The sequence below is a fragment of the Chenopodium quinoa genome, unplaced genomic scaffold (genome assembly GCF_001683475.1).
Source record: "Chenopodium quinoa cultivar QQ74 unplaced genomic scaffold, ASM168347v1, whole genome shotgun sequence".
NCBI lineage: Eukaryota > Viridiplantae > Streptophyta > Magnoliopsida > Caryophyllales > Amaranthaceae > Chenopodium > Chenopodium quinoa.
In genome coordinates this window covers 7,681,407-7,753,273 of record NW_018742484.1, presented here as the reverse complement: position 1 = coordinate 7,753,273, position 71,867 = coordinate 7,681,407, and the positions used below count along the sequence as shown (strand labels likewise).

The 71,867-nt window shown below is 33.9% G+C and overlaps 6 protein-coding genes across 6 annotated transcripts; 3 read left to right on the top strand and 3 right to left on the bottom strand.

Annotated features, from left to right (window-relative positions):
• The first annotated feature begins 449 nt into the window (after positions 1-449).
• On the top strand, positions 450-11,412 carry LOC110719676 (long chain acyl-CoA synthetase 4-like). The gene is made up of 19 exons (XM_021898655.1): positions 450-604; positions 3,003-3,066; positions 3,172-3,261; positions 3,597-3,653; positions 3,913-3,961; positions 4,157-4,233; positions 4,472-4,511; positions 4,592-4,686; positions 6,173-6,340; positions 6,443-6,553; positions 6,665-6,752; positions 6,823-6,889; positions 7,100-7,175; positions 7,304-7,421; positions 9,342-9,587; positions 9,684-9,823; positions 10,345-10,527; positions 10,613-10,732; positions 11,004-11,412. Exons 1-19 carry the CDS (start codon positions 450-452, stop codon positions 11,037-11,039), a joined length of 1,980 nt encoding a protein of 659 aa, XP_021754347.1. The 3' UTR covers positions 11,040-11,412.
• A 935-nt stretch (positions 11,413-12,347) lies between these two features.
• On the bottom strand, positions 12,348-15,946 carry LOC110719677. The gene is made up of 6 exons (XM_021898657.1): positions 15,646-15,946; positions 14,967-15,121; positions 14,241-14,458; positions 13,509-14,118; positions 12,911-13,432; positions 12,348-12,821 (listed from the first exon to the last, which is right to left on the bottom strand). The coding sequence occupies exons 1-6, from the start codon at positions 15,864-15,866 to the stop codon at positions 12,715-12,717; spliced, it is 1,833 nt and encodes a 610-aa protein (XP_021754349.1). The 5' UTR covers positions 15,867-15,946; the 3' UTR covers positions 12,348-12,714.
• A 1,727-nt stretch (positions 15,947-17,673) lies between these two features.
• On the top strand, positions 17,674-22,010 carry LOC110719675 (probable protein phosphatase 2C 8). Its single transcript, XM_021898654.1, has 3 exons — positions 17,674-18,112; positions 19,699-20,234; positions 21,424-22,010. The coding sequence occupies exons 1-3, from the start codon at positions 17,827-17,829 to the stop codon at positions 21,748-21,750; spliced, it is 1,149 nt and encodes a 382-aa protein (XP_021754346.1). The 5' UTR covers positions 17,674-17,826; the 3' UTR covers positions 21,751-22,010.
• A 1,685-nt stretch (positions 22,011-23,695) lies between these two features.
• Positions 23,696-30,286, bottom strand: LOC110719674 (endoglucanase 6-like). Its single transcript, XM_021898653.1, has 9 exons — positions 29,714-30,286; positions 29,317-29,529; positions 28,208-28,408; positions 26,365-26,454; positions 25,710-25,874; positions 25,304-25,588; positions 24,837-25,182; positions 24,616-24,747; positions 23,696-24,490 (listed from the first exon to the last, which is right to left on the bottom strand). Exons 1-9 carry the CDS (start codon positions 29,909-29,911, stop codon positions 24,192-24,194), a joined length of 1,929 nt encoding a protein of 642 aa, XP_021754345.1. The 5' UTR covers positions 29,912-30,286; the 3' UTR covers positions 23,696-24,191.
• Positions 30,287-51,853: 21,567 nt separating this feature from the next.
• Positions 51,854-53,555, top strand: LOC110719243. The gene is made up of 2 exons (XM_021898141.1): positions 51,854-52,967; positions 53,255-53,555. Exons 1-2 carry the CDS (start codon positions 51,854-51,856, stop codon positions 53,296-53,298), a joined length of 1,158 nt encoding a protein of 385 aa, XP_021753833.1. The 3' UTR covers positions 53,299-53,555.
• A 9,101-nt stretch (positions 53,556-62,656) lies between these two features.
• Positions 62,657-70,407, bottom strand: LOC110719672. The gene is made up of 4 exons (XM_021898652.1): positions 69,728-70,407; positions 69,214-69,616; positions 65,946-66,073; positions 62,657-63,438 (listed from the first exon to the last, which is right to left on the bottom strand). The coding sequence occupies exons 1-4, from the start codon at positions 69,824-69,826 to the stop codon at positions 62,980-62,982; spliced, it is 1,089 nt and encodes a 362-aa protein (XP_021754344.1). The 5' UTR covers positions 69,827-70,407; the 3' UTR covers positions 62,657-62,979.
• Between the last annotated feature and the right edge of the window lie 1,460 nt (positions 70,408-71,867).

Sequence of the window (71,867 nt, the reverse complement as noted above, 5' to 3'; positions counted from 1 at the left end):
AATACTTCGTACTACGTAATAGAGAAGGGAGAGAGCTTATCAGATTGTTTAATATTAGATCGGATCTAGTACTAACATGAATAATACATGGTCGTTTCCTAAAGTACAATGAGGTTGGTACGAAGATAACTTTGATCATCTAGAATAATAGTATGACTCCACATAAATTATTTAAATATACAAGTATTCTTAATTCATAGTGGGTGATTTTTGACAACCAAATCCATTTTATAGATTGAATAACAAACAGCTACAAATATAAAAATCTTTTGGCAACAAGGTCAATTCCTTCGTTTGACTGTAATCTTCATGAATTTTTATTAAATTATTGTATGTTGCCACCAAAGCCTATACGCCGCATTTCTCAACTTCTTCTATTTTTTTTACTCTTAAAATCTGTTACCTTCTTTTAGAGGAGAGAGAAAACCAGAACTTCGAAGCTCTCAACAATGGCGGAAACTAAGAAATACATCTACGAGATCGAATCCTCGAAGCCTCAACAAGAAGGTAAACCTTCCGTTGGACTTGTTTATCGCAGTATTTTCGCTAAAAATGGATTTCCTCAACCTCCTCCTGGTATTGAGACTTGCTGGGATATCTTTAGGTTACTTTCTCTCTCTTTTTCCTTTGACTTTCTGTAATTTTTTTCAATTTTAATGGAGTTGATCGATTTTGACTTTTTGTATTTGATTGATTTTTGTTTTCGATTGTTAGAGATTTGCGTTATTGTGGTTTTTGTTCATTGAAATTAGCTGAATAGAACGTAATAATATGAAGAGATGTATAATAATGTTTAATTTGTTTAATTTTGGAATGCTAATTCAAGTTGTATTGCTTTAATATTGATTCTTTGTGTAAAATTTGGTACTAATGTTTAATATTAGCTTTGATTATATTAAGAAATTATGCATGTCAGATTTAATTAGATTTTCATCCTATACTAATGCTGCTGTTATGTTCACATAAAACGATTAAAGTTTTCAATTCAATTATTTTCCTAATGCTCTTACTCTCCTTCAACGTTTTTGGTTTGACGGCGATTGTCTCACAAAAAAATCAAAACTATGAAAACTTTTAGAGGCGGAGGGAGTAGTTATGAGTAGTTCATAGGAGCTGGGGTAGTCAGGAATCAGGAGGAATGTGTAGTTAATGTACGGAGTACCTAACAGTAATTGCACGTCTTGCAGCTTTTATGCTGTCTCCTCCTTGTTGTAACTTCCTCAATTCTGTCATAATTGCTACAATTGGGTTTTTATGCAATTCACACACTAGTATGTTACTATTTATTGTGTCTTTTACGTTAGGTTTCGTTAGATTCGTCTCAATGTATATTTTCATAATATCAATATTTTTTATAATTTTCAATTAGAGATGATTGAAGATATTAAAGGTTAACGTATTGCATCTAGATGAGTGAAATTCTGATTGTCTCAATTAATTGAGAATGGAGGAAGAAGTATTAAAGGTAGTCTACTTTAATATTTTGTTAAAAATGGTTTTTTTTTGTTAAAAACACTGTTCTTTTTTTTTATTTTTTTTTTTAAATTTTTAAAATCCAGTTTCAGTAGACAACCTGAGTCCCTGACCTTGTGTCTGAAATGGAAGTATTTGGATTCCTAGAAGCCAAGTCCTCTCAAGCTTAGGTTCTCCATCCATGAGGATGGAATTGAATCAATGTAGGGTATGTTTTCCGGACTCTGGATTAAAACTTAGTACCAAGGTTTAGTCCTTGAGGTTCCATGATTCAGGTTCTAGATACCGGAGTATACGGCCAATATGGTATAGGATTTAGATGCTCAACAATAGATAGAACTCCTGTTATTGCCTTGTTCAACCCCTGGATCCTTTGACTCCATCTGATCCTTGTCATAGACTCTAATCACATACAAAGTACATTAGTATAACCTTTGATTATCTAGTAGAAGACATTAGTTTTGTCTTGAATATCATAGTTGGGATTTGGGACTTCACTACAGTTTTCTTCTATGCCCTTTTCTACTTTTTTGTCTTGACAGATGTTATTTGGCCAAGTGGTTTTCACAAATTTCTGTTTCCAGTAATTACAGAAGTGATACTCAGAGACTTAAATTAGAGTGTAAACAAGCCAATATTTTTGAAATATGGCTTAATTCGACAACTTGCCATATACTTCAGTTGGGAACTTGTAATTGTAACTAATTCTGTGTACAGTGGGTTGCAAAAGAACACCCCTGATCACGCATGGGATGGAGGTACAGGTGCTTGGATTTCTGAATGCAAAATCTCTGAAGCTTCTTGTCAGAGATTTCCCCTTTGAGGGGTGCAATTGAAACAACCTAGGCTATGTTTTCCTAATTTATAGTTGAAACTACCTTCCTGGGTTGAGGTTTGATGTTTTAATACCTGGATATGTGGCATGGACTCGGCCACTCGGGTGCTTTGAGTGACCAACAGTAGTTGGGTTCTTCACCCAATCTAATATATGTCACTTATGTTATTTGGACTCTTCATTACACCATTTACACCTCAAGTACCTGTGTGTCGGACCCTTGACTTTTTGGACAGGGTTAGGTCACTTGGACACTTCATCTGGACCAATTGTGAAAGTTTTTTACTAATTAACCAAATTGGACATTGGGACATGTACCAGGGTCGGACATGGGTACCCGAGTCCGAGAAACATAGATGTCAGATTGTCACAGAGCTCCTGTAGCATACAGCCTCTCATTATCCTGTGGAAGACATTAGTTTTGACTTTCATAGTTGGGACTTGTATACAACTTTCTTATACGTCCATCCCTGCTGCTTTTCTCCTCCTATTGTCAAGTATTGTTTGGCCTTTTACAAGTTTACATTATGAACAGTTTACTGCCTATTTTCTATCTATCATTACTAGGCACATACTTGACTTGATTAGCATACAGACTGAATTAACCGCAAAAGTTTTCGTCAAAATATTTTTTTAGTACGAGTTCAAGCATGTGATCCGGCTCATAAAAGTAATTTATATGCTTCTACTGCAGTATGTCTGTGAAGAAATACCCTAATAATCCAATGCTTGGTCATCGTAAGATTGTGGATGGAAAGGTATGCAATCCCTGCTTTCCTGTTAGTCTATATGATATGAAGAGTAGGATATTTGTATTGCATGATATGAATCCACAAGTTCCACTCTTTGATCTGTCTTTGCAGGCTGGAGATTATGTATGGCTTACTTACAAGGTGGTTTATGACATTGTCATGAAAGTGGGAAATTCAATTCGTCATTGTGGCGTCGGAGAGGTAAGCTGTCCTTGGCACAATTATTTTGGGAGCGTTCATGTGTGGGTCTCATCTCTTTAGTGGCTAGTTGGTGGCTTCAACTAATACTTATGTTTGGGGGGAAAAGAATCACCCTTTCTCCTCTCTCCTAAGGCTTTAGGTTGCCCCTTGCACGGCCAATATCTCTTTCAGTGGCACTTTCATAAATAATGTCACCCCCAAACTTGTTAGTTGACACCATCATTCTGTACATCACAAAGCTACTTGCTCATTGTATTGTGTATTTGTGCTCAATCCCTGCCCATAAAATGGTTCTTCAGCAGTTCTTATAATAGTGTAATATATATTCCTGTCAGGGAAGCCGCTGTGGTATCTATGGAGCAAACTGTGCAGAGTGGATCATGAGCATGCAGGTACGTTTTAATTATTTTTCCATCCCTTTGTTTCTGCTCCTTCAAGATATAGTCTTAAACTTTTTATGCGGTTTGTGGGTCACCCATCTTACTCTTTCTATACGTTTGATGTTTCTCCTGATGAGTTATAAGATCCCATGGGAAATTAGTCCTTTTCTGAACTGTGGTAATACATCATTAAAATCGGAGGTTGGCTGGAACTACAATTTGTATAAATTGCCGATTACTGATTTTTTCTACTATTGATGTAATTTTACAGGCCTGCAATGCCCATGGAATCCGTTGTGTTCCTTTGTATGACACTTTAGGTAATAGTTTTTCCTTGTATGAAGATCTACAACTACGCCATCTATAATTTTGGTTCGTTTAAGGGATATAAAATGTCTGATTACCTGTATCATACAACCATTATCCTTTTAAACTGTTTTATACAATGACATTGCACTTTTAACACATTAAATTTTTTGTCAACTGGGTTTTCATCTCTCCTGAATTTTTTGTAGGGTCGGGTGCTGTGGAATATATCATTTGCCATGCAGAAATTTCAATTGTGTTTGTTGAAGAAAAAAAGATTTCTGAGGTATATGACTGGCCTTGGTTCTTGATGTGATCCATAAAATCTTAACTATCTGGATATGTTTATTTCAAACAGAACGAGTAACTTGTTTATGGCCTCTTGTCAAATGATAGTTTTATAGTTACATACTTTATTGACTTAACAAAGTTCTACTGGGTATCTTCTCCCTAATCAAAGTTTAAGAATTTAGGAGCAATGTTGTGCTTGTATTGACACTACCTGTTTCTGTACTTTGCTTCAGCTGGTTAAAGCTTTGCCGAACACATCTAATTACTTAAAAAGTAAGTTCTCTCTGCCATTTTATTCTATTGAACTTTTACATATTATTGCTATGGAGTTTTTATGAGGAGTATTCTTGCAGCTTTGGTTAGCTTTGGGAAGATCACACCTACACAGAAAGAAGAAGTTGAAAAACTTGGTTTGCAGATGTATAGTTGGGATGAATTTTTGCAATTGGTAAGTGGTATAGTTTGATGCTGTAATAGTGCAGTGTACTTTGACCTTTTGATTTTGAACTTTACTGCTTTCTTTGCATTTATTCAACTTTGTTGCTTTCATTTGCTATTATTGTTGCCTAGCTGACTGATTGATTTTTTGAGAAGCACTTGGGAGTTGGGGCTGTGTCACTGTGTGTCAAAGATATCACAGAGTACCTATCATCTAGTTCTAAGGATGCAAAATGTAAAGGTATTTCTGCAGTAGAATAGTAATAAGTCATTAAGATAATGGTGTCTATTGAGCAATATCAACATTTTGCAAATTTGTGACAGGCTTTCGTGGTTCTTTGATGTGATAAAATGATAAATTGTCTTATATTGTTTTTCTTCATATTTTAACTTTTCTGTTTTGTCGATATTACCCTATATAAGGGTATAGCCATTATTGAAACGTTTACTTGACTATATATCCATTATTGAAACGTATAAATGGTGATAAGAGGGAAAAGATAATTGGAAAATAGTGTTAATTGCTTTGCCATTTTCCCAAATGACTTGAATCTTCCTTTCCCCCTTCCCCTCCAATGTAAAAATACAAATTAGTTATTATATACTACCTCCATTTCTGAAAATTCTTGACACTAACTTTTTTGCACACAAATTAAGGCAATTAGAAAGAGAATGTTGATGTGATTAGTGGATATAAGAAGAAGGTGAAAAGTGTAAAAAGGTGGGTAAGGTTATATAAATGTGGATGAAGTTATTTTATCCACATTTAGAGACTGAGTGGAGAGGTGTAAATTTTGGGGTAAGAAGGGTAATGAAATAATGTAGTAAAAGGGGTTTGCCAAAAATGGAATTAAGTTAAAGTGCTAAATTTTTTTTTTAAACGGACAAAAATGGAAAATGTTAAGAACAAGAGGGATTGGATGCATCTTTGTATCTGTAACATTTTATGTGACATGCATTAGTAACTTCCTAACTGGGACTGTGTGCATCTTTGTATAATTTGCTAACCTGTCTCGCTTTGTTGTGATAATCGCCGTGTGGATGCTTACTAGCTTAGTTGTTTAAAATTTGGGTGGTAGTACCTAACACTTGGGTTCAAACTCTTCTACAACCATTCCCCCTTGTAGCTTTCCATAGACCAAAACTTACGCGGGTATGTGGAATTTCGATTTAACACTAGTCCCTTTGACAAATCAAAACTTTTGTTTCTTGTATTATGCAGGTCTGTGCAAATTATATATCACAATAGCCCCTATGACAAATTAAAATTTTTGGTTTCTTGTATTATGTATCTGTGCAATTTCAATTTAACACAAGTCCCTTTGAGAAATCAATATTTTGGTTTCTTGTATTTCAGAGTATTATTTTTCTTGTGTGTGTGTGAGTGGTTGAATATTTTTTTTAAGAGTCTGAATGAAGTTCTATTGTGCAGTTCTGCTTCATCTAATTCATGACTCGCAAGGGTTTGCCTTTTGATCTTTGCCTGTTTACTATAGGGTGATGATAAAAATTATGAACTGGCAAAGAAGAGCAAGAGTGATATCTGCACAATAATGTATACTAGTGGAACAACTGGTGAACCAAAGGGTGTACTTATATCAAATGAAAGTATTATTACTTTAATTGCTGGTGTCGACTGCCTTTTAGAAAATGTGAATGAACAGGTGATTAAAATAGATTATTGTGGAGTTTTTGTCTTCACTTATCAGCAGAATCTTGAATTTTCCGTCATACTTATTTTGGGCTTTTCTATGTATTTTCTGCAGTTGGGACCAGATGATGTGTATCTGTCATACTTGCCTTTGGCTCATATTTTTGATCGGGTAATTGAGGAAGCCTTCATCTCTCATGGTGCACGAATAGGATTTTGGAGAGGGGTGAGTAACTGCTTGCTGTGATGTTTCTAGAGTAATTATTGAGATATAATGCTTTACTCTGGCACATTAGGAAGATAATTATTAAAACTTATGCTTGGTATTATATATCAGGATGTCAAGTTATTGCTTGAGGATATTGGAGCCTTAAAGCCAACAGTTTTCTGTGCTGTTCCTCGTGTATTAGAGAGAATCTATTCAGGTACATTGGGAGATGGGTTGTAGAATACTAGAACGAATTTACGAAAAGTTATTGACTGCTGCACATGCAGGCTTGCAAGAGAAACTTCGTGCTGGTGGTTTGTTGAAACGTACTCTTTTTGGTTTTGCATACTCACGGTAAACATTACTCTTCAAGTGTAACTAGGAATTCCTGGAATTGCTTTAGTTTTTTTATTCACTAGCCAATGCTGGGATGGTATGATTTCATCTAGTTTTTGTATTATTTCTTCGATTAGCTTCTTGTTAATTCATGCCATCATTGAATTTCTATCCATTTATCAATGACCTTTTTTTTTTTCTTATAAATTACATGTATATAATGTGCAGAAAATTGAATAACATGAAGAAGGGAACCAAGCATTCAGAGGCTTCTCCAATGTTCGATAAACTTGTTTTCAGTAAGGTAGAACTCTTTCTAATCTGTAATTTTATTTTTACAACATTTTCCCCTTTATTTTGAACTATTACTATGTTGGTTAATCATCTAACTCGATTTTTTTTTATTTTTTCATTTTATATGACTAAAATCAGGTTAAGGAAAGCTTGGGGGGAAAAGTGAGACTAATACTATCTGGAGCCGCTCCACTAGCTAGTCACGTGGAAACATTTTTGCGGGTTGTAGCATGCTGTTATGTTTTACAAGGATATGGTATGTTCTATAAACTTATTCATATATGAGAAGGGTGTCAGATAGATTGACTATTTCTGGGCTTCTACGCATCAGATAGTTGATTGGAGATACTGACTCCATTTTACTTGTCCAGTTGTTCACTGGTTTGTTAATTGATGCAAACTTTTCTTATCAGGATGGTTTTTAAATTATTACCTGTTTTGGCAGGTTTATCGTTGATTATAACTCTTGAATCGATTATGCTATATGCATTGTTGCCAATTTTTCTTTGTACTAAAGAAATTTGATTGTTGCGCCATAGATTGACCTTATTTGCATCTGTATTTTTTTGGGGGGGTGGGGGGGTGGGTTGGAGCGAGTGTATTGTCCAGTTAAGCATAGTGAGATCTAAATATGAAGTTGACTCCCTAGCATTGACCAAATGTTCCCCCCCCCCCCCCCCTCCTCCTTAGCTACTATAGGCTATAATGTACTCAGCTTAATTTCACTTATCTTAGGTTGCATAGGCTCAGCTAAGTTTAGTGTTTAAAAGGGCTGCCCAAGTTCGATTTACTAATACAATAAGCTGTAATAAGTCAATAGTAATGATAATCAAGTGAAGAGAACACATATTTAGTTCAGCTCAAAATAATTTAGAAACATTACATATACTCTACTTATTAGTCACAATTATTTTCCACTTATTATCAATTTAAAAGTTTAGGTGGTTTAAGTTGCAATAGTAATAATGATATCATTGTCATTACTCTGTATCCTAATCATAATTTTGACTATAAAGACTACAATAGTGGTAGATTCTCCTTCGGTTTATAGCATAAATAAGTTCGAATTACACCTTTAAAATCAGTAGTTCTTGTGCACACAGAGATTTGCATTTTGAATGTCAAATTGTCATGGATTGATGACACCTATGTTACATGGACTTGGGAACGGGTGTCGGGAATGGACAAATGTCCAAGGGTCCGATCCGGCAAGTTCCAAAATTTTAAGACACGGGGACTCTGTCCGATATTTGGACGCGGGTACGGGGACACGTCAATACGTCACTTAAATTTATATAAATAAATTATATATTACAAAAGCTTTAAATTTTTCATTATGTCTACCCTTATTTTTTTTATTATAATTTTTTCCTCGGTAAATTCTCCTAATAAATGGCAATCTTCTCTCCATCTTCTCTATATTAATGGTGGTTTTCGAACAAGATATATTTTTCTTTCATGTTTCTTTTCTTTTTTCCTCTCCTCTCTTAATGGAAGTGTGCGAGTGCACAGTGAAGGATCGGACACGTGTCCCGTGTCCGTGTCCGTGAAGTGTCGTGTCAACACAGACACTTCGCGATATTAGCCGTGTCCGATTAACATAGGATGACACTCAAATTGCAGTCTCTGCTGCTACTTCTGTTCTATTTGGTTCATTTCTCAACTGTATCTCCTTTTCCTTTAAAAATTCTTTGGCTGAAAGTGAAAACCACTTAACAGTATTCAAAGGCCTAATCATGTTGGATGTATGAAGCTTACCCCTTTTGCATCCTATTAACAGTACTTAATGAAAGGAAATTACTTTATATGGAGCACAAGGGTTGAAAAACTCCCGCATTCCCTCCTGAAATTAATGGTCTCATTGTCCGACTCTTAAGGATTGATCATAATTTCACGTAAAATAGCTGTCTCCTTCCCATTCTTTCTCAAGTCTCCACCATTCCATATCAGCGGGGGTAAGTTAGGAAATCAGTCATAGTCTGTTTCTTCTTTAAACAGCTATATTGGACATTCCAGAGTTGTATACAAGACTAATGTTTCCTCGAGGAGAATATACATGTCAGGGGATTGTTGATACCTAAATACTTTAGTGTTCAAGTGTTCAGTTATATACTGTACTTTCAAAAGACAGTAACTATTTCTTGACTTTTATATTCTTTTCGTAATAATAATGTAGGTTTGACTGAAACTTGTGCGGGAACATTTGTTTCACTGCCAAATGAGCTTCAGATGATTGGGACAGTTGGCCCTCCACTGGCAAATGTGGATGTATGCCTTGAATCTGTCCCTGAGATGGGATATGATGCTCTTGCTAACACACCACGTGGAGAAATATGTATCAGGGGAAAAACTCTCTTCTCAGGCTACCACAAACGAGAAGATCTCACTAAGGAAGTCTTAATCGACGGATGGTTCCACACAGGTTCGTGAAAGTTAGAATGAACTTTCTTGTGGTAGTCAGCTGCTAAACTCTACATCTTTTTTTATAATAACTTGCTTATGAGGTTGCATATATCAGGTGATGTTGGAGAATGGCAACCAGATGGAAGTCTGAAAATCATTGACCGTAAAAAAAACATATTTAAGCTTTCACAAGGGGAGTATGTTGCAGTTGAGAACTTGGAGAACATATATGGCCTTTGCTCTGCTGTTGACTCGGTATTATCCTAAAAATGTTCATTCTGTGCTGAATAGATTTTGAAATTCTCCTGTTTAATCATTTGATCAATCTGGTCAAACCAGGAGTTAGCAAAGGAGATTATCATCCGAAGCTAAAAAAATCCATATATTATGTGATTTGCTAAAGTTTTAGATAACAATAAAAAGTTACCCAAGATTTTTAAAAAATTCTAGCAAAATACGTAAAATGTTACTGTCGTGTGCAAGATACATTGATCCTTGAGAGATTTCTACTACTTTGTTTTTTTTTTTTTTTTTTTTGGTCTCTTTTGTCATATCCAGAAGAAGGCATGACCAAAAATGGGGAAGGAATTCTTTTTTTTTTTTTTTTTTTTTTTTCGAATTTCATGTCCCAATAGTTAGGGAGTACTTAATGTTATTGGCAATTTGGCATTGTCAGCTGACATAGATACCTCATACCTGTTTTTAATATGTTCATATGATGTATACATAAAATTGTTGTTCATCTGCACACACTGATAGTTCCCTCTCAATTTCAGATATGGATCTATGGGAATAGTTTTCAATCATTCCTTGTTGCAGTTGCTAATCCGAACCAGGGTGCACTTACGCGTTGGGCTGAAGCCAATGAGATAAATGGGGATTTCAACGCTCTGTGCGAAAATCCCAAGGCAAAGGAATTCATACTCGAAGAGCTCAAAAGGATTGGAAAAGAGAAGAAGGTAACTTAATCCTCTCCACCCTTTCTAATTGGTAGTAAATATTAAAAATTTTGAGCTCCTCTGACTTTCATTTTGCTGTCAATAGCTAAAAGGCTTTGAGTTTATCAAAGCTGTTCATCTGGATCCAGTGCCCTTCGACCTTGAGCGTGACCTTCTCACCCCAACATTTAAAAAGAAGAGGCCGCAGATGCTCAAATACTATCAAGTGAGTCATTCTTGTGTGCCTCAGAATAGATATTTTTGTTGTGTTAAGAACGAGCTTCTAAATCCTAACTTGGCCTACCTGATTCCCTCCCCCCTATTTGGTTTCTTTCCCCTTAACAAACCATTAATAATATGTAAAATAAGAAGTCTTGAATAACTTACTGCCTGTCTGTAGAAATTAGATGAGTTCCATCATAGACATAAATACTTCGTAGTAAAACAACTATGCAGAGTTTAAAGCTGTATTCTGATCTTAATGCCCTGTGATGCAGAGTATTATCGATGACATGTACAAGACAGCAAGTTAACCAAGTGCTTGAAGACCTGCTCTTATCACTATTTATTTAGCTCACTTTGTGCTTCTTGTTTGTCTCTTGATCCCTTGTACATTTATGCTCACCTACAGTTGATAAAATTACAGGTTACAGTTGCAATAGTGGAAATTGAATTGAATGTTTGGAGTCTATTTTCTGATGTTTTTATATAAGAAAATATGAATAGTAATTTATGTAAACATTATATATGTGAAATTTATATCCTTATTTCAAGGGTCGGATAAACATCTGATCATGTTTGGTACTAATTGTAATGTCTGACCAGCAGACTCACAAAACACTTAGGAAATAATGTATATCCCCCCTTGGATTATCAGGAGTTGATCTGCTGATTTTCTAGATTTTATGGCTGTATGTTTCTAGACCATGAGACTCGCTCACAAATGATGTGTTCAAGGTATCGATGTTCGTGTTTAAGGAACAACCTGACCACATTATCAACACTTACGCACAAGTGAGGATATGTTTGGAGAATAAATATCAAAGTACAAGTTAATGCGAGATTTGCAACATTATTTGGAAAATTTTCATTGGTAAAATCTTACATTATGTCTGAATTAGTGATTATCACAATATGCCATTTGGACAAGTTGGACATAAACGCTGACTCATAGTAACTATAGTTATATCAAATCACCCATTTTCTTAGCATATTCTCCATTGCTCTTGTTGCCGCTTCATACATAAGGATAAAGCTCATAGGCTAAACGCTGAGGTTGGTGGAAGGTGTATTCATGATAGAGAAAATTTGGAAGTTGTATTGTGGTATCAGTGTCGACTGTCGAGTGTTGTTTGTGGTGGTGGCAGGTTGCCGGTTATGAGCTGTTAGTACAAGTGGTGCGTGTGATGGGGATGGGATTGTCAAGAGTTATCATATTTTGTTCCTAACAATACAAGGGAACCATAGATTAAGACTTGGTTAGCCATTAATGTCACAATGTGTAATAGTAAGAAAAAAAAAGGACCATTTGTGATAGTTACTTTTTTTTTTTTTTTTTTTTTAAAGTGTACCCTTGCTAATGCACTAGATGTCTAGATATATCCTTCATTCCTTTGCCACAATGTAATTGAAAAAGTTACTAGGATATATAACTATTGGGAAGTTATTGACAAATTTTTCAAGGGTGTAGAATTTGAGTTCTAGAACAACCTAATTAAAAACTCCTATTTGTAAATTGATTAGCAAATAATCAAATATAACCAGACAAAATGCAAGGTTCCCAATGAACAATTTCCATATTATTATTTTATCTATTCTTAAAAAAGGATTTATTGTCTTCAAAAAAAAAAAAAAAAAAAAAAAAAAAAAAAGGGATTTATTGCATGTTAAAATGACAAAAGGAAAACGGTACATTGGTCAAAATAACCCCCAATACAAAGAATCATGAAGTTACAACATACACATCTGAACAATACAAAATGGTACTTTGGGTTAGATTTTGGCAATTCCTTCCATTTTAGTTACAGTGAACAAGCTTCGACAGATTCTAAAAAATGTGACCATTCCTCATGCAGATCATGCCAGACAGCACTACTGAAGATACATGATAAAAGTTCTTACAATACTTCGTTGATCTTGGGTTATAGATAATACTGGTCAATGTTCACTTCTTGCAGTGGGTTACAGATGAAAACAAAACTGTGAGAGCTAATCCATATTTGGTGCCGCTATATCTATGTTTAAAGGTGGAACAAGTGGTGGTGATAGGTGCTGCATGGTAATCAGCTCCTCTCTACTATACTTAATCCTTTGATCTATATCAAAATATTGATCAGGGGTTAGATAAAGACCATCACAATACAAATGACTAGCTAGATAAAAGCAGTAAGAATACTATACTTACCTAATGCCTCCTTCTTGAACAAGGTGGGAGATACGGATGACTTTCCTTCTCTTTGTTTCAACTTTGAGGCCTTCAAGCTCTTCTGTGACAGAGCTGCATCAGGGCTGGAGCAGTTAAGGTCTTCTGAAGCTAGAGATAGATGATCATGCCTCACTCTGATACCAGGATACTTCTTAGAGAATGATGTCAGAGAATCAATGGTTAAAAGCCAACACCCTCTTAAATCGAGTACTTCGAGTGTTACAGGTGGGTTGAACAACTCAATTGCCCCATTGGTCAGAAGAGTACCCTGAATGCTAAGTCTCGCCAGCTTTTTTACTTGTGAGAGATATTCCAGGCACTTGTCGGTGAGGGCGGTGCTATTAAGTGATAAATGGCTTAGCTCCCCAAAACCTAGTAGTACATGGACAGCTGCATCATTCAACTTGGTCTTTTCCAAATTCAATCTTTCCAAGTGCTTCAGGTCCTGTAATGCAGCTAGCGAGAAGACTTCATCTTCATTGCTACTCGGATGAGTAAAACCTGACAAATAATGCCATTTCAACTTTTGCTCAACACAATTTAATACTTTGTATCAATAATCTGAGTTCCAAATTACCTTTAATATTTGTATTGCTCAAGTCAAGTGTCTTCAGGGAAGGCATTGTACTCATGTATGCTATGGCAAAATCATCAATTAGTGTGTGAGACAATGACAGAGCTTCAAGGTTAGGAACATGTCCTGCCAAAATTTCCAATCCGGCATTGCTGACTTTTGTGTTGTTCAGATTTAAGTGTCTCAAATTCGCACCTATACAAGAAATTGCTTCAACAGCATCATCTTGTACAGTGCAAGAGCTAAGATCCAAATGTTCTAGAGCAACCATGCAACGCAAAAAACCAAAATTACTAAGAGAGGTGTTTGATAGATTCAAGAAAGACAGACAGCTTGCCTCAATAGTTGAAAAGACTATCTCAGCCTCCGGGAATGAGGACCCATGGGCAATCAGCTTTCTCAGGGTTACTCGATCACTTTTATCTTCCAATGCAGAAAGGATGGTGCAATCACTCATGTTCAAGCTTTGAATAGACTGCAGATTTGGAAAATTGGTGATATTGGTCCAAGCTACATTCAAGAAACTCAACTTGGGAAAGTTCTTTAAAGCTGCAGCCCCTTCATCAGATATTTCACTCCCCCAAACATCAAGATACTCAAGGTTCGTCAATTCCTATTATGCAAAGAAAATAGTGCAATGCATCACATGTTACAGCATTTCTACTGTGAAAAAGTAAAGTATTGCAGGATTAAGAGGCCAGAAACATAAGCATCAACAGAGGGATAAAACCCTACCTGGAGGGAACTCAATGCAAAATCAGAAACAGGCAGCCCTCCTAAGTCCAGTGTAGATAGATTCCGAAGTGCAGAGAGAAGCTTTACACCATCAGCAGTTACTCCTGTCTGTGAGAGGTGAAGTTTCTCTAGTTGTGACAAGGATAGAAGATGCTTTATACCAGAATCAGTGACTTTCATACATCTTGAAAGGTCAAGCTGCTTTAAGCTGGTCATCCCTGAAAATGAGAGATGAGCATGAACAGAAGTTCTCGATATACCAGAAGTTCCAAACAGCAAGTTTTACAGAAAATAAAGACTACTATTCCCTTTTTTTTATTTTTTTAAGAATATCTCATTCCTTCTTTGAAAACACAAACCTGTACTGTGCACAAATCTCTGGCAAGGCATACCAATTTTTTTTTTTTTCTTCCGGAAGGGCCAGGTTAACAATAATCACATCATAACAAGCCACTTAGCCTAGCTATCCGATTGAACCAATACTGTAAAGAACTAGACTTTTGTAGTCCATTTGTCCAACATACATGCATAAATACAACAGGTAATCCATAATTACCAGGATATATCCCATCAAAGAGACTCTTTTACGAAAACAGGATGCCACAAGACATCCAAGAACTTCGAGAACATCAAGGCTAAGGATTTCATGTTCTAATTCAATACTGAAATCATAGTCACACAACTGAACCAGGAAAGAAAACAAAAGTCTCGGAAGAAAATGTACACCTGCAAGAGGCCAAAGCGCAGGGTTATTAATCCTGTAGCAGTCTGCCACATTGAGGGAACGCAAATAAGAAAATGCTCCCAAGTATGCCATCCACTCCGCATCTACTGAGTTCTCCCCGCTTAAATCAACCTCCTCTACGCTAAATTTGAACACTCTACACAAAAATCCACATACAAAGAACAAAATCAAACACTGACCAAATCACAAATGTGAGAGAATAAAAGATAATATCCTATCTTAATTCATCCTATATCACTATTGCGCTAAATTTCAGAGTACATTATAGCTCTGAACACCTAGGCTATTTTATGCTCATTTGGAGTACGAGCTAGGTACACTCGGGTGTATAATTGAAATCGCTAATACACTCTCAATTGAACATCCTCAAAATAATTTAATTTAAAACCAAAGATCCATATACTCTTTCACTATTCAACTAATTAGATTCCTAACCCTCAAACAATGTAATCAGGCAACAAAAACAGAAAATTAAGTTTCAAATTATATAATCATAATCAATTCGTCAATTGAAACAACAGATAAACATAATTCAAACTTGATCAAACAAAATCGAATATCATCAACTTAATCAGTAAATTCTGACTATGAATTGAAGATATAATAATCATCAGATAATACAATAAAATACAATTCAAAAAGAAAGAAAGAGAAACAAACTCGAGCAAGGAAGGAAAGAGAAGACGGCGATGCAAAAGGCGGTGGAGAAGAGCGGAAGCGAGCGGCGAAGGGAGGCGTTCCAGAGATCGGCGCTGCATCCGCCATTTATCGACGGCGTATCTGCTATCAGTCGCAGCATCAATGCACATCCTCGCAAGTCTACTGTCAATATTCGCCATTTTTGTCACTCTTTCTCTCTCCTCAAGCTTACTTCCTTTCATGGCTGTCTTTTGTTGACCACTTTTGTTTTCTACTTCCGTTTGTTAGCTGAGGAGAAAATAACAAGTATTATGCACTTTGGCTTGTCTTCTAATTTCTAAAAAGGTCAATAATTATGGACCCGTTCGGAAACTTGACTCGAAAATGTTGTGTTTTTATCCTACTTTGATTAAATCGGAAAATAACGTGTCAAGTTTAATATAGGTATTGTTGTCCTGATTGATTCATTAAAATATAAGTTAAGATCATAAACAAACATTGTTTAACAACCTAAGATGGCATGACTCAACTAATGTGTTTAGTATGTCTACTTTTAGCTCAACTTTTACTGCTTTAAAAGCAAATTAAAGGTTTAAGGTTTGACTCATCAGATTTTAGATATGTTTAATACAAAGTAATAGTTTATACTTATGTATCAACTAAGTACAATATACTAAATTTGAAAAACCACTTAAAATACAACCTTAGTCCTAAATCGTGCATGATTCTTTCAAAAAAAATTTGCTTAATTATGCAACTAATGCCCTTTGATGAAAATTTTTATTCATTAAAAGTTGAATGCTTGTTGATATTGTATCAACTAATTTTGCTAGACATAATATACTATGTATGTGCAAACACTAATGTAATGCAATCAAGCAATAAGCTAGTCACATAAGCTAATGCTTCCTCTGTTATTGAATAATTGATATAATAGTTTTTTTTTTTTTTTTTTTGCTATTATATTAATTTAATAAAATAAATATGAAAGATGATAAATACAGAATAATAAAAAAGTACGATCAAAATAAAGATCATAAAAGGAGGGATAAATGAAAAAATAGCAAAAAAAAATATCAACCTTTTTTGATATTTATATGATTACATCAAAATCAAAAAATTCATTAATACTTCGTAGTAGATATTCATTGTTGAAATTTAAGCATTGTCCGATATAACAATGAACTAAAGTTGCGATCTTTATAAATTGAGGAAACATATGGATAGACTAGTTAAAGTGAGATTATTAAAAATAAAAATGTGTCAAAGTATAATTGAATTTGAAGCTGCCAAAAAATGAACTTCTCAAAAAATGGCAGCTACCAAAAATTCTCAGGTCCAAGTAACCGCGGCATCCTTAAACGACACGTTGTCCAAATATTACTTGTTACCTTTGATGATGAATCATCCACCGATTAAACTTCTTTATCCACCTTACATCTGTACCCTTTACTTTCAATCTCAGCCGTCCACCTACACCCCCAACTCTTTCAAACTCCCCTGAATTCGGTCATCAGAGTTTGCGATGATATACCACATTCACATTTCTCACTAGCATGTACTGCATACATACTACGTACACACTTTCTAAGCTCAAATTAAATTACCGGTCACCGTTTAACTACTATGAACGGTCACACATTATGACTTATCGTACACTGGCCCTCAATCGTAATCACTATTTTGTATGTTAGATGTATATATCATGTAACAAGAAGATGCTTTTGTACAATATCAATACTGAATAAAGTTGATAATATGTGTATACATTGTTTTGTGGATCATCATTACTCTGTACATAATACGTGTTATGTAAGGTGACAATAGTTTTAAAGTCCTAGACGGTCAAATTAAACTTTGTATGAGAAGATATTATACGTGTCAGTTTAATAAGATTTGTAGTAGAACAGTAGACGGGCTAGTAAACCGAACTACCTAATTGATGAATCCAATACAATGTTTACAAGGATAGACCCTTTACTATGAATCATGCATATGTGTCCATCTTCTATAATATACAATCCTTTCTTTTTACATACACTTAATGAATCACCTCTTTGCCTAGTTATATTGCCTATATATACATTTACATAGAAAGTTGTAGAAACAATAAAACATCTTCCAAACAACCGATGAATCCACTTTTCTTCTATACCACTCTTCTTTCTCTTCTTCATCCTGCTTTTACTAGTGAAGAATTAAATGTATCACCCTACTAAATCCATCAAGTTAAGGGCAGCTAATAAACTTATGATAGGTGTAATACATAACCGCCGCCGCCAACCGAAGAGGACTCTTCGGGGATTGAGGAAAGTTAACCCTAATAAAAACAACAAAACCACCGTGCCGTTTTCGAGTTTGGTCGACGGTAAAGCGGCGAGTTTTAGCAACTCGGCCGCTTCGAGCAGTCCGCAACTAGACAACTACGAGGTGTCCTCATCGTCTTCGTCGTCGTCACCATCGTCTACAACAACGACGTCCCCTCAAGGTAATGAGTTGTATTGTTTTCGGAAACTTGATTACGTAGTGGTTTACTCCGTAAGAAGTATTATTATTTCTCTCTTCAATATTTAATAATTCTTCTTCTTTTTTTTGAGAAAATAATAAATTATTATTTCGCTATCTCTTTTCTATTAGTTTATAATTCCCTATAAATTCTACTTATAAAATAGTTTAGTTTATTTAACTCACCTTTCTAAAAAATTATGTCGCAGTCAAGTTTAAAAAACAGAAGAATTACGATCTTAAAAAGGTTTAGTACCTATTTTTAAAATTTGAAGCATATATCGTGTGTATTTAGATCTGTACGTAAATAGGTCAAGGTTGGAGTAACAATTGTAGATGAAAATAAAAACCCTTTTGCATATTATATATGTTCACGCATGTATGTCTACGTCATACACTTATACATAATAGTGAATTAATAGGACCATGTATATATTCACGACGTATTTATCAACAATTTGTAAATGTTAGTAGTAATAGGTTGGTGATGATATTTTGTCTATTCAATATTCTGATATACTTCTTAAGAGATAGAATACGTTGTATGCGCTTGTGCTAGTCCAATATACTCTTACAGTCTTACCTAGATCAAAGTTGATAATGATAACGAAATAATGAAATACATATGAAGAAAAACGTGTGTTTGTGGCATAAGATTCTAATTTTCCAAAACAAGTTTTGATACTTTGTACATTTAAATCATTTAATTTATTTTTATTTTTTTACAAATTTATACTTCGTATTTATAGATAAGTATATTCCAAATTATGTTATTATTGGCTTACAACATTCCACATTTACACTTCAATTCTATTACTACGTACCATATACTTCGACATTTCGTATCTATCATACCATACAACAAATTAAAGCTAAGAATCTAACATCTCACTAGAATGAATCCCTTCAAGAATGAAATTAAAACATATAGAAGTTAAGTAATTGAATCTGCTTTCAACCTCTCTTATTAGCTTCTATTCTCTGCTTAAATGCTTAATGGTGATTCTGATGAAGGCCTATTCAATATTTCTTATACGTATCATGGAGTATATTTTATTGTAGTGAGTGCATGTTAATTTTAATAATTGTAGTTTTTTTTTTTAATGGATATAATAGTACACGTTTGTTCTTATTTTGTTGGGTTACAAGCAAAGGGCCAAGACACGAGGACAATATGTTAATATAATATAGCTAGACAAAATTTTAAAACTCGCAAAAAATTCAACAAATTAAAACTAATTGACATTCCGTGTATATGTTCTCCTTTACCTATATATATAGCCGGATTCAGATGTAATCCAATTGCACCCTACGCGACAAGAAATAGTTGGAAATTCGGAATGTTGTAAGCAAATAATAATATAATTGAAGTTTGCACCATAATTAAAAAAAAAAAAAATTCCACTTGATTGATCATTCAATTCACATACTCCTCATCAGGCCGAGGGATAAGGGCGAGTTCCCTTGTACCAAAAGTCTTTGACCTGTACTACTAATACAAGTGGTAGTATAATAATTAACCAACCAATAGCAGAATACTAATACTATAGTATATATATTTATATGCAGATGATCATCATAACAGTGTTAGTGAAGGGGAGCCAACATTGGGTATGGTTAGAACTGAGGAGCAAACCATAAATGAACCGACAAACACCACCATCTCTCACGGCGTAATCTCCGTGATCGGACGCCGAAGATCCATGGAGGATGCTGTGACTATTGCCCCTGCCCTAGTCCAAGTCACTAAATTCCATCCCAGCATGAGAAACAGCTTGTCCGATGAGTTGATGAGTTATGATTTCTTCGCCGTGTATGATGGACACGGGAGCCACAGGGTAGCACAAAGGTGTAAGGAGAGGCTCCACCACGTCGTGGCTGAGCAACTCCTTAACGCGGGCCGAGTGGATCACTGGGAGAGTGTGATGACCACCAGCTTTTCTAAGATGGAAGGTGAGGTAGCAGCGGAGGCCGAGGAGGCGGTAGAGTCTACCGCATTGGTGGTTATGGTAGGCAAGGAGGAGATTGTGGTGGCTAATTGTGGTTATTCTAGAGCTGTGTTGTTCTGTGACGGCGCCGCATTGCCCTTATCACGTGATCGTAAGGTTAGATCTCGTTTCACTTTCTAATAAACAACCATAAGCTAAGGTTTCTGCTTATCCAACTTTTGCTATTTTAATCATCTTTGATGCCCCTTGTACATATGATTCAACTTATCTAGTCATGATTTTTAATTTGTTACCAATTTTATACTTCATACATCGTATAATGATTCAACTTATCTAGTCATTATTTTTAATTTCTTACAAATACAAAATTTATACTCCATACATTGCATAATGATATACTTGTATCATATAAGTATGATAAGTTTCAGACTTCAAAATCACCACATCATAATGATCTTATCTATTTATCTCAAAATCCACGTCTAAATGATTGTTCATCACCAATTCATTTATTTGTGGCTAGGATCATTGCGTTGTGGACTCGTGGTGGTCTAATATCACCTAATTTATAATTCCTCTTCTTTTTTTTTAAATTGAGCGTTCAACTGGTTTTTAAAGGGGATTAGGTTAAATGGCTAACATGTTAGGTACTGCGGAATAAAAGATAAAAGTTTTTTTTTTTTTTTTTCTCTCTCTCTCTCTCTATTCGGCTTCACCTCATTTTATACCGAGTAATTCGTATGTTTTTGGAGCAACGTGTAAGGTATTAGAGGTTTCCTTCACAGAAAAGGATATGCTCTTGACTCTTGACCCTTGAGGGTTCTGCCGTTCTATTGCCTCTATAGTTGGGAGCTAGCCACTCTTACAATTTTACCTTGCCTTTAATGTAGATTCTCTGCTTATGTTGTACGGAGTACATCATTTATAGATAAATGTGCAAGGATCATAACCATAATGGTATGTAACCTCTAGCTAAGAAATTAGAGACCAAGTTCATTATTACATTGAGAAATTATGAGTAAATTTGCGGGTAATAAAAAAACTACTCCGTAGAATACTTTAATGTGTATGGTCCTAATTAAAAGACTACAATGACTAGCAAAATAAATTGTGCCAGAAAGAAACGATTGTCATTTTTACAAAAATAATGTCCTAGCAAAAATTTGGCCTTAGATCAAATTCCTAAATTTAAGACTATTAAGAGTGCCTTTTTATTAGTAGTTCTGTGTGTGAACCTCCAAGATTTCAGTATATGGTCATTGAAAAAGCTTATTCTCCAATATTTGATCACGATAATGATTTGAACCATATGAATCTAATAATTTCTTCCTCCTTGTGAATGCGGCCTGATGGACGAGATGGAGTCAATGTGATGTCCGTTCCTGAGGTGACAGTCCACAAGCGCAGCGCATCAGAATTCTTCATGGTGATTGCTAGTGACGGTTTATGGGACGTGGTTTCCAACGAAACAGCCTGCGACTTAGTGAGGAAGTGCTGTTCGGGTGAAGTAGTTAGTAGAAGAATGGTGGAAGGCTCAATAGGCAACTGTGCAGCTGCTTCTGCTGGAATGCTCGTGGAGTTAGCTCTTGCTCGCGGCAGCCAAGATAATATTAGTGTCATAGTGGTTGAATTCAGCAAGGCTCAAGGCAATGCCGGAAGCTCAGCTACCTGATTGATAGTCTGAAACTTAGTTGTATGGCTAATTATTTTAACCCTTCCCTGAATTACATTATGCACTATACTCTTACAATGTGTAAGTGTGCAATAGTAATGTTCTTCCTTGACTTACTAAGAGCAAGAAACGTTTTGTTGGGAGTGTTAAAATCATTTCCCGTCTTTAGCATACGTGTATCATATTAGACTTTCAGTACTCTCCTTGTTATATTGTGTTTTTTTATCTATCGATTACTCTGCAGTACGATAGTTTTAGCATGTAGAAGAGAAGTTGGATGTTTTTCTTAAGACATGAATCAGTAACTGGTTTATAATTTCTGAGAGTTGTACACTGAGATTTTTAACCAATTGTATGTGATTTTTGTCTTAACATAATTATCAATTAACAGTTTTTGGCTTTTATCGGCCAGGCTCATTGATCAATAGCTTCATTTTTTTTGCCTTAGTAATATCTTGCATCTCCATATACCTTTGTTCTTTCACGGTGTATTGGATTCCTTGCAGTATATTATTATGTTCGGATTGGTTATCTAATGCAAGAGAGAAGACAACGAGGTACTTTTACGTTTGTACAATTGTACTCTTTCTGATAACCTTACTGGCTGAACCGTACCACTTCAACTGCAGCCTGTGGCAGCACAGTATCGAAGAACGTTTCCCTATTTCTAGACCCAATAAGTCATACAACTATATGCTACTATATATATACTATTTTAGGATGTTTGAAAGAATAGAGAAGCCTTCCAATTGATGTTGTTTATACTCCTTTCGAATTTTAATAACCTTACTGAAAACTGCAGCTTGTGACATAACCGGATAGCCCTGTATAACTGTATTTAGTTTCAATCGTTCGAAGATTGAAAAACATTCCTTTTCTGCGGAACCAATAGTCACATATACAATATACTCCTACTTCTTAAGAATGTTCGAAAATATTATTAAAAAGCCCAACTTTTATTAAGTTAAGGGTATTTGTGAATAAAATAGGGCGATTTAACTACGGATTGCTGGAAGAAAAAAAAAAAAAAAAAAAAGGTAGTTAATTGGTTTTTATACTTGCAAATAATTAGGAATTTCTAAAAGGCATCAAATGTTTTTGTTCATGATTCCTAATGCCTTATCTGATCAGAATAAGCTTAAATTGTTCTTCCCCTTCAAGCAGGAGGCCTTGCCCAGTGATGCATTTTTGCATTTAAGGAGCCTTGGATATTCTCATACAGGACTAGTATACAGAACAGGCCCTTAGTTATTCACCTTGATCATATTAATCGTGCCAAATCAAAGATTTAGATAAATTAAACAAAGGCATTGCCCAAATCATGGCGTTGTAGCTAGTGCAGCTAGCAACTCCACAACAAATAAAAGTCCAACACCTAAACCTTTAGACCCGATTGCGTATTATAACGCGAACCACTTGGCTCAACTAAGGAAAAGCTATAATTGCAAACATCTACAAGCATTTTGACCAACCCCAATACATGTACCGCGCTGACAGTAACGCCGGTAATGCTCCAAGCCTATCACAGTGTGATCCCAACCACTTGGCTCAACAATAGAACAGACGAACTGCAAAATGCTAACACCAAACAGCTACAACATTTCGATCTGGCCCAAACATGCATCGCAATGACAGTAGTGCCCCAAGCCTTAGGGCATATTCCAACCTCAACCCGTCAACTGACTAACTGAGCCAATAACAATGGCATACACAAATCCAACATCCCAGCTCAGTGTGTAAACTTGAGAGAGAAAAGTAGGATAAAATGTCAACTTTGAGCAATTACATTAGAATTTGCGGTCTAAAATAACAATCTTACTGCATTAGATAAAGTATGACATAGATTGTCATTTCTTTGATTAATGATACCAACAAGTAGATGAGCATAAGAAGGGGTGAAATAAAATTCTTAAAAGAATTAGAGCCAGAAAACAATAATACACCATTACACAAATGCTGAAATCTATACTCATTCAAACCAGAAAAGAAAATAAAATGTTGTAGAGTTTACAACGTCAAACACAAAACATGACGAAAAAGTCACACCTTAGAAGCACTCTCTATAGAACTACATGAAAGGAACTAAAAAAAGACTCCCAACAAGTTTCTCACTCTTCTCTCTTTTACACATCTTACTCTTGCAAATTCTATATATATAAGCAGCGAAGGCGAGGAGAAAGAGGATGAGCACTCATATTTAATTCGTCTCTTCACACCTTTCGTCCTCCAACCTTACACTCTTATTTACCCTAAAGCTTTCTTCTCCTACAGCCCTATTATCATCCAGTGATATATGTAGAACTATTAACTCAAAAAGAAAAAGAAAAAGGATAATAACTTGACTGGATTCTAGTATACGCTGCACAATTGTTACATCAACCCCAAGTTCATGAAAAATAAACTTGTGTTCCTGTTCTTGCTGAACTTACAGCCGTTTTTCCTTAGGAAAGGTTGTAACTTGAGACTGAAACACTAGCAGGAGTTGAAGCGTGGATGTAAACAAACTCAAGGCTCTTTCCAGCTGATAAGGCGCTCATCCATGCTGGGAAGCTGTAAGTATTTCCATACTTTGAAAGACCCCAAACAGGACCATAAAGCTTGTTAATAGACAGCTTCATGTCCTTGATTGTTTTGTTAGACTTGTTAGTCACTGTTGTGGAGTATCTGTAGTATGTTCTTCCTTGGTGAACCCAGGAAGTTGTGACCTTCTGGTTGATGGAAAGGTGAGCAGATGATGAAGCTGCAAAGGAAAAAAAAAAAAACAATTCGTTAAAGGTGAAATAAGCCCTTTACTTTGCTGCAGCCACACCCAAGATCAAGTTTAATTTGTTTCTTAATAGTCATTTAAGGAAAGTAAATCAGTACCTGGAGCATGAACTGGTTTCACTTGTCGTGCTGGAGTAGGATAGAACTTTCGCACAGGAGTAGGCTTTGCCTTAGGTGCAGGAGTTGGTTTGGCCTTTGGTGCCGGTGTTGGCTTAACATTTGGTATTTGAACTGCAAATTGTCGAAGTCATTGTTAAATACTCACATTCGATCCACTTAATATATTTCTGAGAGTTCTAGATTGTGGCCATTGAATTTACCTGGAAGTAGCTGGTTGTAACCACTGTGACCAGTCAGACGAGCCAGAACACCAATAAGAGGAGCATTGTTATAGGTAGCTGGCTCAGTTTGCTCGTAATTGTCTCTTTCATCAGCAAAGTTATCATAGGCATCAGGCCCACCAACGGTAGCACCAGTAAGAACATTGGGATCACTTGATTTCATGCCATACCAAGTTGCATAACCTCCCCTGCAAGTGACAAATGTGGGGTTCTTCTTGTAGGAAACAATGGATGAAGCTCGGTGATGAACATGTTGTGGGTAGTTGCTTCCATATCCCACCATGTAACTTGTTGCTCTTGGGTTGTCTCCAAGGATGTAATCAATCTGGAGTTTAAGAAATTAGCAAAAGCAGTCTGAATCAATGGTGATTTCTCAAAATAAGGACAAACTCATCAAGGCCTAAGCATAATAAGAAGCACCGTAGTCAAGAAGCACATAATCATACCTGAGACTTGGCAAATGAGAAGAGCTCAGTTGGGGCAACTCGACCAGCAGAACACTGCATGCTTGAGTGAGCAGAGGTAAGGTAGTCTGAGTAAACGGTGAGAAGGAAGGATGCACCGGTGACAAACTGCAAGTTGTTCCACCTCTGACGGAAGATTAGTCCACCGGGTGTTTTCTGAACATTTTTGCTTCCCCTCCCAAGGCATGCACACAAAAAGTATTCTGCCTTCTGCTGGTATCTCTCGAATACTGATCTGTAGGGTCCTGCCTTGCCTTGCATCAAGAACTGTAATACAGAATTTGCCATATCATCAATTAGAAATGTAAATTATTAAAAACAGAATTACAACAGTCAATTCTATCTATGAAGCCCATCAATATATTTCAGTCAGATGGAAGGTATTTACCTTGGAAACGAGGACTTGAACACCGGCATACTTGACATCCCACCCGAATTCAGTCATTGCCCAGCCAGTTCCACCCAAAGCTTCAGCATTTTTGGCAAGGTAGCCCAAGTAGTATTGGTCATTGGTTGCCTTGTACATCCATGCAGCAGCCCATAGTAGCTCATCCTACACAAATTATAAACACCATCATCATTAATTTGAAAAAAAAAAAACTTTAACTTGTAATTTAAAGTTTATAACACATACAGAATACTCCAAGAACTCCGTATCAATTTTAATTTGTTACTTACAAAGTTCGGAGTACTACTTCAACCAAGTTACAAAGTCATATCCAAAAGCAAACGAATGTCAAAGATGTCAAAAATTGTCCTATAATATGTTGTGAAACCAATTCTGATTCTAAGTCATACAAAGTGATTGTTGGGCCAAGGAAGTCTGATAAAGAGTAAGGCTAAATGGCATTTGTCCTCAACGGGAATACAAGTTCATATCCTTAATCGGTATAATAGCTAACAAATCGTTAGCCATTAATGCGATTTTGAGAAGTTGGTTAAGCATCATTATTTAATGTTGATGGTAATGTGCATTAAATAATTCTACTTATGACTGTACTAATTACCGAATTTAATTTAAGTAGGAGAGTGAAAATCCATACCGCATAACCACTGACTGAACGATAGTACTTCTGAGCCACAGTAATACTGCTGTCATATTTGCCCCTGTACTTGTCAGCAAACTCAAACAACTGCACAACAAAATTCATTCATAATCAAACAAAAGGTAAACAGTGGCATGCCATGTAATTATGAAAATAAGTGAAGGGTAATTGTGGGAAAATATGTTTGTCTCAAATTTGTTAGGATATTACGCTACCGACAGTTGATGTCACGTGACCCCGTTTGAAGATTTTGCACTTTTACCGGATCTTAGAACATACGGCTGTGATTTAATTTGGGCCTTTTTGGGCCATCGTAGAATCTACGGTACAGATCCTGATCTGGTCCCAAACCCAACCTCTAAATCTGTACGACAGTGATTAAATTAGTTTTGCATTGAATGCTCCCATATACCCGCCGAAATTTATTTACCCGTATTCTAGCAATACTTTATATAATCTTTTTTCAATTTTAAAAAATTTGATTGGTATTATTTGTCTGATTTATATGTCCCCCTACTACCACGAGAATACATTGTATTACTAATTCAAATTACATTAAGATTCTTTTTGTTTGGCTGAATTGAACTAAATCAAAAATAGAATAATGAACTGAATTGAGTTGAGTTGAGCTAAACTGAATTGAAAATAAGCTTGAAAGAACAGTGTGATAATTATATCCATCCCGAACTCTGGTAACACGCTTGGAGGGTGACAATATTATCATCCGTAATTTTGACACTTTGTAAGTTAACTTAAAGTTCCCAAGGGGCAATTACTTAAAGTTCCCAAGGGGCAATTAGTACGGAGTAGTAGTAAGATTAGTCAAAGTCCAAATGTAAAATGACACCTTGGAATTAGAAATGCGTGCTTAGAACTCTAATATCGATGTATTCAACATAAAACTTTCATTAACATTTTCATAAAAATCATGCGTGGTAAAATGAATTATTTATGACTATGAAATGTAAATTTGCCTTTTATTTTATTTTATTTTATTTTTAATTATTTAATTTCTGTTTCTAGGTTGACCACTTTAAAAAAGCAATAGGGCAAGCGGTTAGGAAATAAATGTAGGGTAATGTTTAAGGGTTATGCTTAATACATTATTATATTTCTTAAAATAAAAATAATTTGTAAATATATGATAAATTTACGCGTAAATTAATGTAATAAATACTTGATTTTATCAAATATTACTATTTTTGGCTTCTTATTCATAGCTTTTAGGACTATTTATTATTTTCCATAAATGCATAGTATAGGGTTGTTTTTGCTGAAGTAGCCCACACTAAGCAACACAGCACCCTACGCAATGCCTCACATAGAAAGAGAAAAAGTGTTCTGCCACAGTAACCGTCTCATAACTTCCGCTTTGGCCATCAATTTTCATATCATAACCATTTAATGAAGGTGAAACACACACACACTCGTACACAGTCACACACCACTTTCACTTATTTATGTCGCCCACTGGCCTTTTATCTTATCATCCATCACCTATTAAACCCGAAATCGCATTCATATTATCTGATCACTTAACTATGTTAATTTAATTATTTATTCGTTTAAGGTATAAGGTTCTTTTTAAGTGATGTTTAATAAGAATTGGCTAACCATAATTAGACCGTTTTAATGAGATTTGTGTTGTCACATTCACGCTATTAATGCAAGCATAATTTGGTAGGTTAGTGGCCTAGTACCGGACATATTGAACATACTCCTTATTATTTACCAACTTTGTTAACCAAGCTCTTGTTTATACTTTACCAACTGAGCTAGATGACATACATTAATCAGCTCGTGTTATGTATAGATTTTTTATTATAAAAAAAAGGTATACCTGACGAGCATGAGTAAGAAGTTCTCTGGCGTAAGCAGGGTTAGAGCGGTGAAAGACGATGGAGGCAGCAGCCATGGCGGCGGCTGTTTCACCAGCAAGATCCGAACCGGGTCGGCTTGGGTCAATCTTGTAGGCGGATCGGTCAGTGGTCATATCTTCTGGCCTTTGCCAACAGTAATGGTCAGTGTTACCATCTCCAACCTATATTTGGTCAAATATTAATTTACATAAATTTTTGTTAACATTCCACTTAAAATTTAAGTATATAACCATTTCCAATGCATTCCAACTCAAATCAAACTTTGTTTTTACTTTCAAATTTTAGCTAACTTATTAATTAGAATACCTAATTTCAGTTAAGAAAACAGAAACAATAATAAACTAACAAAGAGAATACTTGTAATACACAAACTCCTCTGGATTTTGGTAGCTCGAAAAATCAACAATGATAATATTTAAATTACAATTTTTGAGTAATTAATGATTAATGATATGTACTCTTATTATAATGGGGTTAAATTGTACTCCATATCTAAAGAAAAGTATTTAAGCACAACAAATAGAATACTTTGTTGAGCATTTTGTTTGGTTCCTCTCAATTGAAGTAAAAACAGAGCACTCTGTTTCACATGAGAATGATTATATTTTAGAGTACAATTTGCACAAACATTACCAAACAAGAAAAAGTTTTGTTCAATAAACTTGTACTACTATCCCTATTTTCATAGAAAATCAATTTGCCTTGTATACAACACGTCAACCAAAAATCACACACTTTCTCCATTTTGGCAACACTTTTGACTTTTACCCTAATCAAATACACTACTTAAATTTCAATGATTTATAATCATGAAAAAAAACAGTCACATGAATCTTATTAGGTTTATCTTATGTTTATTCTCATAACAAGTACAAATTCATAATTCGTGTATTAATAAGCGTGAAAGTCAAAACGTTTAATCCGTTATTAGCCAGATTTATTTGTTTAAAACAATCTTTTGTAACAACAACCACATTAACAATAATTTAATGTTATTATTATTATTATTATTATTAATAATAATAATAACAAATTAATAGTAGGTAAAATACAAAAATGAAGAAATTACCTCTCCATAAAGAACATTGGGCTCAGGGTGGGCCTTAATAAAATAATCAGTACCCCACTTAATAGCTTCAAGAGCATGGCCAAGTTCACCATTAGAAGCCATTTGTCCTCCATACTCAATGACACTCCATGACATCATTGTTACTGTAAACGCCATTGGTAGTCCAAACTTCACATTGTCACCTGCATCATAGTATCCTCCCACCAGATCCACCTATACATCACCATTTCATCTTTAGCACACAATTCATTCTACAATATTCTGATTAACTACCCATTCACCTAATTACCACCTAGTCGACATTACGTTACTAGTTCAAATTACATTATTATCACGTGTTGCAAGTTGTAATGTTACTGGTTCAAATTACATTATCGACGTGACTATTGAGACTTACCCCGCTGGTCTTGCCGTCATTTAAACCAGAATGAGATCTCCAAGTGACCCTTTGATTATGGGGAAGTACCCCAGATCTTTGGGCTTCATAAAACAGAATGCCCTTACTTAAGGCATCACCATAGTTATGAGCAGCAAACACCATTGGAACACACAATAGTACCAAAACAAACAAACTACCCATTTTCATTTTCTTCATTGATTAATCCAATACTATACCACTTCTTCAAATTCTGGCAAAAATTCCCAGAAATTTTTTCACCAAAAAAAACAAAAAGTGTAAGATTGCTGCTATACTTGTGAAATTAACACAATGTTGGTGTGATTTATCACTAAAAATTGATAAACCCACCAAGAAAATGAGGAGAGATAGTTGAAAAAGGAGTAAATTTAGAGAGGGAAAGAAGTGAAGAGAGAGAAAGAGAAGAAGAGGAGTGAGGGAAGCTAGGAGGAGGTGAAGGGGGTCTATATAAGAAAAGAGGGCTAAGGAAGGTGCCAATTGTGCAGAAAAACAGGCAAAGATTATTTAATGTCAATTCAATTTTTTTAAAAATTTTTTCATGAAATTAGTATTTTCTTTTTTTATTTAAATTTATATTTTTGGAAATGAAAAATAAAAAAATGAAAAGAGAAAACGGTTGAGAAAAGGGGCAGAGTCGTGTGGGAATGGTTCCCTCGTCTTTACTGGGAAGGGTCGGTGTGGACTTAACGGAAGAAGGAAAGGGGGTAAATTTTATTTATTTTTTTACTGTGGTTAATAGTTGGACAGTTTATTTAGGTTTTACAAGTATGATATGGACAAAAAAAGATCCAAATGAGTCATAAATTTATGTTTGTTTTACTCATTTGAGTTGAATTGGAGCATTTAATTTTACCTCTGTTGGTGGAGAATTTATTACTTTTGTCAATGGAGATGTGGGATGGGAACTCATGTTGTTTGGACTTTGAGGGATTGTTTCATATTACGATTGAGGCTGGTCAAAACAGCTCAAAAATAGTCTTAATTGCTTTTATTTTGAAGTATTGGAAGAATAACTCTATGTCCCTATTGAACTGATATATCTCACATGTCTATCTAGTTCATCTTTACAATTCAGACACATTGGAAGAGGAAATGACATTTATAGTTTGTAATTCTTAAAATGTTACTCCCTTCTTTTTTTTAATAAGTGCTTTACTTTCCTTTTTCTTGAAATTACATGTTAGATGTTGACTTGTATTTAATAATTGATTTAATTGCTTGAATTCACTTTTACCTCATTATACAAATCCCACAAATATATAAATACTATAATAGCATAAGCATTTGAAATACAATTGACAATATTTACTTGTCGTGATCATGGTTTTAATTGGGTTACTATAACCAACACCGTAAATACAATCATGACCTTATTTTATTTATAATTACGATTGTACCCAAACTAGCTATTGATTTTAATTTTGACATTTAAAGAAGGTGCTCTGTCAATTTAGGTATTCAAGTCGGGTTCGGGTTGGGTCAAATTAGGTCTTGTGTCAAATCAAATCCAGGTTATGTCGTGTCAATTTAGCCTCCAGATCGGGTTTAGGTTCGGGTCGGGTTGGGTCGATTTCGGTTTAGGTTATTTCGAGTCGTTCATCCTTTTGAGTATAGGTTGGGTTCGAGATTTGAGTCAAATTCACGCCAAGTTCAATTTTAGATTCGGGTAGTGCCGAGTCGGGTTTGGGCGCGTTAATAGCTGGTAAATTCGAGTTCGGGTTAAGGTTAGGTCAAATAATTATCAAGTCGGATAATCTTAAAGTTGGATCACTCTTGGGTTCGGCTCAAGTTCAAGTTGAATCAATATTAATGTGGTCAAGTTGAACCTATATAATTACGCCTTCCATAATTATTTGATCAAGCATTATGAAAATTTTATTAAACCTATATACGAGTAATAGAGAACAAAAGGTATACAATCTGAATAAATTGTACCAATAACCTATAAACAAGTAATAGAGAACAAAAGGTATACAATCTGAATAAATTGTACCAATAACCTATATACGAGTAATAGAGAACAAAAGGTATACAATCTGAATAAACTGTACCAATATGTTGTTAAGCCAACATATTAGTATATGATTTGTACAATTCTATGGTTTTATCATTGTAAACAAATTAAACTCAAGATTTATTTAGGCTAAACTTATTTCGAGTTATTGGGTAAAAGCACGTCTAGTTGATATGTAGTTTAAATTTCATGTTAGTTTTAGGTCTGGTTAATGGCAAGTTAGGTTAACAATGATGAGTCAAATAAAGTCTGATTACGGGTAACCATGACTCGGGTCAATAATAGGTTGTGTCGATTATAATCGTTTTCAGGTTCTAATTGGGTTGGGTACTAGTTCGGGTTCGGATTAAATTGGTTGGTAATTATTATTAGGCCGGGTGCAGGTTGAGGTAAGTCATAAAGTATTGGATCAAATTGGTTGTCGGTTAACACCAGGTCGGGTTTCATATCCCTAATTTCACCCCATTGTTTGGGTGTAGAGCAGGTTCATATCATTGTCGGTTCAGGTCGAGTTCTCGAGTCGGGTCAGTTTTTAACAGCTACAAATTAATAACAATACTAGTAAACCCTTTATATTACACAAATTATAATACTCCGCCTTTTATCTCATAAATTTATTTTCGGTTGTTCGTTCATAGTACATACGTACCTACCCATATATACTAAGACAAAAATAATATAATGTAAATAAAAACTGAATCGTGTTGTGATTACATATTTACTTATGTACATAAAACTCTAATGAGAATGTTAACCCCATGCCACAAACTCAAAAGGGGAGTACATCGTGTGATAGATATGCAGTAAATTAATAATACGGAGTAATTGGTAGTGAAATAGAAGTTTAAAAGCAAGTACTGAGTAGTGAAAATAAAAAGTGAGTAGAACTTTACTTCTAGTTGGAGTATACAGATGACAGACAAAGGGAGAACAAGTACCCTCGTGTAATATACTCTGTAAGACCATAACACAGAAACAAGAACGCCTGATTGAGGTGAGAACATACACTGATGACACCTGATCTAGCCGTAGCGAGCAAATATCAACAAAAAAATGGCCTGAAAATCGGATTCGAAAACCCGACAGTCCGACAAACAATACTTCAACAAAATCATATAAATTTCCATTATTAGTCCTTAATTATACGTACCACCGACAGTGTCCATGATTTCCCTTTTTTGTTTTTTACTCTATTTTTCATGCTAATCAAATAAATTATTTACTCTCAAATATAATTTTTTTTTTAATTAATCATGGTATTTTGGTAAATAAGTTTGAAAATGATGAGGAATTATGAATGAAAATAAATATAAAAATTAAAAATTAAAAATTAAAAAAAAAAAAAAAAAAAAAAAGGCAAAAGTGTATGTAGACTTGTAGAGTCGTAGAGAGGAGAGAAGGTAGACGTGGTCAAAAAGGACAGAGAGCCTCAATGTCAGAAGGCCGCTTTATTCCTAACCGCAATCAACGGCTTTCCTCCTTAAACCTCTTTTTTACTTGATTTTTTTTTTTTTTTTTTTTTTTTAACCTTTTCTAGCCAAAAGGTTTCCATTAGCTGATTAAAGAAAGGGAAAAAGGTTGAGAACCAAATGATAGTGATCTAAAGTTTGAACTTCAGTCTTGGTGGGAGATTTTCACTTTGATTTGGCGGTAAATTGGTAATCCATAATCGTATCTCATATAACTACTAAGAAGTGCCGTGAATGTGATCATAGTTACCTTAACTACTTATCTGGCTCTATTAAAACTTAATTTTTATTGTAAATTGGATTTTAGTAGCCAACATTATCAACTAGGGTATAATAAAAAGTTAGAATGTGTTCAATTATATAAATTATCAAATTATTTTAATTAAATTGAAAATTGGGTAACTATATTCACCCTTCTTATTTTTTCCTTTTTAAAATAAGTGAAAATAAGGTGAATAAAATTGAGCCTTATTATAATTTTTTTTCCTCGAAATATATCAACTTATTTTTCTTCAAAATAAGTGAAATAAGGTGAACAAATTATGACCTAAATGTTTTTTCTTTTATTTTGATTGTGCACGTTTGCTAATAAGATAAACGGAGGTAAAGCAATGAAGTTCATAATTTGTTAGAGCTTATTATTCCTAAAGATGAAACTGAAGTTTAACACTGTGGAATTCATGATCAATTATACTATAAAACAAACTCAAAGACCAATATCCATATCTAAACAGAAAAACTAGGATAAACTTAAAATGATGGCGAGATACATACAATTTGTCATATAATATGGATCCAACATTACATTATTTGCAAGCATTCCAACCCTCTCAAACACCAACATGGTGATAAGTGATCACACACATTAGAAGTCCATTCCAAATTACACCTCCTACAAAATTTGCCCACTCTAGATGTATAATATAATCCAAAATCAATTTCATTCAATTTACAATTATTCATTTGCAAAATGGGTTCATCAATATAATACTAGTCCACCCCACGCTCCCATCACCAATTTATTTGAACTAAAAAAACAAAAAATAGGAAAGACATTAGGAAACCGGACGTCAAACAAAGTCAAAAGAAGCAAAACTCCGCATTGACCGGCAATCGCCAGTTATGTTACGTCCACGCCACCGCATTTTCACTTACGCCGTCACCACTTGTTCAGGTCATCCCTTTTTTTTTTTCAAATTACACGACTTCATTTACGAGTACTCATTATTAAGCTCAAAATTTGATTGCCTAATATTTGCTGGCAAATTTTTAATTTATTTTTGTAAGATTTCTGACAATATCAGAGCCAGCTTATGTAAAATTAACTAGGCTATTTCCATGATGCTGCTTTCTTAATAATTTCTCTTTTTTACATCTTATAATCCGGACATTAATTCGAAACCTGAATTTACAGATATTTATTTTATTATTTATAACTAATAGAAAGTTCGAGGAAATTATTTAATTTGAGAAAAATTAATTATATGATTCCTGACTGCGCGCTTCCAAGTTCTAACATATTTGATTGTTCGTGTCTTTGGTTCTGGCAAATCGTAATTACATAAATTTTAGAGTGTACATTAATTTTCACAGCTCATAATTTTAATTTTAAATGTAATTACTCAACCCTAGATCTGATTTGAGTTAATGTACGTTTTGACAGTTCAAAATTCAAATCAGTGATCTGGTTTTTGTATTCAAAAATTAGGGAGGAGTATAAGGTTGTAGGAAGCCAATATTATTTGATTACAAGTACATATTATGATCTATCTATTGCTATACTTGTTACTCGTACTTCGCTAGGTATTGCTCTCGTGAAATAAATATTTTATACTCCGTATTTAATTTTTAAATATTGTGAAATGGGAATGCACAATCAAAATAAATTGGTAATTGTTACTCTGTTTTAAGAGAATGACTTCTCTAATTTGGCAACTCATGTGTAAATAACAAGAACTTTCAACGCTACTCTCTTCGTATGTTATTATTTGTTCCACTTTTTCTTTTACGGCTATAATTTATTACTTGCCCAATTTCATTTTTTGCAACTTTTAAAAATACTTTATTGTACTACGGAGTATTTTCCTCTCCACTAGTGATCCCCTCATATCATATTTTAATATTTTTCATAATACCTCTCCTCCCTAGTTATACTTGGTCTTGTTTAGTTTAGCTTATTTTTACTTATTTCAGAATAAATAAGTTCAGACCAGATCAGATCAGAAAAAAAAGTTCAGATCAGAATAAAAAAGTTCAGATCAGAATAAAAAAATTCAGATCAGATCGTCGTTTTATGTGTAATTTTTTATCGTTAAATATCTTTAATTTCGTAATTAAAAAAATTATAAATAAGGTGAACATATTAATAAAATAAACATTATTACGAATCTAACAAGACCCTACTTGATATATTTTTTTCCTTACAAATTATCGTACACTTAAGGTCAAAGTTTGGTCAAATAAGATAATAAGATCAGATCAAATCAGACCAGATCAGATAAGATTAGATCATATCACTACTAGAAATAGGTCGTTTTCCGACGGAATCGTTCCGACGGACCTAAATTCCGTCAGAAAATTTGTACTTTCCGACAAAATTAGGATCTGTCAGAAAATTCCGTCGGAAAAGGTACGTTACGACGAAAATCCGTCGGAATACTTGCGACTGAAATTAATTCCCTCGGAACAATAGGCTTCCGACGGAATATTTCGTCGGAAAGTTAAGTTATCGACGGAATATTCCCTCGGAAATCCCAATTATTCCGACGGATTATTATTCCGTTGGAAACTTATTTAAAAAAAAAACCTCTTTAAATATTGAAACCCTAATGCAACTCCCACCCCCCTTGTAAAATTCCGCCTCTTCTCCTTCTCTTTCCTGCATCTTCCCCTTCTCCTTCTCTTTCCCTTTTTCTTATCTCCTTCTCCTTCTCTTTCTTGCATCTTCCCCTTTTTATTTCTCTCTCCTTATCACCTTCTTTCCTTCTCTTTCCCTTCTCCTTCGACGTTAAGAACAGCGACATCAACAGCGGCGCAACAACACGGTTACCACCACCACTGCGCAACCTACACAACCACCTACGATATCGTTTTGATTATTTTAAAGGTTTTTTAAGCCAAATTCGACCATTAAAAGCCTAGGTCTAAACTTTTCATGGCCGAATTTGGCCTTGTTAAACCGTTTTCGTGGTGAAATGCGTAGCCCATTTCAATTTAAGGTCTATTTTAGGTTTTAATTTTTCGTTTTTTTCTGAGTTTTTTTTTTTTTTTATTAAAATTTTTGGGTTTTTGGGTTAGGAGATTCGGTGGTGGTGGTGGTGGGAGTGGCTGATGTGTGTGCGTGTGGGTGGGTGGTGATGGGATTGTGATGGTTGTGGGCTTAGGTGGGTTTTTGGCGACTGGAGACGTTGGTGGGGGGTTTTCGGCGACAGTGGAGTTATTTGCGGGGGTTTTCGGCGCTGTGAGGGTGGTGGTTTGGGGTTTCCGGCGACGGTGAGTGTATTTTATGAGGTATTCGTTGTTGTTGGGGATGAGGGTAGGGGCTCTGGTTGTGTTGGTGGTTGTTTAGGGTGGTGGGCTCTGTTTAGGGTGGGGGCTCTGTTTTTTTTTTTAATTTTTTTTATTAACTTTTCCGACGAAATTTTCCGTCGGAAGTAAGTAGATTCTGACGGAATTTTCCGTCGGAAGGTAACTCATACCGACGGAAATGTTCCGTCGTAAACCTTGCGGCAGACTTCCCAATTATGTCAAACCTGACTCCGACAAAACTAAATCCGTCCAAAATTCCGTCGGAAATGTCCATTCCGACGGATTATCCCGAAATTCCTACAAAAGGTAATGCGACGGTGCCTTCCGACGGAATTCCGTCAAGGGCATTTTCGACGGATTTTTTCCGTTGTTGATTGGTTGTTTTCTAGTAGTGTATCAGACTAGATCAAATAAGTTTAGATAAGCAAAAGAAGGTGAACTAAACAGACCTTATTTTTTTTTAATTTTTACTATTCAATTACCCACTTCCATCATATTTTATTATCTTATAATATTCCTCCTAAACCCCGCTCATGGAGAAATGAAACAAGTAATAAAATACGAAGGGAGTACTCTAATATGAAGTATGGCCCTGTTCTTTTGAGCTGCTCTGGTCTGCTCTATTCTGCTGAGTATTAATGATCTGCTGACACATGCTCTGCTGAAATCTGCTTTGCTCAAAAGCTCAAAAGAACAGGGCTTATGTCATATACCATGGGCCAAAATTGATGCTGAAAGTGTTAAGTTAAGTTTGAAAAAATTAAGTTAAAAAATTATTCTTAAATTACAGTAAATTACTCAAAATTAAGTAGAAATTTTGTTCAGCATACCTATTTTTATTGAAATTAACTAGGGCTTGTTTTGCTCATCTTATTTTCACTTACTAGTATTTTAAGTTCATGTAAGTTTAGTTTAGTTCAGATAAGTTCAATTCAAGAATAATAATTTTTAATGAGGGTTATTACCTAAGTTCAAATTAAATTACAACTAAAATAAGTTTAATAAGGTTTAATAAGTTCTAATAGATAAGATACGTTCAAATAATTGAAAAGCATTTGAATATAACACATTCTTAGTCTATTCTTAAATGAATATAGTTAAATTTAACTCACTCAACTAGATTTTGTTAACAAATTCTTGCCATGTATTCATTTTAACTTAACTTATTGTTAAAGTTAAGGTGAAAAGAGTGTTACATTTAACTACTTGGGTATTTTGTAAAAGAGAAAATACAAGTTTTTCATTTTAATAAACAAGTTTATTTTTAATAAATTAACAATTTATTATTAAATATAGGCCCACAGTTGTTGACATAATTACGAAAATGTCATACTGACTACATATTTTGTTGATTTATTTACATTTCACCACTTGATAAACGAATTTTGTTTATATAAACCGGGATCCCCTCAAAATTACATCAATTATACTCCCTCCGTCTCTATTTATTTGCCCCATAGGCAAAATGTGCTTTTATTAAGGATTGAACCAAAAGATTGCAAGTGGATGAGGGTGTATATGTCATTTTCACTTTTACGAGTGTATGCAAGTGAGTTTAGTGTTTATGTCAAAAAAAAAAAGAAAAAGAAAAAAAAAAGTGAGTTTAGTGGTGGGAACAATTACTATATTATGAAAAAGGGCAATTTTTAAGGGATATCTAAAATATGGGGTAAATAAATAGGGACAGAGGAAGTATCATCCACATACTTGTAATTTTGTTGACATTGTACATTGTGAAAGCAAGGACAACCAGAAAACAAGGAATGACAAAAAAAAAATAATTACAAAACAAGTTGAATTGCCTAGAATGTTTCAAGTTGTCGATCTGCCATCCTGCCCCCACTCACAACTCCAACACTTGATAATTTACTTTCTTTTGGACTTCTTGGCAGTTATAATTACAATACTGTGTTAAGATCTCATCATATTATTGGGAGAAATAATAAAACGTAAAGTTGAAAATAAATTATTTCCCTAAAAAAAAAAAAAAGCTGAGTGGATAATTAGCTGATTAAAATCTTCTACCACGTACTACTTTATGTACCTTAGAGAAACATTCTCTCTTTTTTTCTTTCTTTATGTCAAAGGTGTGTCTCTGTGTCTACATTGTGGATTTCTGCCTTGTGGACTTTTGTGGATTTTATTTGGATGCTTTTTACCATTCACACTACTCATCTAGCTAGGGAGATCTTTATAAAATGCACAAGGGTTTGATGCTCATTATTATTTATTTATATTCATTAAGCATAATAACCTACTCAATAATGATACATTCATATGATTTTCCCGTACTTTCTTAATAGTCATATTGATAATGAAATTAAGGTTATAATTGGCAAAGCATCATAGATAATTCTACCAAACAACTCAATCAATCAATTATTTTATCAATTTCAACTTAATAAAATTTGATTTTACTTTACTTTTTTCATGTATAAGCGAATATACATCATAATGTGGGTAGACTAGAGTCTACCTTGAGAACATTACATAATTATTTTGGCTTTGATCCTTGTTATGGTGATTGTATTTTCATTTTTTCCTTTCATTTGAGCATTGTAATTTCTATACACTGCAGATAATTATGGATAAGCCTCCAAGGTATGGTATGTAACAAAGTTGTATTTTGATTCTCATTTTACTTATGAAATCATTAAACATTAACATCCATATTTATTTCTTTGCTCTTTTGAATTGATCACAGTTATGAATTTGTTTCTCCGTATAATTTTACTTTGTTCAATTGTTCAGTTCCAAAGGAATAAACTGAGCATTTTTTTTGTTGTATATACTTATTTTTCCCCCTTCTTATAACTAGATTATAAATGCTCTTTTAGTGATATAATTATGTCAGTATTATTCAAAAATCCTGGCCTGAATACGCTTATGTAGTCAAATATAGTCTAAATTTGTATGCACTTGTATGTTATTAAATTCATTTTAAATAAAACTATAAACTATGACTCTTAATTACCATAAGTCTTTACCCTTAAAACAAGGAGTAATACAAGGTCAAAGCCAAGAGTGAAAGGTTAAGCTTAATAATAGTTCAACTTAGGGTTTTCAAAAAAAATAAAATAATAGTTCAACTTAATTAACTTTTAATTATTAGTTCAAATTAGTGGGGCATTATCAGCAAGTCAAGGATTGTTGTTCCATTATTAGTATACAAGCACCAATATCAAGCTTCCACGAGCAAACTGATGGACAATTATTATCTTTAATTATTGTAATTTTCTACGCAATTGTCCTTCTCCTGAAATAATTACTTTTTGGAGTGTATTTATAGTTTGATTTTATGCTTGGTAGATTAATTTATTTACTTCTTTTTTGTAAAGTTTGATTATTATATGATTAATTTTATCATGGAGTAGTTTTTTATGTGCAACGAAAATAATAGTTGTACGTGCGTGGCAGCATCGGTTTTGAAGTAACGTTGAACCATCATTTTATTAAAACCATCACTTCTCATGTTTCCACGTTATGGTTGAATTCACGTACAATTTTTTTGGAGTTAGAACACGTAGGTCAATTCGATCTTTTCTTCTCATGTGGATGATCAATTGATCATTTTTATTTAACGAGATTAATCATTAGCCCACGAGCCAAAATTATTAAGGAGACCAAGGGATCATTAACTTGAATTGAAGTTTATTAAACAACAAAATGTTTTCATAGTATACTTTAATTTGTGTACGATTTTTTTTTTTGAAGAGATTTGTATACGATATTCTTGTTCTTATAGTAAAATCATAAGATTATAATACAGTTTTTTACCGGAGACTTTTAAGGCACAAGACTAGCTACGGGATGAACAATCGAGATGCGTTTTATCACCTAAGCTTATCACATATATTGTGTATCCGAACTTAGTATTAAATTAATTAGGGTAGTTTAAATTAGCTCTTATCTTAAAGTTGGGTGCGGGCCAAGCTGGCACGCGGGCCGCCCGGCCCGACACGGCACGACCCGGGGTGGTGGTCCGGCACGACACGGTGGCCCGCCGACGTGCCGTGGGCCGTGCCACGGACAAGGGCTGAACTTTTCGGCACGGCACGGCACGAGCCCGCCCCTTGGCCCGCCGTGCCAGCCCGCTGGCACGCTAATTATATATATTTATAATATATAAATATAAATATATAAATTATATATTAATATATTTATATATATTTAATAAATATAATATAAGTTATAATTATAATTTTATAAATTATATACATTATAATATAAGTTATAATTTTATAACTTATTAACCATTAACAAAAATAAATAAAATAAAAAAAAATATTGGAAATTGCCAAGCCCGCCAAGCCCACATGTAGGCTAGCACGAAGGCCGACACGACACGAGGGTCGTGCCAGGCCGTGGGCTGGCCTGTGAAATTGGCCGGCACGGCACGTCACGACAATCTGGGCACGCCGGCACGACCGGCACGGCACGCCGATGACCGTGGCCCACCAAGCACGGCCCGCGGCGGCCCTGCACGGCACGATGTCCAGGTTTATCTTATCTAAACTTATCCATGTTTATTTTGTTGAAATAATTGGAAATAGGGTAAATGAAACATGCTCTAACTCAGATTAATTTTTACGAGGTCTTTATTAGCCTCTTCAAGCTTGATTGAGATGCATTTGCTAGATAGTATCTCTTGTTAGTCTTGTTAATGGAGTATTCAGTATATACTCATATATATTAAGTTGGGTACAATCCGTCTCACTTAAACTAAACAGCTAAAAAAATTACCGTTGTATCTCTTATATATACCTTAGGTAAATTTACATACTCCGTAATAGATTGGTGAAACAGTCGTCTCACTTAGATTAAACAGCTAAATAATTTACCTCTTGTAGGCTAAATATTTTACCTCTTGTAGGGTAAAATGATTTAATTTATAAAATTATATACATATCTTAGCATTTTATGTATTAGGTAATGTAAATTCTTTTTTTTTGGATGGGATAGGTAATGTAATTTCGTATGTAATTAAACATTATCATCTTAAGTTTGAACAAATATAACACAAAATTGAAAAAAAATGACTGAATACAATGTTTTGAGGATAAAATTAAGCTGCCAATTTTTTATACTTTGGATAGGAAAAGTGTGGACTAAAAGCATGTGCAGCATGACAAATACAAAGATAAATACCACATGAATAACTACCGTTTAATTAACTCCAAATTTACACTGGACCGACATACTTCACTTAAATAACTTATCTCTTTAGCCTAAATTAAATATTATTGTAATAACAAAAAATCAATAAAACAATGCTTAAGAATCTATGATAATACTAAATTTAAAAACAAAGTCTTAAATTTTTTTTTAAGTGCCTCTACTTTGTCCAAGTGTGCCTACAAAATGAAGTGGAAAAGCAAAATGACAAAAGTATAGTTAAGTTAGGCCGTATTTAGCATTCCAATACGCCTATATAATTGACGCTTAATTTCTGGGGTGTGCCGTAATTTAGCTACTTGTCACACTTATATAATTTTCATGTTATATTGTTCAGAGGTTAACGTATAATAAATAGTAAAGACAACCGTTTCAAATTACAGGATTCAGGTGCTCGATCACGTACGCACTGTAGTTTCGATCAGGTGGCGAATATATAAATGTAATCCCGTGTTTATCCAAATACTGAACGTTATTCAAGTAATTCAACAACCATTTTTAGACGTGCAGAAGAGGCGTAAAGAATGAATGATGTAAATGAGATTTGATTTTGAGTTAGGACCACTTAATAGTTCAACGGACTAATATAATTGACATTCAACGCAACAATGAAGTTAACATACTATCCTTGTTATATACTTAGTCTATAAAGGCATTGTTCTTTAAAATTTATGAAAGGTCTTGTATTAGATCACTAGATAGTAAGATGGTCAATTAATAAGATATTAGTTACAAATGTATTTACTAGTAAGAAAAGTATCTTAGAATTTACCCTTTTAATCACCAACTTTTATACTGCGTAATATAAGAGGAAATAAGTGTTTGATACAACATTTTTGACACCCTAGTTGGTTACATATTCACTATCAAGTGTATCAGTGTATGTATGTATGTATATAGGAAGTACTAAATTAAAGACATCGTCTCATATAAAATCGTGCCTGAGTGTAGGCGTTTGTGAATTTATGTAGTTGTGCACATGTATGTAGTTATGTATGGAGTACTACAGATGTGCAAACATAGTACCATGCAATTGTTATTTGTTACTCTTTTACCATGTAAAAAAAATTGATGAGCAACAAACTTCGCAAAAAAGATTTGATTAAGTTAGAATCAAGATTTGTCAACTTCACATATTTATTACTATCAATTCCATTTAATAAAAGTACTTTTTTCAAAGACACCGTTTCACATAAAACCTAGCCAAGGGTAGACTTTCACGAATACTATACATACAAGTATGTGTGAAAATAACTCGCAACTGTTCTTTCTTTATTACTGTCTAAAAGTGTACCAAAATTTGATGAGCAACAAGTCCGTAAGAAAGATTTGATTAAGATTAAAATCAAGATTTGTCGACTTCACAAAAGAAGTACTACTTGAGGTGATAGAGTGATTTAAAGAGCTAAAATAAGTAAGGGTCTATTTTAAAAGTACAAAAGTGAGTAGGATAAGAAGCTACTTTAGTATAATCGTAAACTTTAAGTCTTAAAATGTACAACTAAGATTGGGCAATGGTGGTTGCAAACATTTACCAACACAAATTTTGATTTGGTTTTATCATCTTGGACCACCTCTTCTTTAAGATGCTGTCCCGAGGCCGTAACTTTGATGTTCCCCTACTTAGTACGTACTACGATTATTATTGACATTTCAAAAGTTTGGAGACTAGAAAGTACATTCGAGAGTGCGAATTGATGATTGAAAATATGCTACGTAAGTAACATTTTTTGTATTGTTTCCGATAAAATTCACTTGGTTGCGAATTAGTTTGCAATAGAGGATAATTTCACTACAGACAAATGTAACATGGTTACTTTTTACTATCGATTATTCATCTTTTATTTTTTCGACGTAGGACAATTAGTGTGAGTCATACCTTACATTTTAATAAGTATTTTTTTTTTTTTAACAGTCTAGAAAGGTCACAACATTCCCATTGGTATCTCGACTAGACTTTTAACTTGTGATTATTTATCTTCATTTTGGGGTAGTCAATTTCTTTTTGGCTTCGTGTTACAAATAGATCTTTGATGCATTTTTCAAATAAATTGGTCCTCCGATCCCTTTTTGGATTGATGATAACATGACCAAAATTCATTAGAATAAGAGTTTGTTCGCATAAACTTAGCATGCTTGTAATAGGTGGTGTTTTACACTAGACTCGTTTAATGACAATCATCCTTCATTTTCATCTTTTATACGGCTTAAATAGTCTCAAATCACATATATGCTATTTTTTAATATAATTTATTAAAGTATGTCGGAGAATATACTTTGTACGTACTTAATAACAAATTTACTAAGACACCGTAACCTTGCACATGCTATCTATTCTCTCGTAGTCTATATCTCTTCCAACCAAAAAGTTAGCTTCATCTATATTCACACAAAATTACTAAAAGTCTCAATCCTCCATTAAACAAACATGAAAATTCCAAAAGTTGACCATTATGCATTACAATTCCCTATCTCAATTCCTTACCCCCTTGAAACAAACACCCCATAAATTACAAAGAAGCACAAGGACAATCTCATCCCAAGCGCAGGTGTACGTATGCATATGTGGTGTTGCGTTACCTCTGATTCTTGGGATATCAGATCATGGTATCAAATCCTTACAGGTAAAATATATATTGTTGGGGAGGATTTTAGCCAGCAATGCGATATGTATTGATAGAATGTAATGCAACGGAGATTATGTACGTGACGCACTCATTCAGAGTTTTTCTCGTAAAGAGATTCACTTAATATGTTTTTTTTCCTTTCCTTACTAAAATATGCAACAAATTAAGTTTTTACAAAAATATACGAAGTACATTGCAAATTTGCAATTACAACACTACCTTAGTTTTATCTTCACACTTATCTCGTGAATTACAAACATAAGGCAACAGATCAAGTTCATTAAAAATTATGCTATAATTACACTTTAATTTCCTTTATCTTTATACCTGTCAATCAATTAATGCATAATATTGATTAGTACGTGAAAAGTTTATATATAAACGTTCATCTCTTTTAATAGGTAACGTTAGTTGGTACTATAAGTTTCAGCTCATGTGGAGTATAAACGAAAAGGAGCACCCATGGCATGCCACCATCACCATTGAATAATCATTGATGAAAAAGCTGACGAAGTCTCCAACAAAATAGGCCACACAACAAATGAAATCCGTGAGTTACAACATCCAAACAACCCTTACCTATGTGCACACTTTTGATTGGTTCCCTTGCAATTGAGTACTGTAGTAAATTATAAAATATAAAGTAGAATATATGACAGAAATAATAAATGGTCATCTACTTGTATTACTACTATCAAGATGGTCGTAGCAACTAACAAGCATGTCATTGAGGCATGCCATATTGTCATGATGTGTGGTACTAATTATATACTTCATTTACCACTTTCTTTTCTACAAGATATCCCTTATATTATTTGCTATGATACCAAAACTACTAAAGTGTAACCGCATGCACTATATGTCTATCTGCAATGTCAAAAATTCTACGGCTTTATGTCTTCAGTTTTATCGCATTTTTTTTTCCCATCGTTTACTCCTTTAATTTTTTGGGTTATTCACCCCCATGAATAAACTAGGTTTTTTTTAACATAATAAAGTTTTTATTTATATGTATTAGAAAATTCTAGAATCATTACATTTAATCACTTATCCTAAATTAAAAATCTTAACTATAAAGCAATTATTATGCAAAACATCAATCATAATAAAATGAAGGTTGGTTGTTAGGAACTATATATGGTCCATGTCCATGGAATTAATTTTTGAAATTTCCAAAATTCAATCAAGCTAAGTTAATAAGCTATGCAATTTTGATAACTTATATACTCAATGATATATACCCTAGTTTCTTTTTGCCTCATACATAATAATTAAACTACATCGCCAAACGAAAAGCTCTAACATATAAAAACTTAAAGAATTCATGGATGTATATACTAAAGTTTCATAGATATTGGATTTTAAAAGCAAAAGATGCATTAGATTTACATAGATGTAAATTTATTTTAAAGAAAAACTTTATATATTATAGATGGCAAAAATCATAGATATAAAGCAATAAATGCATTATTTTTGCTATTTGAGGGTTGAAATAAATTACCCAATGATTAGATGGAATCGACCAACAAGCGAACAATAATATTAAGCTATACAGAGAATATCGAAAAACTTGTAGATTATTTTTTTCAAATAAATATATATCCATGAAAATACTTAAAATATAGTTTATGCATGTCTTTCACACTGGCACATGTCATACACACATTGATAATTTGATAAAAAAAAATCGCCAGTATTTGATGCTCATAGATGCTCTCCAGGCCTCTAAATCGACGCTTTGCTAGCTATGTGCACGTGAGAATCACATCATTCAATTAATGAATTGAAACACACTTGACCCCATAAAGAAGATATTCGGTGATATTTTTGATGACCCTATCAAAAAAAAATGGAGTGTATTATCTTAATTATGGAAGGCCCTCATGTATAAAATCATCCCTAAGTTACTTCAATACTTTTCATATGGTGAAAAATTGCATTATTAGTTACGAATAGGATTAAAACGACTTTGAAGTGACCACAAGTAGTAATGTGACAAGAAAAGTTTTAAAATAAAAAATATGTAGTCTTTCATATCTAAGTTATCTAATAATATCCATCACAAATTCACATTTATTTTACATTTTTACTTACATTCTAAATTTAGATTTTCAGACAATTATAAGAGAATAAAACATGACATAGTCACATTATCTTCATATATGTTGTAAAATATGCCCTAAATTTAAAGGGAGAATTGAATCAATTTAATTTCCTCCATAATATATTTTTTTTAATTTTTTTTTTTGAAAGCAATTCAACTCTATTTAACTTCATCAATCATTTATCTGTGAGTTTCACTTGGTTTTCAACCAATCAAATATCTCCTTTTTGTGATCGAGTAGTTTCTTCTATTTAACCTCTTTGGCAAAAGTCAAGGGTCTAGGTTACATATATATTCACTACCGTTATCAACTCGAAGTGGAAGTTCACCCATGAGCCAATCACGGAAATATAACGCAACTTTTGACCAAACCTTTTCAAATATTATCAGACTTTATAATAATATAACAAAAACCATCATGTTACGCCTAAATTTCAGTATAGTGCACTGTATTCTACTTCCAACTAGTGTTTTCTTGTCTGATTCTTTTGTTTGTCGTAATTTGATGATTGTCAATCTTATATTAGTGGGTGTGTCCCTTTATTTCGTTAAATCACTGTTGCATGCACATTTAATTAATTAAATTTCATGCACAAACGTTACCCGCATAATTATTTGAATTATGCATTGACGTACACAAGCACTCACAAATCATAATAATTAGAGCCTTAGAGGTCACTCTCTTAATAATTATTGTAATTGATAAAAAGGTACTACTACGTATATACAATTTTTTCTCTTTTGAACGCAAACTGTCCCAATAAACACAAATAAAGGCACATATGTACAAAGATAATTTATGTAGAGAAAGATTTCGATATCTTAACTACCCCCAAACAAAAATTATAATTTGAAATACTAATTAAATTACGCCTTTTCTACTTAAACAAAATTCGATCATGCATAAACATCATCATTATAAGGTTTTTTAGGGGTAAAGAATTAAAGTTTATTAACTAAAGTTCACAATTTTTTTAGAATACAATGTCTATGTAAGTTTGCTGATAAATTATTAACATTTTTAGGGTAGTATAAGTTGGACTTTAGGACTTGTATATAACGAGTATATTGTATCAAACAAAGTTTTTTAAATTATTCAAATCACAGGAAATCACTTTTGTATAAAATTACGAATTAATACCAATTTTATGTGATATGCAACTTGTGATCAGTCATTTGCAAGCAAAAAAAATGTGTAGAATGATCTTATTGCAAAGTTCCTATAAAAAAAATGATTGTTTTAAATATGAAAGGAAAAACTTTAGCGAACCATTTTTTATAAAAAAAATCACCACTTGGGAATAGCTGTTGTAATTAGGTATATGCTCGAAACTTTTTCAAAGAATTTCTTGTAAATTTTGAAATTAAACATGAAAGTGAAGTCATTTTCTAACTGACACCACAAAATTCTTCCAGTGGTAACGCCACTGATTCATTATAAGAATCCTAAAGCAGTCATTATCACAAACATACTAGAATTATTTTATTGAATTGAGGAGTTAAAAATAAAAATGTTTATAACAACTAATTGATTCACTCAACTAGTGATACAACGTCCCAAAGAACAAAAAGATACAATGGCATTTATGAGAATGTTGTTTGGGGTGCAGAGACTAGTTGGTCAAAAAAATAACTTCTTGTATTGTTAATATATGATTAGTGACTAATATTTTAGGGTTACCTTTTTATACATAATGTCATAAAGACTTGACAATTTTATTTATTTATTTATTTATTTATTGACACGAAGACTTGACAATTATTGATAAAGACCATTATAATGCAATATCGAATAGATGTTAATTACAGTCCTAGAAACTTGATCGAGAAGGTACAACTCACACTTTCAATCGACCTAATGAAACCTCGTTCTGCTAGGAGATTTAATTATAACATTGTCCAGTACTTTATCACAAATTGAAGTGCGAAATAATTTGGAAAACATTAAATAAGATTTTTCACCCGATAACTTTTTGTTCAACAACAAAAGTCAGGCTAGATTTGACAAAAAGACGAATTCCACTCAGCGAAAATATATATATATATATATATATATATATATATATATATATATATATAGGAGTTGGATCATGTGAAAACCAACCTTAAGTTAAAAACTGAAAACACAAAATCTTGACCGTAGATTCAAACTCATCTTATCCTACGGTAGGGGTTTTTTCCAGCCTTTTGGTTTCTCTCTCCTGCATTTTCATGCATAACATTCTCTCTCCTCTCTTTTCTCTTTCCTGATTTCTACATTCTTCCTCAAACTTCATACTACTTCTCCAAAGCATAGTTGTGATTGATTCGATTCTTCATCAAATTGATTCCTATTATTGTCTACGATCTATCAAGTAAGGAAATCATTTATAATTTTGCTTTATTTTAGCTTTTAATCAATGTTTTTTGAGTTTTTTTTTTTTTTGAGTTTTTCGTTTCTTATTTGTGTAATTTTTGAGTTTTTCGTTTCTGTTTTTTGTTATTTTCTGATTTTTAATTGTTTTTTGAGTTATTATTTTGCGTTTTTCATAATTTCTTCATATCGTTGTTTTTTGAGTAATTTCTTGAGTTTTTCGTTTCCGATTTGTGCAATTTTTTTGAGTACTTTGCTTCTGTTTTTTATTAATTTTGTAATTTTTGGCAAATTTTGTAAGTTTCGTAGGAGTAATTTAACTTTATTTGAGGTAGTTCATTCTTAATCGAGTTTCATATAAGTTTAATTATGTTATAATTCAGCTTAATTTCTTCGTTTGGCATTCTGAGCACATCAATTTCGTCATCAAATTTTTCTACGTTAATCGATCATTTCATTGTATATTGATCAATTTCTCTATTTTCAATTTGTGTTTGATTTTTCGGCTTAATTTTTTGAATTTGATTTCGATTTTTTCGGTTTTATTTTTTCTCAATTGTGTTCGATTTTTTCATTTTAAGTTTATCAGTTTGTGCTCGATTATTTTGGCTTAGTTTATCACTTTGTGTTCGATTTTCAATTTCATCATCAAATTTTCTGAACTTTGTGTTTTATTTGATTATTTTGATGATATTTTTCTAATGTTGCTGCATTTTATTGATGTATTTAGTCTGATTGTCAGAAATGTGATTTCCTTGCTTTTGTGTTGCCGTAGAAATTGTTTATATATACAACCTATAATTGGACAGTAAGCTGCTCGTTTGTGAATGGACTGTAAGCTGCTCGTTTGTGTATAGGTGTGTGATTGGGTGAAAGTTCTGCTTGTGATTGTGAGCGTGTTGATTTCACTCCTGTGTGCTGTGATGTGTAGATATGTGATTTTGCCTATTAATGGGTTGTTATATGTTGTGTATAAGAAAGAATGTGATTAAATAAGTTCTGCTTGTGATTGTGATTGTGAACGATATTTTGTTTAATTCTGCAGTAGATTTGTACATTTTCATTTAAGATTTTATTCGAACAGTAGTGCAGATCATCCATGACAGTCTAGACATTTGAGTTATTGTTATTATTCCACTCAAAGAGTAAGAGAGTTGAATGTTAATACCAAGTGGTCAATTGTATTGTTATCCTACTATAGACTTTCTTTTGAAGTAATGGTACCAGAATCTAAGTGCACTCTGATACGGAGCTAGATATGTATTGTTTTGTGAATCATAGCCTCATAGGCTTATATCTGTTAAATGGTAGAAGTGTGTCCTTAGAAATTTATTTCTAAAATTCGAGTATGCTAGTTTGCGTTATTGCGAGCTCTATCATGCCTAATCTTACCTTGTCAGCTGGAGTTAGTATAGTAACCTTCTTCAGCCTTTGTGAAGATTTATCTCTGATTGTATGATTTTTGGTGCCTGCCTGTTCAATATCTACATTTAGTTGGGATTCCTCATATACAGGTGGCTTGCTCGTATCATGATATCCTGGTATGCTTTTATTTGCCTCTGCTTCTGTTCTTGAAACGTTGATCTTGTCAAGCTTGTTTTGCTTCAGTCTGTATGATGTTGGTCTGTGATGTTGGTATGCTTTTATTGGCTGTTTTGGCATGTTGAAAGCCTATTAGCTCAATTGGTCGAGCACCGTGTAATCACGGGATGTAGGTTCGAATCCTACATAGACTTTTTTAATACTTATTTTTATATTTATCGACCTCTAGGTAAATGGTGTCAAATTGATATAATTACCCGAAGTTAATATATAGTTACCTTATTTTCGATATAATGACCTTAGAATTATGGAAATGTTGTAAATTTTGTTTCAGTCACCTTATTTTTATAATATATAGTGACCTTTATTTTTGTATATAGTGACCTTTATGTAAATGGTGTCAAAAACTCAGACGATATAGTTACTTTATTTTTGTATATAGTGACCTTAATGTAAATGTTGTAAAAATTGTTATAGTTACCCTATTTTTGTATATAGTGACCTCTATGTAAATATGGTCAAAATTGAAATAGTTACCCTATTTTTGTATATAGTGACCTTAATGTAAATATTGTAAAAATTGAAATAGCTACCCTATTTTTGTATATAGTTACGTTATTTTTATATATAGTGACTCTATGTAAATATCGTCAATTTAGATAAAGTTACTTTATTTTAGCATGTAGTGACCTTTAAAACGTTGCGTTTGTCAAAAAAAAAAAAAAAAAAAAAACCTTTAAAACGGTTGAATTGATTATATGTAAGGTTGGAATGATCTTAGGGCTTTAGAACCGTCTGATCTTTTGTGCTAGTAATGAATGGCTAAGATTGCTTGTTTTTAGTTTTCACCATAAGCTCTGTTTTTAGCGGAACCTCCCCGTATATATATATATATATATATATATATATATATATATATATATATATATAATTTTATATGATTCAATTTTGATCATATTTGATTGAATCACTGTCAGGATATAATTATGCTATGAGATATATTTTGTGAATATATTTGTATATATCTTGTTAGGAGTTTTTGGCATGTTAGGTTAATGTTGTAAGCCTATATATACGTGTTTAATAGTAAAGGCTCATTAAGCGGTTTTCTCCTAATTGTTTTATTGAAGTTTAACATGGTATCAAGAGCCCTCTAAATTAGAGATTTTTTTTACGTTCTTTTCCCAGTTTTTTTTATTTTTCCCAAACACAAACCCTAGCTTTGTTCTTCTTTTCCAGATTGTTTGCGTGTGTTTCTGGTTTGTGCTTCCGCTTTGTGTGTTCTTTGTTGTTCTTCTTGAGTTGTGATGACTGGTGGTGATGATGTTCTGTCTCCTAAGGGCCCTCGCTACGAACTGTTTTCAGCCTACTATCTCCATCCGAGTGAAGGTACAGGGGCCGTGATAAGCCCTATTATGTTGAAAGGAGACAACTATGAGGAGTGGTCTCGTTCTCTACGCAATAACCTCCGTGCGAAGAACAAACTTGGTTTTATTGATGGTACTATTAAGGTGTCGGATGCTAAGTCTCCTGATTTTGATCAATGGGGCATTGTTAATTCAATGCTTGTTGCTTGGATTGTTAATACATTGGATGTTTCTGTGCGATCCACTGTTCGATTTCCAGACCATGTCAAGTCTTTGTGGGATGATCTACGTGATAGATATTCCCTTGGCAATGGCCCTCGTATTCTAGAGTTAAAGGCTCAAATTGTAGATTGCAAGCAACATGGTAGGCCGGTTGCGGTGTATTTTGGTGAGTTACGTAAATTACAAGATGAGTTGGCTAGTTATGTCAAAATTCCCAAGTGTACGTGTACAGCTGCTCCTGAATATGCTAAAATTGTTGAGAGTGAATTACTCCATCAATTTTGTATTGGTTTAGACCCAAAGAAATTTGGCAGTGTGGTGTCTACTCTCCTCATGATGGACCCTATTATTTCTCTCAATGTGGCGTATGCAAAGGTTGTGTCGGATGAACGCAAGCAAACTGTCTCGGATGCTCACGATAATCGTCCAGATGGTGCTGTTGGGTTTGCTGCGTCTGGTACGGCTCAGGGTCGGACTACTTGGTCGAGTAGTGGTGAATCTCGTGTATGTGATCATTGTGGCAAAAAGGGTCATGTGAAGGAGAAGTGTTTTGATCTACATGGCTGGCCCGAATCTTTTAATTCTAGTGGGCGTGGTGGTCAGCGTGGTGGTCGTGGGTCAAGTAGAGGTGGCCGTGGTGGTCGTGCGCAAGGTTCTAGTGGTCGTGGGTTTGCTGGCAGTGTGAGCAGTAGCTCAAAGCAATATAATGGTGATGATATTAATGATGTTGACCGTACAAGTGCTCCAACTTTGAGTAATGAACAGTGGGTTCAATTTATGAGTGCTATTAAGGGTGTAAAAACCCCTCCTTCAACTGACAATAATTCTCATGGTATGTATAATTCGGATGAGTGGATAATTGATACTGGAGCATCAAATCACATGTCGGGTGACTTAAAATTGTTTTATAATTTACGTGATATTTTATCTCCCGTTGGTTTTCCTAATGGGAAAAGTACTACGGCCACTAAAGAAGGGAAAATAAAATTGAGTGATGGTTTAATATTAGACAATGTTTTATTTATTCCCGAATTAAATTGTAATTTATTGTCAGTGTCTCAATTATTAGAAAAGCAAAACTATATTGTTCTTTTTACTAACAAGCTATGTACTATTCAGGACCGCACTTTGGAGAACCTGATTGGAGCGGGGGTGCAGTATAATGGGGTCTATCTCTTCCGGCCGGTCCGTGCTCGTAGTTTTCAAGTCAATTCTGTGGTGGTTCCAGATGCAAGTATGTTATGGCATAGGCGTTTAGGTCATCCTTCTATGAAAGTAGTTTCTTCTTTACTTGGAGTAGCTAGTAGTAGTATGAATAAAAAGTGTGGTGTGTTTGATCGTCATATTTGTTTTATGGGTAAACAACCCCGAAACTCTTTTCCTTTGAGTATGAATAAAGCATCTGGTTTGTTTGATTTGATACATTGTGATATTTGAGGTCCGAATAGAGTATCGTCTAGTTGTAATGCTAGATATTTTCTTACTATTGTGGATGATTATTCTCGTGCAACATGGGTATATTTGATGATTGGAAAACATGAAGTGGGAACTTTGGTTCGTAATTTTTATTCTTTGATTAAAACTCAATTTAATAAAATGATTAAAATTTTGAGAAGTGATAATGGGCAAGAGTTCTTGAGTTTAAGGTCCTTTTTCGATAAAAAAGGAATATTGCATCAAACATCGTGTGTTGATACTGCACAACAAAATGGTCGTGTTGAGAGAAAACATAAGCACATCTTAAATGTTGCACGGGCTTTACGTTTTCAAGCTAAATTACCTAAGTATTTTTGGGGGGAATGTGTTTTAGCTGCGGTTCATCTTATCAATTTGACTCCGACTCCCATCTTACAAGGAAAATCCCCTCATGAATGTTTATTTGGTAAACCTCCTTCTTATGATGAAGTGCGTGTTTTTGGTTGTTTGAGTTATGTTGTGAATAATTCGCGTGCTAAGGACAAATTTGACTCAAAGTCTCGACGGTGTATTTTTGTTGGTTATCCATATGGAAAAAAAGGATGGAGGTTTTATGATTTAGAGACTAATGAGTTTTTAATAAGCCGAGATGTGCACTTTTCCTTTTATTGATATATTTGATGAGTCGGAGAAAGTGGAATGGGAAAATTATTTTAATCAAGTTAGATTGTGGGATGATGAAGACTTTGATAATGATTTGCATGTGCCTACACCTGTTCGTGAGACTGTTAGTGCTTCTGATGTGGCCTCTTTGCAAGATATGCATGCTACTGTGGAGGTTAATAATATGCATGGTAATAGTGATTCTTTGCATGGTGATGTTAACAATATGCATGTGCTTGATAATGATTCAATTGGAAATGGTGTTGCTACTGCCTCTCTTGAGTTGAGGGGGAGAACGAGTGCTCACAATGACGTGGCAGGGGTTAATACTCCTAACAATGTTGAGGTTTTGGGTCGTGGTCATCGTACAAAGATTCCATCCTCGAAGCTCCGTGGTTATGTGACTAATACGGTTGTTCGACAGGCAATAGACCCCACTCCATCAACAACTACTGCTCCCGTCTCAATCAAGTTCTTCAGGTAAACAATTTGATATAGCTTGTTATGTTGATTATAACAATTTTTCTGTGAGACACAAGTGTTTTCTGACATCAGTTTCAAAGGGTAGAGAACCTTCCTCGTTTAGTGAAGCTGTGAAACATGTAGGGTGGCGTAAGGCGATGAAAGAAGAAATTGATGCTCTTGAACGAAATGGCACGTGGACATTGGAGGACTTACCTTCAGGTAAGAAGGCTATTGGTAGTGGTTGGGTGTATAAAATTAAATATACATCTACAGGTGAAGTAGAGCGACTTAAAGGTCGTCTTGTTGTGTATGGAAATCGACAGGTTGCAGGTGTTGATTATCACGAGACTTTTGCCCCTGTGGCAAAAATGGGGACTGTTAGACTCTTTCTTTCTGTTGCTGCTTCTTTAAATTGGGAGTTGCATCAAATGGATGTTCATAATGCTTTTCTTCATGGTGATTTGGAGGAGGAGGTGTATATGCAGTTACCTCCAGGTTATAACTGTCCTACTCCAGGGAAGGTTTGTAGGTTGCGTAAGTCTCTATATGGTCTGAAACAAGCTCCTCGACAGTGGTTTTCTAAATTGTCTAATGCCTTGAATTCGTATGGTTTCAAGCAATCGTATGCAGATTATTCATTATTCAGTTATATTCAGGGATCAGTCTCTCTGCATGTACTTGTCTATGTTGATGATCTTATTATTGCGGGTTCCTCTCATGATGCAATTATTCGTTTTAAATCGTATTTGAGTACATGCTTTCATATGAAAGATCTTGGTGTGTTGAAGTATTTTTTGGGCATTGAAGTTGCTCGTGGCCCGGAAGGTATATTTTTATCTCATCGTAAATACGCTTTAGATGTATTATCTGAGGAAGGTATGTTAGGTTATAAGCTTATTGATACACCTATGGAGAACCATCGTTTGACATATGCCGAAGGGGAGCCATTCTCTCAACCTGATCAGTATCGTCGCTTAGTTGGGCGACTTGTTTATTTATTTGTAACTCGTCCAGAGTTGAGTTACTCTGTTCATACTCTTGCACAGTTTTTGAGTAACCCGCAGGTGCAACATTGGGATGCAGCAATCAGGGTACTTCGCTATATCAAAGGTAGTCCTAGTCAGGGTATATTGTTACGTCCTATGAAGGACATGTGTTTGACGGCTTTCTGTGACAGTGATTGGGCAGCGTGTCCTTTGACTCGTCGTTCTTTGTCTGGTTATATGGTTTTTCTTGGTCGTTCCCCTGTCTCGTGGAAGGCTAAGAAACAACCGACAGTATCTCGTTCTTCTGCTGAAGCTGAGTATCGTGCTATGGCAGTTACAACTTGTGAATTAAAGTGGTTGTAATCTTTGTTGTCCTCTCTTGGTATTTTGCATCCTAAGCCTATGAAGTTGTATTGTGACAGTCAATCTGCTCTCCATATTGCTAAAAATCCTGTTTTTCATGATCGTACTAAGCATATAGAGGCAGATTGTCACTTTGTTCGTGATGAGTTGGTGAATGGTAATCTAGCTACTGCGTATGTTCCTACCGGTCATCAGTTAGCAGATATTTTGACGAAGGCACTTGGGAAACGACAGTTTGGTTTTCTTCTTAACAAGTTGGGCATTCGTGATTTACATGCTCTGACTTGAGGGGGAGTGTTAGGATATAATTATGCTATGAGATATATTTTGTGAATATATTTGTATATATCTTGTTAGGAGTTTTTGGCATGTTAGGTTAATGTTGTAAGCCTATATATATGTGTTTAATAGTAAAGGCTCATTAAGCGGTTTTCTCCTAATTGTTTTATTGAAGTTTAACAATCACGACCACCTTTAATTTAAATAAAAATGATAGTGAAGAAAACACCAATTTTTTTTTTATTTTTTTATTTTTTTAATTTTTTTTTTTAAGCTAATGTTTTGCATGAAGACTACTAACCAGGAGAGCGGAGTACATATATGTCATACGTACGTATTTGGTATAAGTTGTGAATCCTCCTTCGGTCAATAGCCCCTAAGCTAGTTCCCTACTACGGTTGAAAGCCTAGGCTGGTGTTTGATTCAATCAATTACTATAGATTGCTAAAAACTAAAATTACTCCAATATCATGAAAGTAATTGGTTGCCAAATAAAGTAAATTAAACCTAACGAGCTCAAATAAAATACAATGGCAAAGTTTGTTACGAAGAATGCAACATGGAGTACGTAAATGGGGATAAGAGCAGTATCACTTGAAGAAAGATCGACTGACATATGAGAATCATCAAGACTTGTTCAATCCTCATTTAGCCCCACAATTTTTGGGCACCACTACTACAACCCATGCTTCTCACTACTCTTTTTGTACTTATTTATAAACATTTAAAAGTATTTGCAAAGTATTTCTCAGTTTAAATAATTCTATAAATAAATATTTGTAGTAAGCTAAGGTTGGTTTAGTGGTAAGAATTGCACCTTCCAACCTTAAAGTTGGGGATTCAATTTCCAATAGAGACACTTTAAGTAGGGATCTCTTACCCTTCCCCCCTCACTCCAAAAGTCCATAGTTTCCGACTCGCAAATAATTAGACCAAAAAACTGTATAGGTGGAGTTACGGTCAGGGTGGTTCTTTTTACATTAAAAAAAAAATCATTTGAATATTTGTTGATATACATTTTCTATCTAAGCCTAAATCAAACGTTTATAACACGGATTGATGCAACATTTTAATTCATATACCTTATAATAGGCTCGAAAGTATTTCTATTATGGAGGAGTTATAATTAAAACTCAAATATAATTTTTTCCCCCCTTAGATAATCAATAAAAAGGGGAAAAAAAAGAAAAAAAGAGAGAGATTAAAATAAAGGCCGACACACAAATCTTAAAGAAACGTCTGTATAAACTGTAATGGATTTCTGGGCCCGAAATTAGTTTGTTTTTAGTCCAGTTTTATTTTGTTAGATTTTGCGTGACATAAAAAAAAAATTAAAATAAAATAGATTATGCAACGGCACTTTTTGGATTATCGGGCAGGGGCATGTTACCAAGATAACCGAATCCTACTTGTGAGTCTTGTGACAATTCATGCTCCTTGTTTAACCACTGTTTTCAAGTTTCTTTGTCTCCCTATTAGGAAATAACGGAGTAAAATATTTACTGTATACGGTCTATATATATGCTTATGTTAAAATAAAAAAATTATTGCATCTACATTCACAAGTATTTATAATGCATAGTATTACGTATATTTAGGTTAACTAGTAATACTGGTGCTTCTAAACGTACCATAATGTTCACAATCCTAAGCATACTTATATACTTTCCTATTACCTTTCATAATCTGTTGACTACCTCTTTTGTAAATGTATGCTCGTCTATATGCTTGTACAAGAGCATACAGATATTCCATTAATCCATTTGTCAAGCTTAGCTAATTGCATATGTTTGTTTAGTTATTGTAAGAGTAATCCATCATTCACACACTGACCGAGATATGCTGGGATCTTGTTATATCAATTCATCTTAATAATTTTCGAAATAATATATGAAGTAAGTCTGTTAATTTACGATTGTTATGTATACTCTGAATGTTTGGTTAAGTATTTATATTTTTAATTAAATTGAGAGGTTGTTTGATTGGACCTTTTAGAAGGGGTAAGAATGAAGTTACAATCCATTTCCATCAATTTTATTATTTGGTTAGAGTTTTAGCTATGAAGCCTCATATCAAGAAGGGTATGATAATTCTACCCATGGTCATCCCCCCTACAAACTTCTATATCTACCTTACATTCTAAGATTCACAATACATGTCATTGGCAAACAGTAAAAACTATTATGGCAAATGAACGAAACAACTTTAAATCAGTATGAGATTTTATTCTATTCCATTCTAGATTTTCAATTAACGAACTAATTCAAATGGTTTCTAAAATATCAAATTTATGAAAATTAGAAGAATAAAACACAATATAAATAATGATCTTCCAATGTGCTATATCATCAAACTATTGTACTCCCTCCGTCCCATAATACTTGACACAATTACCATTTTCGTCCGTCCCAAAATACTTGACACGTTACTAAATATGGGATGGGACCACTGATAAAAATATATTTTGCTATAATCTCTTTGGGACCACAAACACCAAAACCCAATTAAATCCTACATTTTCTCCCTCATCACTACCTCCACCTCCCACACTTTTTGTTTTCTTACAATATAAAAATACAAAAAAGAATCTTTTATATAGTAAACAAATATTTTAAATGGACCCATTTGTAATTTTCTTAAATTACATGTCCACCTCAACATTCTAACTATTAATGGGACAGAGGGAGTAATACTCGTATTGTTTAACACTAGTTGTCATGTAATCGTATTTTATGGTAAAATACGGCCTGATAAACCGGCGAATAAATGGAGGTGCCACGTTACCATAAAAGTGGGCCCCTATTCCCACGTGTTTCCTACTAACACAAAATTGTAAAGCGACACCGTTGCACGTGCTTCAATCACACAAAGTGCCACGTTCACTACATCACGTGCTAATAATTAAGCTCTAACCGCAGCGTTTTGGCAATACTATTTAAGAGTATTTCAGTGTAATTAATAAGGCTCAAAATATCCTGTTTTTACTATTTTAGGAAGTTTTACAATCTACATAATTACATAACTTTTGGCCTGTTAATGAAACTTAACTTTTAATGATTTTCTTGCTTATATAAAGGAGACAAAGAGGAGAGGATGAAAGTTTAGCACAGTAGTTAATTATTTGGTAAAATGCAACGTGCAAGTATTGTGTTTCCAAAAGTAATAATTAAGCTAGTTTAAAGGTCGTGTGTGAGATTTATTCCATTGGGTAAACTAGTACGAAGTATGGATTAATTGTTTAATCACGAGCTTTACATTTAACTTCCAAGTTTCATCGTGTTATATTACTAATTTAATCTAAATTAGCATATAATCATCTATAAAATAATTTCTTTTTAAGAATATAGATTTAAAGCCAAACTTGCGTGTCACATCAGACTTTAAAATTTACATATATATAGACTTTCTTTTGATGAAGTTCCATAAACAAGCATAATTGCGCAATTAAGGGCAGATAAAAGTTTTGCTTGCAATTCATGACAATTGACAAATGAAACTAGGTATATCAAGCTTAACGTTAACTACAGATTTCAAATTTTTTTACTCTTGTGTTATTTTAATCAGCTTGAAGTATGTTCTTTTACCCGTTGTAAAAATAATAAAATAAATAAAAAATGATACCGCTTTAAATATATACTCCATACTTGAAAGTTGAAAAAATAGGATTTATGCTGTATACGTATATTTTACATATAGTGGGTTTGATCCCACAACCACAACCATGATTTTTCCACTAGACTATACTTGCTTGGTTATTTCTTACATTACATGGTAACATGGATTAGCTAATAGCTACACATACTTGCAAAACATAAATTATGTTTTATACATCTTGTCTAAATTAATTAATCAATCAATTAAATTTAAGTGGTATTTCATGAACATTTTTTTTTGGAATTTATTTTATTACTCTGTATAAGTTATGAACCCTTGTATAAACTTATTTTTCTTGAATTAAATGGCTACTCCGTATAAAGATAATCAAATGAGGTGTGTAGTTTTTATTAGCACGTACATGGATACATATCCAACTTAACGTTTTCAATGATATAGTGAATATTGATTGATAAGTTTACATTATCAATATATATAGTTGCGTGCTAAATTCATATACTAAAAGCTTAAGATAGAATAAACTGGTAGTACATACGAGTAATAACAATGGAGATGAGAGTCGAAGTGAAGGCATGGGTCAAGGGTGTCTAGGTGAAAAAGACTGGCAATTCAAGTACCAGAATATAATCGTTGTCACAAACATTAAACATGTGTGATTGATTGATTGAATGCATTTCAAGCAGTTGATTGATTGATCGACAACTCCAGTTCATTACTTGGATGTCTTCATGATATATAGAGTTGAATTCAATCATACTCATAGTGTTACTTTAATTATTAACTTCCATCATATAATCACCTAAAATATACTCCTTATGAAGTTGACTTGATTGTTTCACTTCTATTAGTGTAATTTTGAATGTAAATTTTAAAAAAAGCTGATATTGTGAAATTGGGCACATTAAAACGATAAACAAGATTACAAAGTAATCTTTTTTTATGTACTATATTTAAGAAGAGAATATTAGATTTCATTATCATTGAAATTTATATTAAATATTTTTTATAGACAAAGGAAGTATCAGATAACACTTATATAAGCATTTTTTATTTATTTTCTTCGTAAGGCGACTTTCTAAATTCATTAAAAAAAATTCTTACATAATACTTAGTTCATGAAAAGACTTTATCATGAGTAGGAAATAATTTTTATTATGCTTTTCTTAGCGTTAATTTTTATAATGTATTTTATGGTAACAAATCTTCTATGTAGTATTTCGTATGTAGTATCATGTATGTGCACTATAAAAACGCGTCTATTTTATTTACAACTTATATAAATCAAACACAAAATAAATTAAAAATAGCTAAGGGGTTGACAGTTGTAAATAAATGTCAAACCGAATAAGATCATAAATACGAAAGAGAGAAGAAGATCGGTCAAGGGCTCCAACAGTTTAAATGAGAGCATAATATTTGTGTCATTGTGAAACATTTCATTAATTGTGCATGTAGCATGTGTTCGTGCATATATCCTGTGCAATTCGTGTAACTTGACCATGTGAAATCATGATATACGTCGTATGAAGACACAACCAAAATACAATAAAGTATATCTCTTTATAATTTTATAGAGATGCCACATTTTTTTCTTATGTAATATAATAAAATAAAAACATGTACAATTTGACCAAATATGTATATAACACAAAAATTTTGGTGTTTATAAAACGTGTTTAGTGAGAATTTTTTCATTTTACCCAAAATTTTATCATAATAATATTTTTTATTGGTCATTTTGTATACTCCAAACAACTTTACAATCAGTTAGTTGAATCAATTAATACAAATAACTAGTCAAAATTAATTAAAACGATGAATTTTAGCTTTTATCTTTTCACCAAATATGACCATCATGTTTTTTTTACAAATATTGCAAGAGAGAGAGAGAGGGGGGGGGGAGTGGTTAAGTTACATACATACCTTAGTCTCTTCATTTTTTTTTGAAACAGTCTCTTCACTTAAATGTAAATTAATTTTAGCTTAATTTTCATCAACAACCAAGGTGATGATTTTTTTTTTTAATTATTATTCCTTTTAGAGAGCCGCACAAAAATGAATGGTGAGAATCACTTCTAAAATCTCTTGAAATCGGAAAAAAAGCTCTTAATCACCTCAGCTGCCCTCACTCTCAAGATCCATCAAGAGATTAAAGCTTACAATCACTATTTAGGTTACTTACATTTTACAACATAGTCATAATACCAAAATCTTGACTATTGTTATCCTTAAATTTGTTTCCGTAACATTCCGAATATAATTCAATATTTAAGGTTACATTTCTTATACAGTCTTCATTTATATATAACAAAGTATAAAAAACACATTATATTAGTATCAAAAACCTAAGATCAAATATCTTCTACTACACCTAAAACTATATACGGTATCTCATGATTTAACATGTTCTTGAAACCTTCACAATCATAATTGGACGTCTTGACTAGCACCGCAAAAGGCCAAGCGGGGATCTAGAAATCCTCAAGGCCCACTACATTTGCACGTGAGGAACGACCCAAAACAATGTACAACGTTCAAAACTGGCCCACTTCAATCAAAGAAGTTGTTAAGGCTAAATTATTTGGGTCATGACCCACCTCATTACGTCAAATTGGTGTGGGTCATTAGGTCATTTAAAGCCCACTTAGGTCACAACATACACGTGCATTCATCATCAAGCATTTCACTAAAAAGGCAAGGACCCCATGACATTTTTAGTCCACTTTTCTCATTCTCAGTAAAAACGGTAAAATTAAAATGGATTATTTCTTACTATTCCCCTTATTTTTGGGGTGAATAATAAGTATAGAAACAAAGTTACAATGTCAAACATACATAAACTTTTATTTTTACAATTGGCTACAATGAATCGACTTGTCACGGTGTTTCATCTCAAATTCATTGTCTAGAATGTAATACATACGAAGTAATCGACAGATACAGGAGGAAAAGAAAGAACGCAAAAAATTAATAAATTACCACGTAACCTCAAAAAAACTTCTAGATCATCCATCTTTTGCATTTGAAACTATAACAAAAATGAGATGTAGAGCAAAATCAATCTTTCCAAGCTTCCTTGTTAAGGCGTCGAGAAGCAAGTCCCCTAGATGAAAGATTTGGTGTGACAGGCAATGATGGAGTTTTGGGTGCTTCCTCGTCATCCCAGTGGTCATCCCAACTGTCGTCCCAACTATCATCTTTCTCTGGACCTAGTTTTGAAACTATTGACAGTGGTAGCTCCGTGTTGATGGTTTGATACCCGTTTCCTTGATAGAGCTTCTTACACATGCCAGAACACATCCAAGCTGATCCAAATACCAAAATTGCAGACAGGGTTAAGAGTATCATGCACTGAATCCTGGTCAAGTTGCTGAAATATCTGAACTTGAAAACATAACGGGCTTCTATTCTAGAATCACGTGGAATCAACTCCTTGAAGTCAAGGGTGCAGCGGGTATTCTCTGTTGTCAATAAAATTAAGCTATCCAATGCCTCATATGCCACAGTTACCTTAACCTGCAAAAAAAAAAGAGTTATAAGAGATCAAAAATTTGATATACTGAACATTAAAGCCACAAGGCATTTAAAATGCATCGTTTTCTCTTTTTTGTCAAACACGACTTTTTTGAGACCTCAATGTATGAAGATTAAAAATCAACATTACAAATCAGCAAAATATCATGAATTAATAGATTTGACAATGTGTCCAGAGTCTAATAACCTAGAATTATGCTGATGGGTCTCTGTTCATGAATCATTTGTAACAATGGCAATGTGACAAAGGTTACAGAACAAAAATTGGATTTGGTCATTGTATATAAAACTTCTGATGATAATGAATAAATACATTTTATCAGGTTAAGGGAGATAGAGCAAACAAATAAATGTTTATAATCAGAGGGAGGATGGGGGGATGCTGATAGACAAAAAGGGCCACAAGAATTTTCACATAAAACAACAAACGGAGACATAGCATGGGATTCATTTCAACCAGCACTTGAAAACAGAAAACATGTCAAACATGACGGCAAATACTTTTTTAGGGCTTAAAATAATCTAGAGTCTCTAGACCAGCACAAATTTACAAATTTTCATAAACTGCTTCTAATAGATTGTTTAAAGTTCATAATTGGCAAGAATTTGAGGTTTGCTGTCTTTAATTTCTAATCAAATACTGAGCCTGTTTCATTTCACTCCAAGAAAAAAGGCAGTAAGTCACCAAGATGGACTGAAAAACTGTAGTCAAGCTTACTGGCCAAAAGAAGCAAGCTTAAAAACCAGCATACATGATAACCTGGAGTAGCTTTAAACGAGTAGCTAAAATATGAGTAATCAATTACATACACAAGTTCATCTCTTGACCAGGACATCTTTCAACTCGGTAAATCACAGGAACACCATATGAACCCACGAATTATTGGGGCAAAGTTTAAATATAACAACTTTGAGCAACAACACTCTGAATGATACAAGGCAGGTCAGTGGTAAGTTGAGCCTTTAGTTTGCGTGTCGCACTTTTCTGAGGTCGTGGGTTCAGATCAACCAGACCTTTTTTTTAATAAAAAAATCCTTCGTTTCACATTTTATAACCCCCCCTCCCCCTTATACTTTAAAATAATCATTTCGCCTTGTTTTTGAAGCTTTTCAAATTGTGATTGCACATTCGCACTCCAAAGTTGGTAGTTTTGGAATCTAGACTAAGATATTAGGTTTTTATTTTTATATGTAATCCCTATGGCCTAAAATAATCTGAGCACTTCCTTTTCCCGTTTGTTCTGAAATAGGTTGAACACTCCTTTAAGTTTTGGCATGGTCTCACTCTCACCACTTTTTAAAATTCTTTCTATATAAATTATTTCTTACTGAGTAAAACTCTTTTTGGATCAACTATCTCCTTTTACATCTACTTACAATTTACATATAGTTTGTACCCCACCATTTCCATCACATCTACTTTTCAATTAATTTACTAAGTAGTATAAGCCAATCGACAATTCAATATGAAGTAATTTAAGTCAATTGAAGATGAGGTTCCATGGTGTATGTTGTTTGCAAATGATATCGTTTTGGTGGATGAAAGTAAAGATGGGGTTAACGCCAAATTGGAGCTATGGAGGCAAAGGTTGGAATGTAGAGGGTTTAAGCTAAGTTGGAGTAAGACTGAATATTTGGTATGTCGCTTTGGTACACAGAAGGGGGCAAGCGATGATGTAGTGAGCTTGGACTGTAAGGACTTCACCATGATCAAGACGTGACCCACGGGATTAAGTCAGGGTGGCTTAAATGGAGAGCGGCCACGGGAGTGTTATATGATCGAAACATTCCCTTACAGTTGAAGGGGAAATTCTACTAAGACCAGTGTTGCTCTATGGTACAGAATGTTGGGCTTCTAAGAATGAGCACATCAAAAAGATAAAGGTCATGGAAATGCGTATGTTAAGATGGATGTGGGGGAACACTCTAAGAGATAGAATAAGAAATGAGGTTATTCGCAAGAAAGTGGGTGTGCAGGCATTGCAAACAAACTAAGGGAAGATCGTCTGCGTTGGTTTGGGCATGTAAGACGGAGACACGAGGGTGCACCGGTACAAAGAGTGGAACAGTGGGACCATGGAAGGGTTAAACGAGGGAGAGGAATACCGAAAATGACTTGGTGGGAAGAAGTTAGGAACAATATGAAGTATATGAATTTGCATGAGGATGAGGCATTTGATCGTAAGGGATAGAGGAGGAAGATTTTCGTGGATGACTATACGGAATAATCACTTTTGGTTCATGTAGCCAACCCCACTTATGGGATTAAGGCTTTGATGGATTGATTGATATAAGCCAACCGGCAACCACAACTTACCACTCAAGACTTTGTGCATTGATAAGCATTAAAACTAGTGTGCAACAGATGTAGTATCATTTTGGCTTATGTTAAAATTTCCGAACCCAAGACATTAATTTCCTAGACCTACTAAGGCTGCCATTGATAATATTGACAAGCAACCAAAGAAATTTTCATCATTTTAATTTACCTTTTTGTCTTCTTTTTGTTGAAGCTGAACTTTTGTTTCCTCCAGCTGAACATATTCAGGAGCTGTAATTGTGACAGTTACAGGCTCTGATCCTTTATTCCGAATCAGGAGTGAGAGATCTGGAGAATCTGGAAATTTTCAAGGAACAACATACATTTCAAATAATGATAACCACAACAGAAGCTAAAACGTGATGACGCATTGACCTCAAGGGGCATAAATGCCAGAGATCAAGGCAATATGCATGCAATCACCAAAATGACATGCTAGCACCTCTTGCACAGACTGTGAAAGAGTACAGGCAGCCAACTCCAGGTGATTTAATTATCAAAATGATCCAGCACACGTGTAACAGGCTTGGCAGCATTTGCATGGCACAAATGCACAATCAATCTTTTTTCTAGTATCACATTTCACTATACTGCCAACTAGACAACCCGAATGCAAATTTAGTTAAGATTTTTTCATCTAAAGCCAAGGAGACCCCTATGGGGCATGGGCATCAAAGAGTGATATTTAGGATTATAAGACATTATATGCCATCTTGTTCCTAACTCCTATGGTCCTACCACACATTATAGATCCTCAGCAATTTATAAGGTTCGATGGGATCTAAGGATAATTTCTTCTAATTTTCATTGATCTTCACCATCAGCCTCCATTAAAAGTCTCATATGCCTGACTTATTGTAATTGTCAAATGTACAACCTGAAGAGAACATCTTCTAAATCTTGGTGATATGTTTTGCTGTCCCCCGAAGGAATCGTATAACTATGACTTATAGCCTTTGGGATGAATATCATCGAGGTAAGTAGGGTCTAATGATGTTTATTGGTGATGTATAGTAGCCAATCTTAGGAGGCGATTTGAGAATTAAGGGCCTCCAAAAAGTTGGAAGAGAATGGTTTATGGTCTGTCGAGGAAATTAATCTTGAATGTGGTGTCACATATGGTATTTTAGGCCACTAAATTCAATGAGACTTCTCTTACAATTTCATGGAAGGTTTTAGTGCGTAGCCTGCCATACTGTTCTGTGACCAGTACCTATTGCTTGGATCAGGTTACAAATCATTTTTGGTTCTAACACATCCCCGGAAATCATGGGAGGCTGTTCAACAGTCAAGGATAATTTTATCCAATGGCGTCAACTGGTAAAGGACCTTGTCAATTGGAGTTATGATCACATGACTTATGGCTTCCACTGGCGGACAATCTTAGGCCCGGTGTCAAATTTCTAAAGGACCAAAACAGTTTCACGGGGCTTGAGCCGCATGACTAATAGTGCTATGGAGTCTGATGTTCCTTTAAAGATTTCCAGGTAAAATTATCGTAACCCACTGAATCTCTGATGAGAGACAAACTCTATACTCTGAATTCACTCCTGATTTTGATTCTCAATGTTATAGCAAAAGGCTAAGAACACAAGTTTTATTCACAACTATCCATCTTCAAAGTAGAGTGAATCTCTTTATTTATAAATATAATAGTACTAGGTCCTTACCTCAATTAAGAATAGGAAACAGTAAAATCAAAGATTCTAACTCAACTCATAGCCCAAGTTAAGCCTAAGTTAGTTCATGACTTAATGCTCAAATTAGCCCAACTAGCTAGCTAACTCAAATTGGAACCACAAGTCCCATCAAACAAAGTATTAACTAATCGAAAAGCAATTAACAGAAGTAACAAAGTCTATTTTGTTCCCTCCCACAAGACATGTAAAACAAAATAAGATTTTCCATTAGGATCCCAACCAAAATCCTAATCTTCTATTATAACATCTTAAGGCTCATAGGATGGAAACAGTAACTACTGTACTAAAATAAATGTTTACAGTCCTTGCAGGCTATTTATGAGACTCATCAAATAGCCTGAAGACTCCAATACAATGGTACCAATTATTATGATACCAATATTAGTGCAGCAAACTAGATTACTAAGCTTTGAACACCAAGACTCATCAAATAGCCTGAAGACCACTGAACGAGAATCCAGTGATTATGATATGATACCAATATTAGTGCAGCAAACTAGATTACTAAGCTTTGAACACCAATTAATTTGGTTCATTTAACGGAAGTGAAAGTGCTGTTCTTTGACTAAGGGCTATAGATCCATAATGAAGGCACTTACTCTTTTACATAAAAAATAAAAAAAAATAAAAAAAATAAAATAAATAAAGGATGAGGGCTAACAAGTTCATTACAACAACAAATATAATTGGGCTAGTTCATATAAGTTAAATTTAAGGTTAAGAAATACACATAAGTTCACATCAAGAGATTTCAAGTGATGACTGAAGCCTTGCTAATAAATAATCAAAATAAAGCCGCCCTAGTCTACTTTAGAAGCACATGGAAAGAGCTTCTTTGTGAGACATAAAAATGTCTTCATCCAATTTCCTAACCTTTGGCAATACTACAAGATTCTCTTTAGAGACATGGATGCTGATGTTGATATTGCATCGATAACTGGAAATACCAAATTACAATATGGTCAACCATACTCATCAAATCCTTTATCTATGGGTTGATAACTTATTATAATTTCAAATCACCTACCATCAGGCAACATTTGAAATTTAATTCTTAATGATGTTATCATTCCAAAGATCACAAGTAGAACCCTTTATGAATTCAGACATTATTTTTTCAACCTAAGGCTTTACAAAGAAGCTTAGATTTATTTTAAAGAAAAGAATGTATGCTCACAAGTGACAACAACTATTACATTTAAACTAGTTAAGAATCCTGTTACTTTGTGTCAGCAATATGATTTCTTTCTCATTCCCCTTGTCCCCCCACCTCTAACAAAAGGCAACGAATAATCACTTAGATAATCTAAACCCACACTTAAATTTCTCACAAGGCTTTAACAACACACCCAACTCTTATTTGCTAAATTACTCAAGTAATGGTTATTTTTCATTATAATATTGTAATGTATCCTCAACAAGAACGACCAAACACCAAACTTAGGTGCAGGCAAAATCATTTTCTTTAGCACTAGCTTTTCTCTGCAGCAGCTCTACCAACATAATTATGCTTGAGAACATACAGAAATCAAAATATAAAAATACGATGTACAAATTCACAAATTTATTTAAGATATAGTCCCAATTAAGCTGTATGAGACAATTACTGTGATGAATTAAAGCAATGAAAAGCAAACTTGCTGCATATGGAACAATGCCAAGTCATCAATCAACAAACAAGAAACATTGCACATCCATTGAATTTCAAATGCCAACATTCAATCAAACAAAACTCACCATTTCCAGGAACTCTTAAACAGGCAGTTAAATTCTTCTTTGGGTCAACACACATGTTAGATGGATCACATTCATCGTCTCGCGACTTCTCCTTCTCCATACCTATCAAGAAGCCATTTGAATCTTCATTGCCATCTCTTTTAACCTCACTTTTAGAATCAACTTCTCCTAACCCTTCTAAGTTGTTGCCACTCTCATCACCCTTATTCTTCGATTCATCCTTTCTACTACCATCATGAATTTCCTGATCCTGAACATCTTTCGACTGTAATGATTCACTAATATTGCTCCTACCAAGATCTTTCTGAAAAACCCCATTTGAATTTTCTAATTGTTCTTCCTTCTCCACTTGCTTATTTGAATTTCTAGTACCATTATTGTTAGCTATTAAAGGACTTTTGACCTAAATTACCAAAAATACACACAATATTACTATAAAATCTAACAATTGAGCAACTAATAATATATACAAGTATACAAAATCAACTAATTGATATAAAAAGGAAAATTTTACCTTGAACTCAGCATCAGATGAATCCACTAGAAAGAGCAGCAGCAGCAGCAGAAAATTACTTAAAAGAATAAATCTTTTCCAAAATTGAGCAGTACCCATTTGCTTAATTTACCTAAAAATTCCTGGATTATTGTGTAACATTCAATCAAGACCAGTAAATTTCAATTTAAAAAAAAAAAAAAAAAAATCCAGAAATATAAATGATATCTACAGATAGTATTATGATCGAAAAGTTTGAAAAGCAGAAAGATTTATCTTAATTCTCATGATTTTCAACAAGTAAAAATACAAGTAAGTGGAAGAGAGTGTATGGGGAGCATTTTCTGAAAAATTTAAGATTGTCAACATCAAGCTACCAAGGTTGTTGATCTTGATTTTTTTCTTTTTTTAATGGATTCAAACAAAATTGTCCAACGGGCCTGGTGTAGACGAAATAGATTCAGTTTTTGGGCTAATAATACAGTACGGAGTATTAATTTGTATGATTGTCCAACAGGCCTGGTTTTTCGTATTCGTTCTAAGGTTAACCATTAATATAACTAGTGCGTGGTACGAGAGGTTAACCATTAATATAACCAGTGCGTGGTACGAGCGATGCTCCGAATTGCTAGTTTATACATTTTTAATTTGATAATTATGTTCGACTGTTTGTATAGCTATGTATGTTCTAGGCGTTGCCTCGAATGTCACTTTTTTTTTTACCTCATATGAATTTAATTTCTAATATTGTGAAAAATAAATAAATTACATGACCTCTAATTTACTTTTTTTTTAGGACATTTAATTTACTTAATAAATGAAAAGAATATATAAATATAATGTTATGCAAATATAAAACATTAATAAAAGTTGGTTGAGATGGTAAATGTATCACTTTTATGTGTTGGAGGTTACAGATTCAAATCTAGCTCAAAGCATAATTTATTTTGTTCAATAAAGTGGCAAGCTTACGTGGTGCATATATTTTGTACAGTGACATGGCGCATGCAGTCTGAAAAGTGTCACGTGGCACCGTTCCTTTCATTTGAAAGGAACGTCTTTTAATATACTACCTCCGTTTTTTATTATAGTTGACACGTTTTGATTTTAGCGCTATTTACTCACTCCCCTTTGATTGTGTTTTAGCATATAGTTGTGTGAGATCTTGTTAGAATCGTCACGATATATATTTTCAAAATATTAACTTTTTATAATGGTAATTAAAGATATTAATGGTTGAAGTTGTGCATTGGTAAACGTGACTAAAGAAACGTGTCAACTAAAAAAAAAACAAAGAAAGTATAGTAAATAGACTAGTTCTTTGCCCGAGCAACGCTCGGATATTCATAGGAATATTTTTTTATATAAATTATTATAAGTTTGTAATTGTTTATAAATTGTGTATACATTTAAATACTATTTATGTTATCAAATTATTACAGATGAGATACGTTAATGTAGAGTATCTCTATTTTGTAATTTGCTTACAAGTCATGAATTTAAAATTGAGTTAAAATCTTTTTCAAACAATACATTTTATAGATTAATGAGTAAAGATTCAAGGGAATACATTTTTATAGATTATCGACTAATAAATATTTTATTTATTTAAAGTAGTTGTTATTGTTCTATTTTTTGGGTCATTTAGGCTATATATTCTCTTATATTTAAGGAATATTTTTTTTTAAAAAAGTTTTTGGCGGGAAATTTTTTGTTGTGCACACGACATATGTAATTTGGGGATAATTCTGGTAATTACTTTAATATATAGTATTAATAGATGGATAGATATATAGGAGTAACTTCTCGAGCTTAAAAAAAAAAAATACTCCCTCCGTTTTTTTTATAAGCTAGAGTTAGGATTTTTCATATGTCATCATTAACTTAATTTTTTTTTACCAATATATAATACTCCCTCCGTTTCTTATCTGTTACAATAAAGGGGGGAGCACGGTTCTCAAGTCAAAACTTTTTAAACATAATTATTGAAAAGCAAGGGCATGAAATGATGTAATTAAGGAGGAGAGAGGGTTAATCAAAATTAAAAAAAATCAATTAAACAACCAAAAGTCCATCACCACCACCCACGAACGCACCATAACCATAGAACGCGCCACGCCACCCAGAACCACCACCAGCGAACCACTACCACCCAGAACCA

What these genes read in the sequence shown, in the direction of transcription:
- LOC110719676 (XM_021898655.1), top strand. Translation starts at nt 450, where the DNA reads ATGGCGGAAACTAAGAAATACATCTACGAGATCGAATCCTCGAAGCCT. An exon ending in AGTGGATCATGAGCATGCAG is followed by an intron (nt 3,654 to 3,912) that starts GTACGTTTTAAT and finishes GTAATTTTACAG; the next exon opens with GCCTGCAATGCCCATGGAAT. An exon ending in TTATGTTTTACAAGGATATG is followed by an intron (nt 7,422 to 9,341) that starts GTATGTTCTATA and finishes ATAATAATGTAG; the next exon opens with GTTTGACTGAAACTTGTGCG.
- LOC110719677 (XM_021898657.1), bottom strand. Translation starts at nt 15,866, where the DNA reads ATGAAAGGAAGTAAGCTTGAGGAGAGAGAAAGAGTGACAAAAATGGCG. An exon ending in TGCGCTTTGGCCTCTTGCAG is followed by an intron (nt 14,459 to 14,966) that starts GTGTACATTTTC and finishes TCTCATTTTCAG; the next exon opens with GGATGACCAGCTTAAAGCAG. An exon ending in TTGCATTGAGTTCCCTCCAG is followed by an intron (nt 14,119 to 14,240) that starts GTAGGGTTTTAT and finishes TTTGCATAATAG; the next exon opens with GAATTGACGAACCTTGAGTA.
- LOC110719675 (XM_021898654.1), top strand. Translation starts at nt 17,827, where the DNA reads ATGTATCACCCTACTAAATCCATCAAGTTAAGGGCAGCTAATAAACTT. An exon ending in AACAACGACGTCCCCTCAAG is followed by an intron (nt 18,113 to 19,698) that starts GTAATGAGTTGT and finishes ATTTATATGCAG; the next exon opens with ATGATCATCATAACAGTGTT. An exon ending in CCTTATCACGTGATCGTAAG is followed by an intron (nt 20,235 to 21,423) that starts GTTAGATCTCGT and finishes TTGTGAATGCGG; the next exon opens with CCTGATGGACGAGATGGAGT.
- LOC110719674 (XM_021898653.1), bottom strand. Translation starts at nt 29,911, where the DNA reads ATGAAGAAAATGAAAATGGGTAGTTTGTTTGTTTTGGTACTATTGTGT. An exon ending in ATGACGGCAAGACCAGCGGG is followed by an intron (nt 29,530 to 29,713) that starts GTAAGTCTCAAT and finishes GGTGATGTATAG; the next exon opens with GTGGATCTGGTGGGAGGATA. An exon ending in TTACAACCAGCTACTTCCAG is followed by an intron (nt 24,748 to 24,836) that starts GTAAATTCAATG and finishes GACAATTTGCAG; the next exon opens with TTCAAATACCAAATGTTAAG.
- LOC110719243 (XM_021898141.1), top strand. Translation starts at nt 51,854, where the DNA reads ATGACTGGTGGTGATGATGTTCTGTCTCCTAAGGGCCCTCGCTACGAA. An exon ending in AACTGACAATAATTCTCATG is followed by an intron (nt 52,968 to 53,254) that starts GTATGTATAATT and finishes TGTACTATTCAG; the next exon opens with GACCGCACTTTGGAGAACCT.
- LOC110719672 (XM_021898652.1), bottom strand. Translation starts at nt 69,826, where the DNA reads ATGGGTACTGCTCAATTTTGGAAAAGATTTATTCTTTTAAGTAATTTT. An exon ending in CATCTGATGCTGAGTTCAAG is followed by an intron (nt 69,617 to 69,727) that starts GTAAAATTTTCC and finishes TTGGTAATTTAG; the next exon opens with GTCAAAAGTCCTTTAATAGC. An exon ending in TTTAAGAGTTCCTGGAAATG is followed by an intron (nt 66,074 to 69,213) that starts GTGAGTTTTGTT and finishes GAAAATTTCCAG; the next exon opens with ATTCTCCAGATCTCTCACTC.